General features: G+C 42.6%; 1 protein-coding gene across 3 annotated transcripts; it reads left to right on the forward strand.

Annotated features, from left to right (window-relative positions):
* The first annotated feature begins 12,948 nt into the window (after positions 1-12,948).
* LOC142202322 (uncharacterized) lies at positions 12,949-40,360 on the forward strand. 3 transcript variants are annotated; one of them, XM_075272386.1, is made up of 17 exons: positions 12,949-13,002; positions 16,797-17,139; positions 17,881-17,922; positions 18,918-19,217; positions 20,613-20,912; positions 21,536-21,835; positions 22,469-22,762; positions 24,573-24,878; positions 25,549-25,647; positions 29,498-29,580; positions 30,610-30,662; positions 31,203-31,435; positions 32,366-32,655; positions 35,254-35,379; positions 35,566-35,710; positions 36,569-36,619; positions 38,133-40,360. In XM_075272386.1, the coding sequence occupies exons 2-17, from the start codon at positions 16,863-16,865 to the stop codon at positions 38,468-38,470; spliced, it is 3,237 nt and encodes a 1,078-aa protein (XP_075128487.1). In that variant the 5' UTR covers positions 12,949-13,002; positions 16,797-16,862; the 3' UTR covers positions 38,471-40,360. The 3 variants fall into 3 exon arrangements, with proteins under 3 accessions (XP_075128487.1, XP_075128486.1, XP_075128489.1); XM_075272385.1 differs by lacking the exon at positions 12,949-13,002 and adding an exon at positions 14,385-14,487; XM_075272388.1 differs by lacking the exons at positions 12,949-13,002; positions 36,569-36,619 and adding an exon at positions 14,385-14,487.
* The last annotated feature ends 31,729 nt before the right edge of the window (positions 40,361-72,089 follow it).

Here is a 72,089-nt window from a genome sequence, read left to right on the forward strand (position 1 = left end):
GGAGAGCTATGGACTGGGGTTTCTAAAGTGGTGATCCCTACAGAAATCCAGGTGCAGCTGCAGACAGACAAATGGGCTGGGAGGTGCTGGACAACAGGCACGCAGCACAACACAAAACAAAGCAAGAAAATGAGGAGAGGGACTGTGGAGAGGTGAGGAAAGGGTAAACACAGGACTGGGAGAACACTGAAACCCAAAACCTCTCAAACCACAAGAAAGTGCCAAGCACACAGAGAAGAAGGATAGGGTGGAGATGAAGTGTGAGGGAACAAAGCAGATACACACAACAGGCAACTCTCACACCACTTCTTAATCAGTTGGAACTTTCACCAAAACAATCCTCCTCCTAGAGACAGGAATCCTAAGGTGTAAACCACGAAAACCAGCAACATGTGGGGCCAGCGCTCTTCCTTAAAAAGGCCCCAGAATCCTCCCATAGGATGATGGCAATATTAAACACCTGAGGTTCGATTCCTGGAACCTCAAGTATACTAAGAGGACTGACCCCAATACCAAACCAGATGGTCCAGTGGCAAAGCAACCACCAGCAGAACATAGGAGCCCGGATCAAATCCCCAACCGAAACAAAATGCACAAACAACTAGGTCATGACATTGGCATGACTCAACATCCCACTGACCATCATCACAACTTCCTCTCTCTTCCTGCATCTCGCCCGGCTGACTCAGCTACATCTGCACTTGAGAAAGGACCTGTGGTGGTCCGAAATGCGTTGTGCCCTTTAACTGTTTTACAATAAAAAGATCTTGCCTTTTTCTACAACATCTGATCTTCCTACTATCATTGAAGACCTACCAGTGAGCGCGGACCTGTGCTTTTCAGAATTTTATAATGATTGGAGGGCTAGGAGAGGGGGTGTCTAACAGACATGAGACTGTCTAAGGCATATAATGAATCATTTCTCTCATAACGTAGATTGATGATAATACTCCTGATAATCCAGCTGTCATTAACTAAAACTGTCAAAACTGTCACGGTATAATGCAGAGGGGTCTCCTTATCACTTTCACATCCCTCTGTCCTCATCCTCAGATCTCCATTGACTTTACCACTTTCAAGTGTATTGCAGTCTGTGGGAAAATCCTTGTATAGCCATTGAGGCCAGCCCCAGACAAGTCTCAATAGTTATAGCAGTAACAGTAATATTACCACTACAGGTCAAGGCTGTCATCAAATGGCTCCTGTTATAGCAACCAGATGACTCCTAGGTGGTGACCAGCAATAAAAAGTTAATGGGCGGGGCTCCAATCGTGAAGGGGGAGAGGAGGCAGGATTATAGACCCTATACATAGTTAATGCCCACAATCAGTCATGTGACATATTATATCCTTCAGAGTAAATGGGATTGGTCTAATTTCTCACTAAGTTCTAGTTTTTAAACTGCTTCATAGAGAGGTGAACACCTGAGAACCAACCAATTCTGGATATTATTATTTACAGAAACCAGAGCAGAATCTGAGTCCCCGAATAATACTGAGACGAGAGAAGACGACATGAGCTGTAAACTCTGTGATAAGGTAACGATACAGTGAATGGAGTGGTAGTGGAGCATGTGCCCGTCTGCATTCAATGTCTATGGCTGGTGGAATTGGTTTCTAGTAATTGGTGGAGGTCTCGGAGCTGTGCCCTACCTACTGCACTGAAACCAAATGTGATATAGACTGAAATATTTATGTATTTATTTATAGTGCTTTGTATTTCATTTCATCATTTTGCTTCTTTTTCCCATCAGTTACATGAAGCTTTAGTGGAAGTCATTACACCCGCCATGATTGGCAGCGGGTATCGGTAAGCAGTTCTGTGATAAAGTAACATTATATTGAATGGAGTGATCGTCGAGCAGGTGCCCTTCTATATTCAGTGTCTATGGGGCTTCAGTCTTAAAGAACATTCACTGTAGGGGGAGTTGACACGGAGTAACGTGCCGCGTGATGTGGCACGTATACGGCGTGTGAGACTTTGAGCACCGTAAACACTCCCATTGATTTCAATGGGAGAGAGGATCGTATACGCCGCGTTATTTTGCGGCCGTGATTTTCCGTAGAGGAAACTCTGTGAACTTTCTTTTCAAAGCGCTGTGGGAAGAACCGCTTTAGCGCTGCATTTCCGGCCCGTGGGGCCTTATCCTTAGGCTGCTTTCACACGGAGTTAATGCTCCGCTCATTCAGACATGTATACACGTTCAGAGTGTGAGCGCTCAAAACAGATCCCATTCACTTCAATGTGTGCCGGCTTACGGGCGCTACACATTGAATTCAATGGGTTAAAAAGCCTCTCTTTGATTTCAATGTGTAGCGCACGTAAGCCAACACACATTGAAGTGAATGGGATCTGTTTTGAGTGCTCACACTCTGAACGTTTATATTTGTCTGAATGAGCGGAGCATTAACTCTGTGTGAAGGCAGCCTTAGACAGTTTAGTAAAAGTTTGTGCCATCACTTTTGTTCTAAACCCCACACCCTTGTCAGAAAAGAAAATGTATTAACCCCTCTATACCAGTTTTCAGGTGTAGAAAACTACAAATCCTAGCAAGCGCCACTCACTTCTATGCGGAGTCGTGAAAAGAGATTGACAAATGTGCAAATTGGGAGTTGCAGTCTCTCAATAACTTGAGTGCTGGTCGCTGACCCCTGAAAATAGGACTTGTAAGGTGTCAGATATAACTTTTGGTGAATTAAAACATATGAATTTACAGAAGGCCCAAGTGACTGTAAGCAAGGATAGAAGCCTGATTAAATCCCCTAATGCTAGATCATCTGGTCTTCCAATATATATCTACTGATTTGATAAGTTCCCTGTTCAGGTGAGGAATCCATGCATGAGTACCATGTGACACAATGTAAAATAATTTTTTGCTACTCTTTAAACATACTTGACAGATTTCTCTTCCTTTTCAGTCTATCACTTACTTCTCCAGGACTGTTCCGTTGCTCAGAGTCTGATATTCAGTTCCGGGTTACCCAACCTGTGACCATTGAATATGAGGTGGGTTCCTGGAGTAACTACACTGAGATCCTACAGAACCTACGTGGTGGATATGAGATTATTGGGCCTCTCTTCAGCATAAAATCCAGATTAGAACCTCATGTAGTCTCTGCAGTCTACCTACCTCATTGTCTATGTCTAGGAGGTAATGAATATTATCATTTACCATTAAACCATCTGTATTTCTGAGATGTAAAGTTATTATTATATAGAATATGATCTTATTTGGCAGCAGTATCAATGCACATAGATTAAATGGGATCTTTCAGCACCAGAATATTGATGGACCTATATTAGGGGTTAAAGGGACTTTAGTATTTGTGAGAGTGCCGTCAGCTTTGTTATTTACAGGTATGCAATCTACTTAACTGTAGTAGGGGACAGCGCCGCACCTCCCATGAGGCAACCTGAAGCGACCGCTTCAGGCGGCACTATGCCAGGTCCCTAGGGAGGGCGTCATTTTTGTTTACCTAAGCTAGTCCAGGACAAGCTGTCCTGGACTGGTTTAGCACCGAGCGGTGGATTGGGGAGGCCACTGGAGCAGCACTGCTCCAGCAGCCTCCCCTCACGCTCAGGCAGAGAGCAGGTCCTCTCCGTGCCTGCTCTCTGCCTGCGAACGCCGCTAAGCCCCGTCCCTCCGCTTAGCCCCACCCCCTATGCGCCGCCCCCACCGGGGGGGCGGCTTTCTGTCATTCGCCTCGGATGGCGAAAGGGGCAGGTTCACCCCTGGTAGGGGAAGTCAGACCTTTGTTCCATTCAAATGATTATGGCAGTCCTGTAATTCACTGTACAGCTACTGCTAGTATATACAGATGACATACATGTATGCCGTGAAGAGGACGTGCAAGTGTAACAGTGGATTCCAACCATTTTTATGTTTATGACCTACAAATGTAGCATTGCCAGGTAATAGAGGAGGCATACTGCTGGGCTAGAAATGTACCTTGCCCATTTGGCTTCCAGTGGTCCCTTCAGGAGCCAGCTGAGGATGATTGCAGAAAATGTCAATGTCATTGATATATTACACTGTACAGTATGTAATGCAGGAGCACATGATTTACTTTGTTGTCCAGGTAACTAAAGGTCATTCATCTGTGTTAGAAAGCAAGTTACTGATAACCTATAGCACAGGGACTTCATAATTCTGGCAAATATCATGCCTTCCTATATGCAGGGTTTTTGTGGGTTTTTTTATTTTGCAAAGGAGGGGTCCACTGTTAAAAATGCTAATGCAATATTATCTACCATCATCAGTGGTACTGAGAAAAGCCAGGTGATGGCCAGGTACTGGGATTATTTGTATTTTTAGGCTTTGAAAGCCCTAAAGCTGTGGGCATTTGCATCCTGGTCAGCTGCTCCTTTATTATGTTTGGCTAGTTATGAAAAATTAGGTGGAAATCCATGTAATTGAAACATTATTCATTAATTGAGTAGTAAGGAGCAGATGATCAGTGTGCATTGGATACTAAAATGTTCTTCTGCCCTTCAGCAGCGTTCCCACAGTCGTGGATGTGGATCTTCGGGAAAGAGTAGAATTTGAGAAGAGAAGGATATATTTAGCAACCCAAAGATGGGGGGGGGAGGGGTCTTCGGCTGCCATAAAGGGGGTGGCTGTGGACCCTCCATCCATTGGAAGACCCTCCATACACCCCTATGAGCACAATCACCTACGACCCTTTTAAAAATACAAACAGAAATATTATTTGAATTTATTTCTCCACTCTTTTCTAAATTATTTTTGTTTTATTCTACATTTTTTGTAGGATTTAAAGGAGACAAATCATGGATTAGGTGTTTCCATTACAAGGATGATAACATGGTTGTAGAAACACCATCCAGAGTGGAAGGAAAGTACGCTGTGCTGGAGAACCCCACCTTCTCCTGTATCGGGGTTATTTTATATTCCTTGAGCCTTTTACAAGACACAATAATAAAGCTCATCCCTTATCATGGAATGGTTCTGTTATTCTGTAATACGATTATCAGAGAAGATCTAAGACACAAGTATAGACTCCATCTGTATCTACTGCCGAGTGTCCGCACAGTGGAAAAGGTAATCAGGAGTAGACATGTCTATGGAGGATTCAACGGGAACACAGTCCATACATTCCAGGCACAGATTGTGGAAACTTAGAAGGGGATTCTGTAATAAACATAGCCAAGGCTCCTCTGTTCTCATTATCATCAGCAATGCCACCATCACCTTATATTATGGGTAGAACTCTTTAAATGTAGAACCTCTGGCAACCTCAACTCTCCACTAAGGAGATTTAAGTTACATCTTGAATAGAGATGAGCAAACACTAAAATGTCCGAGGTTCGAAATCTGATTTGAACAGCCGCACACTGTTCGACTGTTCGAACGGATTTTGAACCCCATTATAGTCTATGGGGGGAAATGCTCATTTCAGGGGTAGGCAAAATTCGATAAAATTATACTTACCAAGTCCACGAGTGACGGTCGGGCTGCATTCCCCTTGAGGTCTTCCGGCTGGAATTCACTCTGCCTAGGCATTGAGGCCTAGGCAGAGCCGACTGCGCATGCGCGGTCGGCTCTGCCCGGCCCGACGCCTGAGCAGAGCCAACTGCGCATGCGAGGGCATGCCTGCGCATGCGCAGTTGGCTCTGCCTAGGCCGAATGCCTAGGCAGAGTGAATTCCACCCGGAAGAAGACGCGAGGACGCAGCGCGGAGAAGACTTCGGAAAGGTAAGAGAAGAACCAGCGTTGATTGGCAGAATGTATAGATTGCAGACAGTCATTGGGCTGTCATTGTAGCCCATATAGAGGATATAAAGCACTGTATGGATAATATGCAACTCTGACCTCTATAAAGCTATAGAATGAAACTAATCCCTCTAGATGTGGCTCTAAATCCACAAGAATATTCAATACAATGAATAGCGTTAAAATTATTTGTTATAACATAAACTTTTGATTTTCTTTCTGTGTGGTCTTGCATAGGAGGTTGAGCGTTATGAGACAAGATTTTCATTCCAGAGGATTCCTAAACCGCCTCAGACAGAAACTCTGTATTCGAAGAAGAAATACAGAATCAATGGACCGCTGACTGCCCGTGTGTGCCCCAGGGTATGGATGATTTGTAAAGTGCTGCCGAATATGTCGGTGCTATATTTGTTGTTGTTCAGATCCTATTCTACGGCTGCTCATCATCATAATTAGAGATGAGCGAGTAGTACTCGATTGAGTAGGTATTCGATCGAATACTACGGTATTCAAAATACTTGTACTCGATCGAGTACCACTCGCTGTTCGAATGTAAAAGTTTGATGCAGAACCAGCATTGATTGGCCGAATGCTATACAGTCGGCCAATCAATGCTGGTTCTTCTCCTACCTTTCGAAGTCTTCTCCATGCAGCTTCCCCGCGGCGTCTTCCAGTTCTTCCGGCTCTTCATTCACTCTGCCAGGCATCGGGCCTGGGCAGAGCCGACTGCGCATGTCCGCTTGTAGTTACTCCGCTACAATGGGTCTAAGCCTAAGGCTACATGCACATGACCGTGCGCGAGATGTGTTTTTCACAATGAGCCATTCATATATCTATGGTGACAAGCAGACCCCTGTGTATTATCACAGGCCTGTGAGACGTAAACGGAGCCGCGTTGGTATGGATGGCACATGGATGTCGTCCAATGACAAAATGGTTACATGACACAAAAAACACACAATTGCTTTTTACTCCATTCAGATATATGAAGACTGGTGTCACTAACGCCAATCATCATATCCCTCAACCTGGACTATGATGAGACTGTCCACTATCGTTTCCACCAATGCAATAAATGATGAAGAATTTGGCAGGGCAGGTGCCCCTTTCCCCCCATGTCTTAGTCATGTCGCTTTTCTGGGAAAGTGGGGAAGACGGTGTAAATTTTAAAAAGTTGCAATTTTGGTGTACAAGATTTAATAAATATGAACCAGGAGGAGAAATTCATCTGACTTTCTTGGTGTATTGATCTATGATCCTTGACGTCATGAGCGCCATTTTGCTATATCTGCTCATGTCAGTTCGAGGGATACTTTAAGATAAGACATTTGAAATATTATGTCCTCCATGAATTGCTATGAAAACTGAGTTATTTGTTGTCCCTATTGCAGACACTGCTGTTTGAGAGTCACTGCCCCTCGGAGATATACCCCTTCATAGAAATCAGTATAAATGGGGAGATGAGCACAGAAATCGACGTGTCTATACTCACAGAAGAGGCCGATGTTACAATCTGGGAAACCATAGTGTCTGCGGGTAATGTAAAGCTTCTCAGACTGACTATGGAGCAGACCAGTTGTTAGTGTGGTGCTCCCCGGTTTTTAGAAGACAGATAATTCTATATTACTAATATGATTGACTCATTTTGTGTGTATTGTATTATTATTCTGAGTCTAAGTAAAAAAAAAAAAAAAAATAGGACAAACACCAATACATTGAGGCCAATGCATCACCATATACTGGTTCATGAGGAATCAGTAGAAATAGGTTAACCCACCATCCATTGACTATATGATAAGGTCAAAGACTTGTTTATGACTAATTGCCCAATAATCCTGGGTAACTGTCGTCATCCTAATTAGGCTGAGTGCCAGTAGTAAGGAAATGACACCAGATACACAATGTTGGTATTAGTTCCTCTCTCACCCAAGAAGGAAATACTGATGCTCTTTTATTAAAACAACTTGGGGTTAAATAGTAGCAGAGAAAGGAAGTGATATAACAACAACGTAAGTTTCAATATTCATTCCTGATTAGTATGGTACATCTCAATCACACAGAAAAAGTTTAAGCAGTGTCATATATAGCCAGCTACTCCCGGTCCTGCGTGCTAACCTTGGGGAGTTGTCTTCTGTCTTCTAGCAGCAAGCCAAGCATTTGTTTTCCTTGCACCCATCCTGGATGCAGGCACCATCTTATCATATAACATTATACCAGTTTCAAGCATAAGCAACTATATCTAACATTCATCTTTTAAGGATAACAATGTTTTTTATACATTACATAATTATAACCTTCACATATATACATCAGTGGGTTCAGCATCTAACTCTGTAAGGCTGTACCTGTATGTCTAGCAGAATTAAGCAGCTGCAGGAGCGGGGAGTCGGCTGTTATTAACCCCTTCCCGACATGCGCCATAATAGTATGGCGCATGTCGGGTCTGTAACTATGGAGCTGGACGGCCGCCATAGCTACCGGGTGTCTACTGCTTTAAGCAGTAAACAACCAGCTCTAATGCCTCCAATCGGTCCCCGGACCGATCGGAGGCATCAACCCCTCCGGCGCCACGGCAAAAGGCGCAAAAGGCGGCTGTCATGGCAACATTTACAAGGCTCCCAGGCTTGTCTGCAAATCCTCTCTTTTGCAGGCTGGTCTATGCAGCCTGCAAAAGAAAGGATGATTTTTTGCAATGCATTGCAATGCATTAGCATTGCAATGCATTGCATTAGTGATCAGACCCCCTATGGTTCAGCACCCCTAGGGGGTCTAATAAATGCAAAAAAAAAATAAGAAAAAAGTAAAAAAAAATATAAAAAATATAAAAAGTATTAAAACTTCAATCACCCCCCTTTCCCTAGAACACATATAAAAGTAGTTAAAAACTGTGAAACATACACATGTTAGGTATCCCCGCATCCGAAATCGCCCGCTCTACAAATCTATAAAAATATTTTTCCTGTTCGGTAAACGCCGTAGCGGGAAAAATAGTAAAAGTGCCAAACCGCCGTTTTTTCACTGTTTTGATTCTGATAAAAATTTGAATAAAAAGTGATCAAAGCAATAACATTTCCCGAAAATGGTAGAACTAAAAAGTACACCCGGCCCCACAAAAAAAGACGCCCTATGCATCCCTGTACACTTATGTATAAAAAAGTTACGGCCGTCGGAAGATGGCGACTTTTAGAAAAAAAATTTTTTTTAACAGTTTTGGATTTTTTTTAAGGGGTCAAAATGTAAATAAAACCATATAAATTTGGTATCCCTGGAACCGTACCGAAACACAGAATACAGGGGACATGTCATTTTGGCTGCACAGTGAACGCCGTAAAACCGAAGCCCGTAAGAAAGTCGCAGAAATGCATTTTTTCTTCAAATCCACCCCATTCTGAATTTTTTTCCTGCTTCCCAGTACATTATATAGAATAAATAATGGCGGCATCATGAAGAAAAATTTGTCCCGCAAAAATTAAGACCTCATATGGCTCCGGGAGCGGAGAAATAAAAAAGCTATGGGGTTTAGAAGGAGGGGAGTCAAAAAGGAAAATAAAAAAATGCCATCGGCGGGAAAGGGTTAATAGTGGGATATCCCAACTCTCTGATAGTTGCCCTGAAGCAGGAACTGCAGTGGCTGGTCAGTCCTAGGGGACCCATTGAAGTAATTGCTAACAGAAAAAAGAACCCATTGAAGTCAATGGGAGGCTTTTCTTTTTCGTTGCTGAATCTGACGCGAATTCCACACCAAATTCAGCACCATTTTCCTCGGTGTGAATGCACCCTAAGCTCTTCAGTGTATACTAGGAGGCTGCATGCTTCCTGTTACTAGGGATAACGTATATTTAGGGGAAATCAGGAAAAGAAAAAAAATTTAATAGGGCCATAATACCCCCCAAAGGTCTGTTATGACCTAAATTATTCTCTTGTAGAGGAAAAACTATTTTTTCGTATTAAAAAAAAAAGTAAGGTGAAAAAACTACTTAAAAAAATATTTGTTTACACTTCCCTAGAAATTAAAAACAGGTGGAATTAAAAATGAACTAAATTCAAAATTATATAAATTAATAAAAATAAACCCATATGTATCACAACCCCCCCCCAAAAAAAACAAACAAACAAACATTATTATTACCCTAATGTATATGAAACAAATAGTCTTGTAGAGAAAACAGACAGTATGGTAATTTCCTGCAAATCCTTGTTTTTTATTGCCGTTTGTCTTTGGGATTCACAGTAATATAATCTAATATAAACCCATTCCTACCCCTTCATTTACAGCCGGTTACATTATGCTGGTTCTATCTACAACCACAACTATCCTGTGTGTCCCTGACATGGAAATCCCTGCACCTGTCCATCTCTGCCCATTGTATTAGCATTCCTGTTGTACTATCTATATATAGAATTTGGTGCAGGGACTGTCAGAAGGTGCTGTAAAGCTTAGTATATAATATATTCTTACTACCTACTAGTATCCTCTGAATGAAACTCTACAATGTTTATATGTTAAAATGATGTTGCATTTTTTTTTTGTGATTTTATGAAAATATTTAAAAATTATTATTATTATTATTATTATTATTATTATTATTTATTTTTTTAACACTTAATTGTCTAAATGAATGCCTGTTTGTTTGTTTTTCCAGAGGAAATGTTAGATTTATCATCCGCAATGTCACAGGTTACAGTTCTGTCAGGTATTATGTTATAAATTCTGGGATTTATAATTCTATTATTATGGAACTTTAAGTATTTCCATAACCTGTGTCTTTTGAAAAAAATGGGAAAATTTGCACAGGAGTTTTCAGCCGTTAAGAAAGAAGAAATAATGCTTGTTATTTTATATATATATATATATATATATATATATATATATATATATATATATATATATATATATACACACACACACACACACACACACACACACACACACACACACACACGCACTATGCACATGAAATAGCCACATCTATACTGAATTACTGCTGCTCTGCTATATAGTGTTATTCAGCCTTACTAATGATATATTAGTCTGGTGGTTAGCGGCACAGTTTGGAGTCCTTAGTTATCTTTTGTAGGGAATACCAGTTTTATCCAGTGTAAACCAGTTGGATATCTGATGGGTTAAAGGGAGACTGTAAGGTCTCTCAAACCAAGTGCCATGCGGGGGTCTTTACTAGGAGCAGAAATATATCTTAGTGGCTACATACTAATGAAGCAACGCAAAGAAAAATTAACTTTTGATGACTACACTAATCAATCCGAAAGTGCATTGGGAATCAAGTGCATTGTGGGTGGACCTAAGTAGATCATGTGCATTGTGGGTGGACCTAAGTAGATCAAGTGCATTGTAGGTGGCCCTAAGTAGATCAAGTGCATTGTAGGTGGCCCTAAGTAGATCAAGTGCATTGTAGGTGGCCCTAAGTAGATCAAGTGCATTGTAGGTGGCCCTAAGTGGATCAAGTGCATTGTAGGTGGCCCTAAGTGGATCAAGTGCATTGTAGGTGGCCCTAAGTGGATCAAGTGCATTGTAGGTGGCCCTAAGTGGATCAAGTGCATTGTAGGTGGCCCTAAGTGGATCAAGTGCATTGTAGGTGGCCCTAAGTGGATCAAGTGCATGGTGGATGGATCTAAGGAGATCAAGTGCATGGTGGATGGACCTAAGTAGATCAAGTGCATTGTGGGTGGACCTAAGTGGCTCAAATGCATTGTGGGTGGACCTACTTTGATAAATTTTCCTACAGGCACCTGCAAGTGCTCAGGCTGTCCTCTGGAATCACAGCCTAAGGCAGATGTGAATGACTTTTCCAGCCGCTGTTTGTGTCCTGGCTGTCTATAGATAAATAGGACAAACTTAGACCTGGCCCTGAAGCACTTGTGTATATATAAGAAGATATAAGTTATCTCTGCATTGCTTCATCTGTCTGTGGCCACATAGACATGTTTCTGCTTCTATTAAAGGCTCATTCTTGCATTCTTATTGACTTAGGAGGACTTTTGGTCCTGACAGACTCTTTGGCAAGTTAAATTGTACAGTTGGAAATTTGACCTTCTATAGGTAGAATGTTCTGTGAGGGGTATACTGTATATAGTTGCATATTTATACTGTGTTGCACAAGGATGAAATAGATAGTAAATATGGAGATTACTATTAGAACAGATCCTATTTCTCATTACAGAACAAAGTGTCCATTTTTTGGACAAACACCGTGCAGATCTGATCCAGATGATCTCTGTGGTGGATCCGGTTCTAGATGATCTCCTAGATCAAAATCTCTTAACTTATGAACAATACGACACTGTTTACACCCAAAAATCCAATGCAGACAAGATGAGGAAGCTTTATGACTATATAAGAGCCTGGGGTAATAATGACAAGGACAAAGTCTACCAGAGTCTGAGAAGACATAACCAGCCCACCATCAAGACGCTGGAGAATGAAGTCCCTGCAGACCACAATGAACTCCGCACATTGGATAATGAATGTAATCTCACTTGAAAATGTGACCAAAACTGAATATCTTGTAGGGAATTCATTGGACGTTCCCTAACATATCAGATCCTCTGGTCTCCACCATTATGGAGATCACACTGGACCACATTTACTATCTTAAGAATTTCGGAACAATAAAACTTTCATGGAGACAAATCATAACAATTCTAGGGATCATCTAGTGAATCCATGTGAGTATCAAGCTGCTTCCAAGTTCAGTTTTAGGCTAAGTACACACAGAGTTTTTTGATTAGGAATTTGAGGTGGAATTTTAATATCAGGTGCCAAATGTTAATCCTTGAATTCAGGTTTTTCATTCTATCCCATTGTCTCCTGGTATGTAAAATCCAGCACTGAGTCACGCAGTCACCATTACAAACACTTGTATGGCTGGTTTTCTGAAGCTCATTGATCCATAAGAGGATGTCACGGCGGTGAGAAGTCACTTCCAGAAATGTCTTACTTCCTAGATGTTCTACCGTCAACTTGGTTTCTTCATTTTGTTTTCCAATCCTGACTACCGCATGATATTAGTTCCAGCTAGAGATGGGAGAACCTCATAAGTTTCATTTGAATGAATATTTGCAGGTACAACCGCCCAATTTTTATAATTTAAGTGATTGGTGATGGAACGGTCTGAACAATGGACTGAAAAGCAGCAGTATGAACCGGGGGAGTCCCCGAATGGAAACCACATAAAAAGCGGTAATGGAAAATATGTGTGGATAGGGGAACGGAATGGCCTGAATGCAGATGTGAACTGGGTCTTACTCATAATGTAAGTATTGGTTGGATGTTTACATCAATACAATTGCCATATATAACACATTTATTGTAGTCTAAATACTCTTTATAACAAACCCATTGTCACAATACACACAATTTAAGGCTCCACCCAAAACAGAATAATGTCCTGTAGACTGACTTAAAAACTTTATGAAATTAACATGGAAATTTTCACTGCTTATCTATTATTTCTCTGCGGCCACTCACATACCATGCAGTGTCTGTGCAAATCAGTTACAGAAGTAATATATCACATGGAGAATGTATCACTCACAGAGGAGCCAGAGAGGGCAAATAGGGGTCACTGGAGGGATGACTGCAAGTTTGGGAAAGAAAGACACTGACTTTAAGGTTGTTTTAATAAAACTTATGTTTTCGGTTCTTAACTGTACAGTGGGTCCCTGTAAGCCCAATGGGCCTAGGTTTGCTAGGTCCCGGCAGCAGTCTTGGGCACAGATAGACCTGAACATTTCTTTACAAAAAAAGTGTCAGAAAACCATTTGAGATACCATCTGTCTAAGTTCCGCCCTGACCAAAATAGATGCACCACCAATATTCACTTACCCATCCATGCATCCTGTCCAGGGTCCCCTCCACTTTGGCTTCAGTCTGTGGGAGTGAGCAATAGGGTGATATGCGTAAAACCTGGAAAAACCAGCAACCAGCAGGTAATGTCTTATTAGAAACTAACTAGGTTACTGAGTAATGAAATAAAATGTGTGGTGATGCCCCCCTAATGTTATGGACCTATCTGCTATGGTTGTAGTCTTGCCACTGCTGCAGCTCACTGGTTAACACTCACTATTGCCTTGCTGTAGTCCTAGGGTCAATTTTGACCAAGGTCAACACGTGCAAGGAGTTTGTATGTTCTACCCATGTTCCTGTGGATCTCCTCTGGGTACTCCGGTTTCCTCCCACATTCCAAAGACCTACTGATAGATTGTGAGCCCTGTTGGCAAAAATTACTAACAATGTCTGCAAAGCTCTGTAGAATATGTTGGTGCTATGCAAGTAAGAGAAATAAGTAGTATATTGGGTATAGCAGCGTCCAGATATTCAGTAATGTATTATAATATATAAAAATAGAAACAGTAAAACAAGAATGCATTAACATGTTTGAGAGGAATTGAAACCTTCTCCTTTAAGATCAAGACGTAAGCCACCCACAACTACACTTCAGTAAATGAGGAAGTAACGTCAGAACGGAAGAAACGAGATTTTCAGCGCAAGTTACATAGTTCAATGTGAGATAATCTCCCATTAGATCCAGTGGAGTTTTCTCTCAGTCATCTCCTCTCTATAGTCTATGGGGTCTATAGGGCTGGGTCTATGGGGTCTATGGGGCTATAGTCTATGGGGCTTTTATGATCACTTTGTTCACCGGAGTCAGAAGAAATAATGTGGTGTAATGGAATCTTTTAGGAGGAGGACAAGCCGGACCTAAGAGAGGACGCAACATTTATTATACATCTTACAGGTAATAAAACTGCAGGAACTGTGGTCAATGGTCAAGGGTCATAGATTATATCAAACCTGAATTATGTTTATACCATAGGAAATTCTGCATAAGAGACAAGTGACAAATCTGATATATAGTGGTATATCCTGTACTTAGTGCACTAGCTAAGTAAGTCTCTGGTATGCATACAGATAAAAAGTAAGAATTAGAAGCATTAGAAGCCGCTCATATGGACATCCTATTTTATTCAATGTATAAAAAATCCAAAATGATGAGAAAAGGACGATCAAGCACTGGAACAACAATACTTATACATATATGATATACTAAATACGATACATATATCCATAGAAAATAGATACATAGTATAGTTATTAGAGATGAGCGAGTAGTACTCGATCGAGTAGGTGTTCGATCGAATACTACGGTATTCGAAATACTTGTAGTCGATCGAGTACCACTCACTATTCAAATGGAAAAGTTTGATGCAGAACCAGCATTGATTGGCAGAATCGTTTACTTCGGTACCTGGATGGGAAGGCATTAATTAACCAGAGCCAGCACGGCTTTATGACCAATAAATCTTGTCAGACTAACCTGATTTCCTTCTACAACAAAATCACTGAATGGTTGGACCAAGGGAATGCCGTGGACATAGTATATCTTGACTTCAGTAAGGCATTTGATAAAGTATCACATAACCTTCTTATTGAAAAAATGATTAAGTATGGCTTTGACAAAAAATCAGTTAGGTGGATTCACAACTGGCTTAATGATCGGGCACAACGAGTAATACTAAATGGCTACACATCCAACTGGAAGAAAGTCAAAAGCGGGGTGCCGCAGGGCTCTGTTCTGGGCCCAGTACTTTTTAACATCTTTATAAATGATCTGGACGATGGAATTATTGGAGAACTCATAAAATTTGCAGATGATACGAAGATAGGAGGAATAGCCAACACTAGAGAGGAGAGAGAGTGTATTCAAAAGGACTTAGACACAAAGGAACAATGGGCTGAGGCCAACAAAATGGTATTTAACAGGGACAAATGCAAAGTTCTACATCTGGGTAACAGAAATGTAAAAAACATATATAGTATGGGAGGAATAGAACTAAGTGATAGCGTAGGGGAAAAGGACTTGGGCATAATAGTAGATCACAAATTCAACATGAGCCAACAGTGCGGTGCTGCTGCAAAAAAGGCTAATAAAATTCTGGGATGTATTAAGACAAGCATTGAATCTAGATGAAGAGAGGTCATTATTCCGCTGTACTCTTCCCTGGTCAGACCACACCTGGAATACTGTGTACAGTTCTGGGCGCCTCAATTCAAGAAAGACATCGATATATTGGAGCAAGTCCAGAGAAGAGCAACCAAAATGGTGGAAGGTCTGCAAACCATGTCCTATGAGGAGCGGCTAAAAGAACTGGGATTGTTTAGTTTACAGAAGAGAAGGCTGAGGGGAGATTTAATAGCAGTCTACAAATATCTGAAAGGTAGTCACAGTGCAGAGGGATCTCCCCTATTCTCATTAGCACAAGGAAGTACAAGAAGCAATGGGATGAAACTAAAGGGAAAGAGATACAGATTAGACATTAGGAAAAACTTTCTGACAGTGAGGGTAGTGAGAGAGTGGAATAGGCTGCCACGGGAGGTGGTGGGCGCTCCATCAATGGAAATCTTCAAGCGGAATCTGGAGAAACATATAGCTGGGATGATTTAGGAAAACCTGCACTCGCAGGGGGTTGGACCCGATGGCCCTTGAGGTCCCTTCCAACTCTACCATAAGAAATAAGAAATAAGAAAGAATGCTATACAGTCGGCCAATCAACACTGGTTCCTCCCTTACCTTTAGAAGTCTTCTCCGTGCAGCATCCCCGCGTCCTCTTCCGGCTCTGCACTCACTCTGCTTAGGCATCGGGCCTGGGCAGAGCCAACTGCACATGTCCGCACGGGCGCGGGCATGCGCAGTCGGCTCTGCCTAGGCCCGATGCCTAGCAGAATGAATTCAAGGCCGGAAGAGGACGCGGGGATGCTGTGCAGGGAGAAGGATCCAGCCCGACCCTCACTCATTGACTTGGTAAGTAGAATTTGATCGAATGTTGCGTACCCCTGAAACGAGCATTTCCCCCCATAGACTATAATGGGGTTCGAAACCCGTTTGAACAGTCGAACAGTGTGCGGCTGTTTGAATCGGATTTCGAACCTCGAACATTTTAGTGTTCGCTCATCTCTAATAGTTATCAGATTGAAATTATAAAGATGGCTTAATCTTCCTACAGAATGTCTGAACCACCATTGATAATACAAGGTTTATTTTCTTAGAAAAGTCTAAAGTGATCTCGAAAGAGAAGAAACATCAGAAAGTGACCGTCTCCCTATGATATAAGGATGGGGCTGACGTTACAGGAGGTCCTGCTGACGGCTCTGAAGAAGTTGGACCATTTAACTTATCAGAGATTTATATTAAAACTCAGTATCTGGAAAGTAAGAGAAGGATATAAGAATATCCCAAAGGATGAGCTGATGGGGAAAGATCCTGATCACGTTGCTGGTCTGATCCATGAATACTACAGCTATGCCTACGGGGCTGAGGTGACCCTGGCTGTTCTAGAGGACATAGGTGAGAAGAAAGTCCAGGAGGAACTACAGCGTGACCTGTGGAAAGGTAAGACGTGATCTCCACTAATCTGTAATAAGCCATTGATAACTTTAATATGTTATATATAATTCCAGAACACAGAAAAGCCACAACTATATGTAAGTGGCAAGAGACACTTCATCTCTTGGGACACCCCATACACAGCAGGTCTCGAGGTGACCTAAAGAAACTGTACTACAGTAGCAATGCCAAGGACCATATACAGAGGTGCAACGTAAGGCTCATGGGTCCCAAAGCACCAAGCTACCATGTGCCGTTTATAATACTGGTTTCCTCTCATGTGACAGATGGGTTTTAGTCCTCCTCAGATACCCTGGCCCAGATGTTATTTATTGACCCCCTTAAACAAGTAACCAGTCCAGGGACCTACAAATGTGTCATTACTCATCCATCTTATTTCTACACTTAACCTATCCCAAGATGGTTGTCACTATGTTTCAAGGGTGATGAACCCCAAAGGATTTGGGTTTGTGTTGAGCCTGAAAGTTTTATACTGATTGGATGGAGCTCAAGCCGAATTGGTTCACTCATCTAATAGACTTGTACTGAAGTCCCAGCAGATTTACACAACTAGAAGGACACAACTAGAAGGACACAACTAGAAGGACACAACTAGGGGACCAAATTGGCCTGATCAATGGCTTCAAATATCATGTCCACCTAATAAATAGGATGTATATGCTATCTGATACATAAGTGGAAGTTTGGTCATAATAACCTGTGACTTTCTTGGTTTTATGTTCACAGTGGATAATACAAGACAAGGACTTGGAACATCAATGTTTACAGGTAAGAAAGTGACAGTCAAAGAGTGTCAAAGAATGTATGTGAGTGTTATGGATGACACTTTACTGCAATTAAAGAGATTTTCCTGCCACATAGTCCATCCTTCCAAGCTTCGCCCTGCAACATTACTTGACACCGTTATAAGGGTTCCAGAGTTTTCCCTTATTTCATGAGGAAAAGTACCAAAAACTTAAATCTGCTTCAAAAATCTGAGTCAGTAACATCTGATATTTGAGGATCTTGTAAAAATAAATATATTGCATCACGAGATGAAAAACAGAAGCAAATGTCTAGTAAGTAGAGATGAGCGAGTAGTATTCGATCGAGTAGGTATTCGATCGAATACTACGGTATTCAAAATACTCGTACTTGATCGACTACCACTCGCTATTCAAATGGAAAAATTTGATGCAGAACCAGCGTTGATTGGCCGAAATCTATACAGTTGGCCAATCAACACTGGTTCTTCTCCTACCTTTAGAAGTCTTCTCCTTGCTGCATCCCCGTGGCGTCTTCCGGCTCTGAAATCACTCTGCCAGGCATCGGGTATGGGCAGAGCCGACTGCGCATGCCTGCGCTACAAGAAAATGGCCGCTTTGACTGTAAGAGGCCATTTTCTTGTAGTGCGGACATGCGCAGTTGGCTCTGCCCAGGCCCGATGCCTAGCATAGTGAATTCATTGCTGGAAGACGCCGCAGGGACGCTGCGCGGAGAAGCCTTCTTGGAGGATCCAGCCCGACTCTCACTCGTGGACTTGGTAAATTCAGTTTGATCGAATGTTACCTACCCCTGAAACGAGCATTTTTCCCCCATAGACTATAATAGGGTTCGATATTCGATTCGAGTAGTTGAATATTAAGGAGCTACTCAAAACAAATATCGAATATCGAATATTTAACTACTCGCTCATCTCTACTAGTAAGCAAAACAGACATCAATATACCCAGACATGTAATAACTCTGTATCTTTCTCCCATAATTCTATTCTCACATTGCAGAGAAGGTGATCTTTATAGACCGTCACCGATCAGATCTTGTTAAAAAGGTCGTAAACGTAGATCAAGTTCTACGAGATCTCCGAGGCCAAGACCTGCTGACTCAGGACCAGTACAAAGATGTGACGGCAAAGACAACGACTGAGGAACAGATGAGGAGGCTGTGTGATATTATCAGATGCTGGGAGGATACGGGGAAATCTATGGCTTATAATGTTCTCAGAAAATACAATGAAGACCTTATTAAAGACTTACAAAACAAGGAATGGATACAAAAAATTACTCACTCACAAAACTCCACAGGTGAGTCTTACACCGATTCCTTATTTGATTCCCTGAAGCTGATGACATTCTATACATTGTCAGGGTAAGTTCACACAGGGTTTTTTGGTCTGGAACCTGAGGCGGAGGCCACCTCAGGTTCGGAAAAAAAAACAGGCAGCCGCGACTGAATGGCAATGCACTGCACCGGCATCCAGTTGCGCACTTCGCTCCGGATTAGGTCCAATGAATGGGCCTAGTAGGGAGGAGGGAGTGTCTTCAGGTCGATTCGCCTCGCGAACAATGAGCATCTCGCTTCTTTTTCCGGGAGCCGGAACAAAGCGAATGAACTGACTGGCTTCCATTGATTTCAATGGGAGCCCTCTTTTTGGTCAGGATGTTGAGGCGAATACATCTAAAACTTGTCGGCCAAAAAAGTCCTAAAATGTCTATTTTGTCTGACTATTTCAGGCATAAATAGTGGACACACAACAGATCCCATTCTAATAAATCAGGTCTCTTGGACTCCATTAGTTTTCCCTATTTAAATGGTCCTTTTGTCTATTTATATGGTCCTCCCACCGGTCAGATGAATGGACACTAAGATACTGGTGTAAACCTTGAAAATTCTGGACCAACTGGACTTGAGACACAACAAAATATGGATTTTGATGTCTAACTGTGAATAAGTGTGTACAATATAGATAATCGTTGTGCGTATAATTCGGGTGTGTACCCAGTGCGGGGCTACATTTTTCTATATCAATTCAAAATTCCCTATCAGTATGTCTTTGGAGTATGCGAGGAAACCCACACAAACATGTGGAGATTCGAACCCAGGACTCCAGCGCTGGAAGGCCGAGTTAACACAGGGTTTTTTGGTCTGGAACCTGAACCTCAGGTTCCAGATCAAAAAATGGGTAGCCGTGACTGAATGCCGGTGCACTGCACCGGCATCCAGTTGTGCACTTTGCTCCGGATTAGGCCCAATGAATGGGCCTAGTAGGGAGTGTCTTCAGGGCGAATCGCGAAGCGAATTGGCCTGAAGAATGAGCATCTCACTTCATTTTCTGGAGCCGGAAGAAATGGCTCCTGGAAAAAAAAACTGACCGGCTGCCATTGATTTCAATGAGAACCGTTTTTTTGGTCAGGAGTTTGAGGCGGATACTGCCTCATACTCCTGACCAAAAAACCCCCTGTGAACTTACCCTAAAGCTTTAGTGCTAACCACTGAGTCATGGTGTTTGCCAAAAAGGTGCAAGTGCATATAAGAGGATGCATTTAATTCAGGAGGAGGTAAGGTATCCCTCTACTGGTGCAGGGGGCATTAAGGCTGGTGTATTAATGCCCCATTGCATTAATCCCCTGTTGAAGTGAAAGCCCCACACACGTAATAATTTGGTGTCTTTCCCTCCTAACCTGCCCTTCACGATACAGACAGGGTAAACTTCATAGAAGATCACCGATCAGACCTTATTATATGGATCATGGATATAGATCCAGTTCTGCGAGATCTCCGAGATCAGGATCTACTGACTCAGGACCAGTACAACGACATGATGGAAAAGCCAACAACCCGGGAGAAGATGAGAGAGCTGTGTGATATTATCAGATACTGGGAGGATACGGGGAAAGTTACAGCTTATAACAGTCTCAGAAAGCACAATCAAGAAGTCATCAAAGATTTGGAAATGGAGGAGTGGAAATGGGGAAATTCTCAACCACAACTCATCAGGGGTAAGTCTCGATCTGGTGTTTAGGGTTGAGCCGATCTTGAGATTTCAGGATTGATTTTAAAATCTGATTTCCGATAATTTTCCAGCCAATCCCGATCACGATCGTGAAATTTGCTTGATCGCCGATCAGGATCCGATCTTTCCCGATCCCAATTGCTCAATTCTAGTCAATGCTTCTCTATGGGAAAAGTCACTTTTAGGGTTGAGCCGATCTTGAGATTTCAAAATCCGATTTCCGATCATTTTCCAACCAATCCCGATCACAATCGTGAAATTTGCTCAATCGCCAATCGGCATCCGATCTTTTCCAAACCCAATCGCTCAACCCTACTGGTGTTTCATATCAGATTTCCAATAGATACTTATGTGTCCACCATCATTTATATAAGTTTTCATTGTCTTTAATTCATCTTTCGATGTGTTTTTCCAATAAACTATGGAACATTGTTATTTACTCGTTTACCAAATGCGCATCAACTCTTGTATCGTATTTTCCTATACTGTATACACATTTACTGATCCAGTTACATCACATACATTATTATAGACCATGCTCACCTGTTCATTATTTAAAATACATGTAGTAATGGATCTTTCTCCCATAATTCTCCCCTCTCACTCCAGAAAAGATAAACTTTATAGACGATCACCGAGCAGATCTTATTAAGTGGTTAACCAATATCGATCCGGTTCTGGGTGATCTCCGGGATCAGGATCTATTGACTCAGGAACAGTACAATGATGTGACAGAGAAGGAGACATCCCGGGAGAAGATGAGAGAGCTGTGTGATATTATCAGAGACTGGGGGGATACTGAGAAGTATACAGCTTATAGAGTTCTCAGAAAACACAATGAAGAAACTGTGGAAGACTTGGACATGGAGGAGTGGATGAAGAAAACGTCTGACTCAAGGAGCTTCAGGGGTAAATCTCTCCATAGCATATCATATTATCTTAATGTAAAGATTGAGAGTCCTCTGTAGTCTATACCTTTTTAATGGCTAAGAAAAATATGATGACGTATTGCGAGCTTTCGGAACTACTAGGTTCGTTCATCAAGTTGGTATAACACAATATTTGAAGGCAAGCACATTTATACAGGAATACGGTGTTTGACGCACAATTGATGTAAAGCGGTACAATTCAATTGTGCATCAATTCAATTACATCAATTATGCGTCAAACACTGTATTCCTGTATAAATGTGCTTGCCTTCAGATATTGTGTTACACCAGCCTGATGAAGGAACCTAGTAGTTCCGAAAGCTTGCAATATGTCATCATATTTTTGTTAGCCATTAAAAAGGTATCAAACTACTGAAGACTCTCAATCTTTACATTTCATATCCACTGGCTAATATGGTACAAAGATAAAAAAAAGTTTCTTATATTATCTTAATGTGATACCTTATAAAATACATTGCATTATAAACAGAAAGAAACAGGATCCACTAGTGAACCAGTCTGAAGAGACAGAAACATCTTCAGACATAATAAGACGTCTTCAATAGTATTAAGGTTGTACTTCTGTCACCATAATTCTTCTTATACATTACAGACAAGGTCATCTTTATAGATTGTCACCGATCAGCTCTTATTCAAAGGATAAAGGATGTAGACCCGGTTCTGTGTGATCTCCGACATCTACTGACTCAGGAGCAGTACGATCACGTCATGAGAAAGAAAACATCCCTGGAGAAGATGAGAGAGTTGTGCGATATTATCAGAGACTGGAGGGATACGGAGAAGAGTATGGCGTATAGAGTTCTCCGAAAACACAATGAAGAAATCATCAAGTACTTGGAGGTGGAGGACTGGGTGAGGAAAAATGCTCAGTTACAACATTTCAGGGGTAAGTCTGGGTGACTGTCTGATATTTAATATTGATACACTTACAATATTAATAATAGTATTAATACTATTTAATATATATATATATATATATATATATATATATATATATATAATTGGTGGCACTCCAGAGAAATAATAATATGGCTTTTATTACTAGAGATGAGCGAGTAGTTTTCAATCGAGAAGGTGTTCGATCGAATACTACGGTATTCAAAATACTCATACTCGATCGAACACTACTAGCTGTTCGAAGTTTAAGGTTTGATGCAGAACCAGCGTTGATTGGCAGAATGCTATACATTCTGCCAATCAATGCTGGTTCTTCTCTTACCTTTAGAAGTCTTCTTTATGCAGCGTCCCCGCATCCTCTTCCGGCCGGAATTCACTCTGCCTAGGCATCGGGCCTAGGCAGAGCCGACTGCGCATGTCCGTGCATGACCGCGCATGCGCAGTCGGCTCTTCCTAGGCCCGATGCCTAGGCAGAGTGAATTCCAGCCGGAAGAAGACACGGGGACGTTGTGCGGGGAGAAGACTTCTCGGAGGATCCAGCCCGACCGTCACTCGTGGACTTGGTAAGTATAATTTGATCGAATTTTGCCTACCCCTGAAACGTACCCCTGAAACGAGCATTTCCCCCCATAGACTATAATGGGGTTCGAAATCCGTTCGAACAGTCGAACAGTGTGCGGCTGTTCGAATCGGATTTCGAACCTCGAACATTTTAGTGTTCGCTCATCTCTATTTATTACCCTATAGAAACTATTTCTTTGATTTAGACCTCTATCTGCTTTTAAGACTTGTGAGAACCTCTGAAGTAGTTTATGCCAAATTTTTGCTGAAATATTGAAAATTCTGAGAGGTTCACAAACTTTCAAGTACTACTTTATATAAATTGCCACTTCAGGATTCCATTCAAGGGATACTTTATTGGACTCTTTTTTTTTTTTTTTAATCAAATTTGTAAAAGTCAGTATTGAGCCAGAGAGTGGACTACAAGATAGGACTTCAGTTATTAACCTGGATTCCGTTCATTATTGGACTGCCTGTCAAAAGTTTGGACATTCTTAATTGAATGTTGGATTCTCTTTACTCAGTTATATAATGGGTTAAACCATCAAGAAGATTTGCACATGTTAGGCTGAGTTTACATACAGTTTTTTGGGCACAATTTTGAGGCCGCATCTGCCTCAAATCCTGACCAAAAAGTCAGCTCCCATTGAAGTCAATGGGATCCGGTCAGCTCTTTCTTCCAGGAACCGTTTGTTCCGGCTCCCGGAAAAAAGAACGGACATGCTCATTCTTCTGGCGGATTGGAAAGACACTCCCTCCTCCCGACTAGGTCCCTTCATTGGGCCTAATCCGGAGCAGAGTGCGCGACTGGATGCCGGTGTAGTGCACCAGCATCCAGTCATGGCTACCCATATTTTGAACCGAAAGCGCCTCAGGTTCCGGACCAAAAAACCCCATGTGAACTTACCCTAAGGTTTCCTTTAGGGATATCATTAATAAAAGTCAAGGTCACTGGAGTCTTGTATTAGGGTCAGCATTTAACTATATCTGGGCGAACCTCACAAGATTTGTTTCAATGAATATTTGTGAGGTTCGACACTCTGGGACCTTTCAGCCTGAGTTTGTTCAGAACGAATCAGAAATACTATTATTATTCTCCGGGGTCTCCTCAGACCTCAGAGTATAATAAGTGGAGGCTTAAGAGAGGTGAGCAAAAATATCAAACATTCACACTCCCCATTCTTCAGATACGTAATGAAGATATAATGTTGACCTACATTTCCTTTCTCTCTCTATAGGCAGGGTAAATTTTATAGACGAACACCAATCAGATCTTATTAGATGTATAACAGATGTAGATCCAGTTCTACGTGACCTCCGGGACCAGGATCTACTGACTCGGGAACAGTACAAAGAGGTGATGGCCAAGAGAACATCCCCGGAGAAGATGAGAGAGCTGTGTGATATTATCCGTTACTGGGAGGATCTGGGCAAGTGTGCGGCTTATACAATTCTCAGAAGATACAATGAAAAAATCATCACAGACATGAAAGTGACACAGGAGTCAAAGAGGAGGACTATAAAACACCCACTATTGTCCCGAGGTGAGTCTGGATCATTATCTGACAATCCATATCTGATTTATTGTAGATATCCGGAAGAAGCTGATGGCAATGTTAAGGTCTTAATATACGACTAACTTCTAGTGACAGCACTGAGCCAAACTTAACTTTGGAAAAACTTTGGAGTTAAACGAGTCAGAAGCTTTGCGGTTCGATTTGCACAAACATGGAGAAAACAGAGAAAGCAAGGATCACATGATCATAGGGATCAGAAAGGGCAACTCCATAATTCCTTGCAGTCCTCATGAAAAGGGACAACCAATAATGTGACACTGGTTCCACGGTCTCTGATGACTTATAAGTCACAATAACCTCATAGGTATCATATAAAAATCTCAGACAGGAAGATAAGGTCTATTTTGTGGGGAGAGATTCAACAGATAGGAACATCTCAGTCAGATTGAGAAAGATAGGTAACACAGATAATACAGTGTGCGGAAGTTTAGTGTTAGGATTGGAGAAGATGGAGATCGGAGACTGGAGTCATTCTGTCTATCCATGCTATCATACTGGTACATATGCATTTTGGAGCTGACAAAGCCTCCGTGACTAATAAGTAATAAACTGACTTATATAATCAATAGTGCAGCAAAGCAAGTAGGAAAAAATCCTTGAAAAACTGCAGTGACAGAAGTATTTCTTGTATCTACAGCTGAACAATATTATATATACAGAGAAGAGCAGAAACTGATGGAAGGATCCATAGAAAACCTGGAAATTGAGGACGTTTCATCAAAAACAGAACAACACCGTAAGTATTAATATGTTTCTTTTCCTCCATGTCTACAGATGTGTCCATCCTTATAAAGGATTTCCAGGACTAAAAATATTGATGGCCTATCCTTAGGATAAGTCATGAATAGCAGATCGATGGGGGTCCCGAACCAAGCAACTGTTTGAAGAGACCCCAAACCTCCCCAGTCATGTCATGATCCCCTAGCACAGCTGTGATTCAGTCCTAGTCAGGTGAATGGGGCTGAGCAGCAATATTAAGCATAGCTTCTATGTGTTTGGTACTCAGTGAAGAGGCTGCAACACTCACCCAAACAAATCAAATCAAATCAAAAAAGCTTTATTGGCACGTCCGAATAGATATTTGGCATTGCCAAAGCTAGTAAAGTGTGTGTGTGTGTGGGGAGTTGGGTGAGTGGTGGGTGAGTGGTGGGTATGGGGGGGGGGTATAACAGTCCATGGAGTCTCATCTTCCTCTTCGTTGGTGACCGCTATATGGGGGTGTGTGACTGGGGGCGGGTGTATTGGGATAAATATAACAGTCCGTGGAGTCTCATCTTCCTCTTCGTTGGTGACCGCTATATGGGGAGGTGGGGGTGGGGTGGGTGTATTGGGATAAATATAACAGTCCGTGGAGTCTCATATTCCTCTTGTTTGGTGACAGCTGGACACGTATTGGGCAGCGATCTCCACAGTGGCCTCTTCTTCTCCCAGTAGGATGTAGAGTTTCCTCTTCTCGTCTGCAGATATGAAGTCTGGGATGTGGGCAGAGAGTCTTTGATAGTAGACGGCACTCACAGCTGAGTATTTGGTGCAGTGTAGCAGGAAGTGGGTCTCGTCTTCTAGGGCCCCCTGGTCACAGTGCTGGCACAGTCTGTTCTCCCGTGGCTTGTACGTCTGCCTGTATCGCCCCGTCTCTATCTCTAGGTTGTGGGCGCTCAGTCTGTACCGGCTCAGGGTCTGTCTGTGCTTGGGGTGGCGTATTCTCTCCAGGTATGTGGCCATGGTGTAGTCCCTTTGTAGGGATTGGTACACGGTGAGTTTCTTGGAGTTATTTATTTTGTTTCTCCATTCTTCAATGTACCGCTCTCTGTTTGCCTCTGTGGTCGCCTTTATTTCGGCCTTAGTTATCATCTGTTGGTGTTTTTGGTTTGGTGGTTGGCTGTTGTTTGGTTGGTGAGTGTCTGGTTTGCTCAGGTGGCTTAGCCATGCTTGGTGGTGGTAGGAGTCAGGCTTGCTCCCCTGGATGTGTGCCTGGAAAGCTAGCGCCCTCTTCTGTATGGTGAGCCATAGGGGGAGTCTGCCTAGCTCTGCCCTGCAGGCCATGTTGGAGGTGTTGCGATGGACATGGAGCAGGTATTTGCAGAACTCCAGGTGGAAGTTCTCTGTTGGGCTGGAATCCCACTTTGACTGGTCTGGGTAGGTGGCTGGGCCCCAAACCTCGCTGCCATAGAGAAGGATCGGGGAGATGACTGCGTCAAATATCTTCAGCCAGACCCTCACCGGTGGTTTGAGGTGGTACAGTTGTCTTCTGATGGCTTAGAAGGTTCTGCAGGCTTTTGCTTTCAGGGTTTCTATTGCTGCTTTGAAGCTTCCTGATTGGCTGAGCTCCAGCCCCAGGTAGGTGTAGCTGTTGGTTTTCTCCAGTGTGGAGCCATTCAGTGTGAATTGTGGGATGGAGGCTTTGTTGTGGCCCTTCTTCTGAAATACCATGACTTTGGTCTTCTTCTGGTTGATGGGTAGGGCCAATGTGGTGCTGAATTTTTCCAGCACTGACAGGCTTTCTTGGAGGTCTTTCTCGGTGGGGGCCAGGAGTAGGAGGTCGTCGGCGTATAGCAGGAACTTCACCTCCCGGTCGTTCAGGGTGAGGCCTGGGGTTGGTGAGGCCTCCAGGGCTGTAGCCAGTTCATTAATATAGATGTTGAAGAGCGTTGGGCTCAGGCTACAGCCTTGTCTGACCCCTCGGGCCTGTTGGAAGTATGCTGTCCTTTTCCCATTCACCTTCACACTGCACTGGTTTCCTGTGCAGTGTGAAGTGTGAAGTGTGAAGTGTGCAGTGTGTTTCCAAACACTACGGTCTCTAGAACAGGTGATCTGTGGGGACCTCCCCCTCCCCCGGTCACATATTGATCATTTATCCTGAGGATACCTGCCTGGCTGTACATGTACTCCTACCCATTTCCTGGCTATCAGATGAAATACTTTGATGCAGCAAAATTCTCTTCATGATCCAACTGGTAGAACTTGTCAGGGTGTACCAGATTAGGACTAGCTTCTTTTTTCCTCTTTCGTCTACCGCACCTTTAGTAACCCACTTTATTCATCTTTATAATGGTAATTTGTAAGAGGGTCTATTCGGTGTTTGTGGCCCCTGACAATTACTAAAGGGTCTCACTGAAGGATAAAGTGTTGGTGAGGCAGCAAAAAACTGGAATCTGAGTTTAGTGGTTCTTGGTTCAAGAACATTGGGTGTAAGGCACAGAGCTCAAGCTCTGTGCCTTACACCCAATGTTCTTGAGCCAAGAACTTACAGAGTCTATTAAAGAGTCTACTTACAGAGAGTCCACTTACAGAGTCTATTAAAGGCTTGATGGCTACTATTGACAAAAGCCTTTCAGTAGAGGACGGGCAGCAAAGTGAAGATTACTGTCCCTCTTCTGAAGCCACAAAATTTACTGTCAATTGCAACAGAGGGCATACAATTCAATGGTTTCAGTATCAACAGGATGAGCAGGTTATGGGAGTAACACAAATCACAGGACTTGGTGGAGCAACATGGACCTCAATTTCCAAAGTAACCGCTGTAAGGTCCATGACTTGCAAAGACCATTGTAAGTCTCTCTATTCAGGAAGCAATAATCCAGTTATATTAATTCTGGTCAAGGATTCCACCAAGTCAAACTGTCCCACAACAGACCACAGTCTAGTTAGAGGCCAAAACAGAAGGGCATTGAATTATGAAGCCACAAAATCTCAGCAGTGGAGGAAGAATTGTTAGACAACCTTAACGCTGATTCAGAGACCAGGCCAATTTTGCTGCAATTCTCTCCAGTCAATGTCATGCAGCCATCAAAGCCAAACCTGCTACCTATGTACCTATATACACCATCGCTGACTGCATCATATCTCACCAGCCTTCTATATATCATTTGATCCCCACTTACAATGGAGCCCCTGGTGTAACATCTTCTAGCTTCCACACCTGGTACAAGAAGAAACCCACATAGGCAATGGGCCAACCTAATACATATATGACAACATGAAAAACTGGACACAGTAAAAGGGGATCACCTCAAGCAAAAATCACAAAGAGTGTATAACACAGCATAGCATTCAGTAACCATCATATAACCTATTATAAATGATTTACCTCCCACAGTCGGAGTCTACTTCAGAATTATATGAGTGTGGTTCATGGTGGTGGGAAGTCTACCCCAACCACCCACTCTTAGAGTTTGTTTTTGTATTGAATACATAATATGATTTGAGAGAATATTGGAGTATATTGGATAATATTGGAGAATATTGGAGAATATTGGAGAATACTGGGGTATATTGGAGTATATTGGAGTATATTGGAGAATACTGGAGTATATTGGAGTTTATTGGAGAATATTGGAGTATATTGGAGTATATTGGAGTATATTGGAGAATATTGGAGAATGCTGGAGTGTATTGGAATATATTGGAGAATATTGGAGTATATTGGAGTATATTGAAGTATATTGGAGTTTATTGGAGAATATTGGAGAATGCTGGAGAATATTGGAGTATATTGGAGAATATTGGAGTATATTGGAGAATATTGGAGTATATTGAAGTATAACATAGTCTCTCTACTGTGTAACTACAGTTATTATTATTTACAGGAACAAGTCAGGAACCTGAGATGTCCCAGATGTGTGATGTTGGGATGATCGAAGATGACACGAGCTGTAAACTGTGTGAGAAGGTAACACTAGTAATACCTAATATCACAGACATCAAGGGGCTTCTTGACCCTCTTTATAATACACGAAGACTTTACAATTTGACATTTCTAAGCCAACAGTCACCAGGGCCACTGGATATAAGCATCACCAGTGCTATCCGATCTCCTTCTTTCTATAATGGGTGCATTCATCTATACTTTATCTTAGAATATTAGATCACAAGCATCCTATAGCACCAGAGAACACTAGATGTTAGGGATGAGAGAGAGATTGAGAGCCAAGCCCTCTTGCCAATGTGTGACCATACAAATGCTTTTCTCAACAACTAAGTAAAAATTCCCAAAGACACATTCCAAAAGCTTCCCAGAAGAGCGGAAGACTGATTTTAGCTGGTAAGGGAGGTCAAATGCAAATTATTGTCCATGAATTTAGAATAGGATGTCATAACATCTCCTGTACATGTAATGTATAATAATACCACTGAAAACCACTGACGTAATGTGTTTTTCCTGGCAGGTAAACTGACCCAATCTTTTCTTATGGCCCTTGTATATTTATGGGTCCAGTAGGGCAATGAGTGTTGGTCAAAATTCAGGACACATCCTATATCTGTCCATTTTACAACATGGGGAGTTAAGTGAATGGGTCTATAGAAGCTTGGGTGGCAGATGGATATCATCCATGTACCATTTGTGCCAATTTCCCTCGGAGCTGCACATGTTTGTGAGCATATAGCACAATCTGCAACACTAACACTCCTCCATATCAACCAGACTAATGGAAAACCAAGAGTTTTTAGACTTGCCTGACCCTGTAATACTGAAGTATTCTCTCCATCCTATTCACTAAACATGTATCACTCGGTTGGGCATGAATGTGTAGAGGAAACTCAGGGGACATACTGTAGCTGTTGGTCAAACAAAGGGATTGTCTGATCTCATATTTGTGGCAAGCTTTAGGGACATCCCCTTTTATAATTAGAGACAGAGACTCAAAATGATACTTGTTATTATTATTATTGATTTTGAACACCTTCTTTCTTCTGTCAGTCTCAGGAATCGGTGCAAGTTGTTACCCCTTCTATATTCGGCACCACATACCGGTAGGTCATTTCTATTTCCAGCGTATTCACATTGGGCAGACTTTCTGCATTATCTGCATTGTCTCTCTGTGTCATCTGTATAGATAGTGCCGCATAGTGTGCGCTCTACAGCAACTGATATCAATGGGAATAAAAAATTGTCAATAGATGGTTGAGAGGAATAGATGGCACGTGATGTATTTCCAAAGTCAAGGAAAAGTCAGAGGTGAAAGTCCCTTCAATTAACGTAACATTTCAATGGTTTATCCCCATAGGACATGTGTGAAGCAGATTCTCCCTCTCTCTTCCAATGGATGGAGGACATTTGTTTGAATCCCATCTGCTTTGCTGCTGTTGTTCTTATGCGGTATATATATCCCGGGTGCATATATCTCTGGTTAACAAAAAAACAAAATGCAGAAATAAATTCTCTCTTTAGGTTTAAAATCCATAAGGCAAGAATCCTGTGTGAGGATGACTCCCACGACACATTACAGAAGATTTGTTGCGACTCTTTCGGGCACATTTACACATAACTGACATCATTCTTCTGTTTTTCAGACTATCCATGACCTCTCCAGGACTGTTTCGCTGCTCAGACAGTGGAATACAATTCCAAGTTACCCAACCTGTGACCATTGAATATGAGGTGGATTCCTGGAGTAACTACACTGAGATCCTACAGAACCTACGTGGTGGATATGAGATTATTGGGCCTCTCTTCAATGTAAAATCCAGATTAGAACCTAACATGGTTTCCACAGTCTACCTACCTCATTGTCTCTGTGTTGGAGGTAATGAATAATCCCATACACTACCTGAGGTATACAAATATTACATGTGTGATATGATCTCATATAACCTCATTGATAGGGTTGAGCCAATCTTGAGATTTCAGGATTGATTTTAAAATCCGATTTCCGATCATTTTCCCGCTGATCACAATCACGATCCCGATCATAAAATTTGCTCCATAGCTGATCGGAATCCAATCTTTTCTCATCCCGATCGCTCAACCCTAGTCAATGCTTCTCTATGGGAAAAGTCACTTTTAGGGTTGAGCCGATCTTGAGATTTCAAAATCCGATTTCTGATCATTTTCCAGACAATCACGATCGTGAAATTTGCTCGATCGCTGATCGGGATCCAATCTTTTCATATTCCGATCGCTCAACCCTACTCATTGACAATAAAGCTGTCAGATCAAACCAATAAACCATTCAGCTCCTAAAAACAATGATTGACATTTATCCCAGGAGCCAAAATCATAATAATTTTTCAGAAACAAGAACGTACTTTCACACATGGAAATAAAAAAAGGAATTAAATGTCTCACCTTGTCTGTAATGTTTTTCCCCTGGGTGCACAAAGGTCATAATTGGGGACCCCCACCGATTTTAAAAAATGTGACCCCAGGTCTCTAATCCTAATGGAGTAGCACATTGAGAATACACTCTACTACAACTTTCGTTCTCTATGGGATTTTAAGAGACTCCCATAGAGAATGAATTGTGTGGAAGGGTTCATTCTCGAATTCCCACTCCACATGGAGGGGAGAACCTAACTCTGATCACTGTTTTGAGGATTGGTGTGGGACCCTCGTCGACTATGAATTTATCCCATATCCTATCGATGGAGAATACCTTGTATTTTATTTGGACTTATTTACAAGTTTTTATTAAATTGTTTTTGTCTCTGTTTTATTACTTACTGTATATTCTTAGGTTTTAAAGGAGACAAGTCTTTGATAAGATGTTTCCACCACAAGGATGATAACTTGGTTTTGGAAACACCATCGAGACTGGAAGGAAAGTACGCTGTGCTGGAGAATCCCACCTTCTCCTGTATCGGGGTTATTTTATATCCCTTGAGCCTTCTACAAGAGGGAATAATGAGGCTCATCCCTTATCATGGAATGGTTCTGTTATTCTGTAACACAATTGTCAAAAAAGATCTAAGACACCAGTATAGACTCCATCTGTATCTACTGCCGAGGATACACTTAGTGGAAAAGGTACCAATTTTCCCTTTTTTCTTTTTTTGCGGGGCAATGTTGTTCTTAGATCAAATTTATAGATTCAATTTTCCCTAAAATCTCAGTGATTCCCAATCTACTTTTCTGTAATTAATCTCACATTTTAATAAACCCCTATATATAATATTAAAAATAGCTAAAACATATTCTGCCTATATTTTTCATTTTATGACTCTTTCACGTTCAGGGGTGTAATATTTTGCATAGTAGTGTGGCCACATAGATATTGTTGTGTATACTACTTTCAATAGAGGTCCCTTACCTTTGTTAGGTTGTATACACTCCACTAGTTGAAGACATTCAGTAATGCCAAGCTCTAGTTGCTTCGTGTAAAATTGTTTTCTAACCTTCACGTTTATTGCTTTATCATACAGTGGGTATGGAAAGTATTCAGACCCCTTTAAATTTTTCACTCTTTGTTTCATTGCAATCATTGGCTAAAATCTAAAGTTCATGTTATTTCTCATTAATGGACACTCAGCCCCATCTTGAAATCTCCCATGGTCATAAGTATTCAGATCCTTTGCTCAGTATTGAGTATTTGCCCCTTTTGAGCTCGTACAGGCAGGAGTCTTCTTGGGAATGATACAACACGTTTTTCCCATCTGTATTTGGAGATCCTCTGCCATTCTTCCTTGCAGATCCTCTCCAGTTCCATCAGGTTGGAAGGTGAACGTTGGTGGAGGATATTTTCAGGTCTCTCCAGAGATACTCCATTGGGTTGAGGTCAGGGCTCTGGCTGGGCCAGTCAACAGTGGTCACAGAGTAGTTCCAAGGCCGCTCCTTTGTTATTTTAGCTGTGTGCTTAGGGTCATTGTCTTGTTGGAAGGTGAACCTTCAGCTCAGTCTGAGGTCCAGAGCGCTCTGGAAGAGATTTTCTTCCAGGATGTCTCTATACTTGGCCACATTCATCTTTTCTTCAATTGCCAGTCGTCCTGTCCCTGCAGCTGAAAAACACCCTCATACCATGATGCTACCACCACCATGTTTCACTGTTGGAATTGCATTGGGCAGTTGTTGAGCAGTGCCTGGTTTTCTCCAGGCACTTCTCATCACACTAAAAAGTTCAATCTTCGTCTCATCAGACCAGAGAATCTTATTTCTCATAGTCTGGTTGTCCTTCATGTGTTTTTTTGGCTTTCCTATGTCTTGCACTAAGGAGAAGCTTCCTTCGGTCCACTCTGCCATAAAGCCCCGACTGGTGGAGGCTGCAGTAATAGATGACTTTGTGGAACTTTCTCCCATCTCCCTACTGGATCTCTGGAGCTTGGCCAAAGTGATCTTTGGGTTCTTCTTTACCTCTCTCACCAAGGCTCTTCTCCCATGATTGCTCAGTTTGGCTGGACAGCCAGGTCTAGGAAGAGTTCTGGTCGTCCAAAACTTCTTCCATTTAAGGATTATGGAGGCCACTGTGCACTTAGGAACCTTGAAGAAATTATTTTGTGACCTTGACCAGATCAGTGCCTTGTCACAATTCTGTCCCTGAGCTCCTTGGGCAGTTCCTTTGACCTATTGATTCTCATTGCTCTGACATGCCCTGTGAGCTGTGAGGTCTTATATAGACAGGTCTGTGCCTTTCCTAATCAAGTCCAATCAGTTTAATTCAACACAGCTGGACTCCAATCAAGGAGAAGAACCATCTCAAAGAGGATCAGAAGGAAATGGACAGCATGTGAGTTACATATGACAGTCACAGCAAAGGGTCTGAATACTTATGACCATGTGATATTTCAGTTTTTCTTTTTTAATAAATTTGCAAAAATATCTACATTTCTGGTTTTTATCTGTCAGGATGGGGCTGAGTGTACAATGAGAAATAAAATGATTTTTTTTTTTATTTTAGCCCATGGCTGCAATGAAACAGAGTGAAAAATTTAAAGGGGTCTGAATACTTTCCCTACCCACTATAAGTAAAAAATCTACTTTGTCGATGAGACTCAAACACCCTTCCTCATATGGACCCCAGTTAGACAAAGACAAAACTTGCAATTAGTATTGCAAATATTGGCAAAGTTTGTGAGTTTTGTGTCAATAGACGTATATTCACCAAATTCTCAGAATTCAGTGTTCTCTCCTGGGCATATTTCAACCTCCTCTGGCCTTATAGGTGGTGTCAGCAGCTCCCTGGAGACTACTGAGGCCTGTGCAGTCACATGGGATGTGTCAATGTCATGATGCACTGACACGAATGTCAAAGTTCCATACACTATGCAATTAAAGTGCATGGAGCTGCTATTACTAGTCCTGGCCTGGCTCTTTCAGTAAGCTGATCAGACGAGATTTTGGAGATCAGACTACAACTGATCTTTTATTGATGCCCTAGTAGATATATTATGACATTTAGATAAATATTTAACACTAAATCCCCACATTGAATAAACACAGCTTTTTTTGTAGCAGATTGTACAGAATGTTTTTAAGCCAAAGCCAGGAGATGATTGATCAGTAGGTAGAAGTATAAGGACTTTGTAGCCATTCTTGGCTTTGGCTCAAAAAACGAACAAAAAAAGCTTTAATAGCTGCTGTGTGTACCTGGACTACATGTAAAACTGAAAATTTTCATTTGGGCTCATACAGGAGGTGGAGCGAACTGAGATGAAGTTTTCATTCCAAAGAATTCCTAAACCGCCTCAGACAGAATCTGTGTACTATAAGAAGAAATACAGAATTAATGGGCCTCGGACTGCACGGGTAAACCCAGAGGTAAATTGTTTTTTGGCATATATACTGTAGTGTCTTTGTTATCACCTTTCTAGTTATTTTATGGTCTGTTCACTTTGGCGGAATTCTACTCTGAATCTGAAATTGACTTTGACTTTTGTTATAAATGTGTCCAATTTTTTTTGTAGCCCAAATATCATAAAATGACTCTTATTGTCTTATTCGTAGATACTTCTGTTTGAGAGTCACTGCCCCTCGGAGATATACTCCTTCATAGAAATCAGTATAGAGGGGGAGACAAGTACAGAAGTGAATGTGTCTATACTCCCGGAAAATGAAGATGTGACAGTCTGGAAATCTGTTGTGTCTGCAGGTAATGCAAAACAATGAATTAAAACTTGGAAACATGGACAGTGGAGGTTCACTGATAGAATGGAGACATAGAAATAGAAACCTACCAATAAGTATTTGGACACCTGTGGTCCGAGCGGCACGAGCAGCAATTACAGCCTCAACCCTCCGGGGCTTTCCACAAGTCCTTGTATAGTGGTATTTTATTCCATTTGGCTTGGAGAAGACAGGTAAGTTCTTTCACTGATTTTGGACGGCTGCTGCACCTCTTAGTTTGGCAATCCAACTCGTCCTGGAGCTGCTCAATAGGGTTCAAGTCTGGGCTCTGGGCAGGCCAGTCCAGTCGGTTAACCTGATTGTCACTGTACCAAGCTATGGTAGACCTCGTTACATGACAGCTGGTGTTGTCATCCTGGAAGTAACATTGGTCCGACCCATAGAACCGCCATAATGTAGGAAGCACACTGTTATCTAAAATAGTGCAATAGGCGTCGGCGTTGAGTTTACCATGCAGCGGGACCAAGGGTCTATACCAGGAGAGACACCCCCAGACCATAACTCCACCTCTGCTGAACATTACTGGGTGTCCAAATGCTTATTGGTAGACAGTGTATTGTAGTATAAAAACAAAATGGTACCTTGTTAGTCGGAGGAAGGAACAAATAACAATGGAGAATCCTCAGTAGTTGAAACCTTTTACGGAATTGCTCCTGTAATTGTTTTTCTAATAATAATTATTATTATTATTATTTGTTAAGTTAATTATTGATATGACCTTAAAGAATCTTAGCTGCAGGAGTGATCACATCATATTATTGAATTAGTATATTTCTGATTTATTTTCTGTTTTTCTTGAATTTATTAAAAAAAAATTTTCCAGATGAAATGTTAAATTTACCACCTGCAATGTCAAGACTTACAAATAGCTCAGGTAAGTACTGTCCATTAGATTTAGTATTCCATTGTCATACCTGCACAGGACTTGTATGAGGTTTTTTTAGTAATTGACATAAAGATCTCCCCAACCTTGGTGTTCAAAGTATCAATCATCACCCGGTAAATGGTGAGTACTGGACAACAGAGATGGGTGAATCTCACAAGATTTGTTTGGGGTATGGGGGCACTCGTCCACATTAGGGAGAGTGTTCGCCTACATAGGCAGTACGGAGACTTACAAGTCATTCCTGCTCCGCTAGGGATTATGGGTAAAAAATATGCATATAATCCCTAGCGGAGCAGGAATGACTTGTAAGTCTCCGTACTGCCTATGTAGGCGAACACTCTCCCTAATGTGGACGAGTGCCCCCATACCCTGGTCTATAGTCTCTCACCCTGCTAAATCAGTATCCCTACGCTATGCTGAGGATGGCCCAATAGGCCGAAACAGCGCTGTCCATAGTTGGGAATCTGTTCTTTTTGGGACAGAAATACTGATTTAGCAATTAAATCCACATTATAATTAAAAGACTTTATAACTGAGTCGTTCATGATGTTAAGGATGCTGCCCTCTATAGGGTGGTGTACAGAGTGCACTCTGTTCTCCTAATTCCATCCAGGAGAATAGATTTGCATATTTTTTACCCAAGATTTGTTTGGCAATTGTGTTCAGACCCCAGATTATTTTAACCGGGGGAACGGCTGATACTCACCATCCTTCACCTCTACTGGACTCTATTAGCTTCAACTTTCTTTCATTTTACCGCACCTACCCTTGGTCTTCACTTATTTTACAACAGGGTTTGAAGAGATCCCAGAGCATAATAACCCCCCAAAAAATATTGTATTCAGATTTTTGAAAAATTCTTTTAAGGATTTGCAGATTTGCTCACCTCTCCTGGACAATGGTAAATTCAGTGTTCTGATCCCTGATGGATCTTGACACAAGTTTTTAATCCCTTGTTACTTTTTGAAGAGATTAATGTTCCTATTCATAGTAGATTAATGGGGAAACCTTGTAATCTGAACTGGTTAAGAGAAATTAGAACATAGTATTTAGTGTGTGATGGATTGGGTATCTTGTATAGTGTCCAGTGGGATACATGACCTTATGTCTATGGGGTGAAAATTGTATATTTTAGGTATGTGGGTGGGTGGTTAGAGGTAATTTTTTTTGTGCAAAAGAAGATCAGCATCTTCTAGGCAAATAAATAATGGATACTCACCATCTCTAGGGTTGAGCCGATCTTCAGATTTTAGGATCAATTTTAAAATCCGATTTCCGATCATTTTCCATCCGATCCTGATCATGAAATTTGATCAGAAGCCGATCTTTATTGATTCCGATCGCTCAACCCTAACCATCATTGATCCCCAATGGTCCCATCTCAATGCTACCTGGGTCCTGGTGGCTTTCCGCTTCCTGGTCCTGTTTGCCATTTAGCCTCAAAACATTGGAAAGGTCTGGTCAATAAGGGTGAGATGATAGATCATGTTTCTCATTGTAGGACACCGTAATCCTCTCGCAGAAGAAAAAGTCCATTTTGTGGATGAACATCGTGCAGTTCTCATCCGTATGATCTTTGACGTAGACCTGGTTCTAGATGATCTCCTAGATCAAAGACTATTAAATAATGAACAATATGACACCGTCCTGAGCAAAAATACCAATGCAGAGAAGATGCGGATGCTTTATAGCTATATAAGATCCTGGGGTTATGACGATAAAGACAAAGTCTACCAGAGTCTTTGGAAACATAACCAGCCCCTCATGAAGAAGCTAGACCGTGAAGACTACAATGATACTCACAAAGTGAATGATAGAAATAGTTGTCAAATCCTCTGAAGATGAAATTAAAATGGAATCTTGGATGACTATGAGGCTGTTACATTGGACCAGACCCTGTTCGGGGGCCAGCTGCCAGAACCCTTTATGTGTTACTATATGGATGTGAGATCTTCTCTGAGGACCATTTCCTGGAAGATCACCAAAGTGACGCATCATTAATATTCACTTATTAATATTTTAGGGCATTGAATCATGAGCAAATAATCTAGATTGTTACATAGACTGGTAAGAACTGTGTATATACTGTAACGCTGTTAATGAAAAATTGACCCATGAAGTTGGTATACAAAGTTGAAGCTTAGGCTTTCTTCTTAGACCCAATTCAGCTGACCATGTTTGGGCTCTCTATGATGCTGTGAGCTCGGTTGAGATGAGTCATGGTTTGGCTGGGAAAATGGTTGACATATGGACACCTAGGATGGTTGAGATGCTATATGCTACCTACAGTATCTGTAAGTAGCACGGTGGGTGTACTGTCCAATAAAGCGGTGTAGAGTGTAGAGGAATACCCAAAAAAGAGACATATAAGTGCTGGTCCAGGTACAAACAGTACCTGTGTTTAGTGTGTCAATTCCGCAGGGTAAATTGTGGAATGTGTTCTGTAAATTCTTTGGACATTGTAGGCGTAAATAAGATGCAACCACTTGATGAAAAACTTAGAATAAGATAAGATAAGATATAAGATTAATAGTCTTTTATATAGTCCTATTAATAGTCCTTTAATAGTCCCACAATGGGGAAATTTCAGTGATACAGTTTCATAGACGGTAGAGTAATATATAACAAGAGAGAAACACATACAGCTCATGGCAGATAGAGAAATCCTAGGAATCAGAGCAACTAAAAAGAAACACAGACACACGGCAGGATCATTTAGTTCTCTGTGCGGAGTGATGTTAATAATACAGCCCAACTGTGGTTGGAGGACACGAGGAGGGGGGTCACAGCATGTAGATATAACAGGCAGAAAACATATATTTTTTTTTTTTTTCAGAGGTGGGGGACATATGCAGCTATCATGATAACATGTGGCAGTTCCTTTGGTAGCTGGTGAGATCTCCTGCTCACAGCTGATAGTTCGGTATCTTGCATCAGCACTATTGTCCATTAACCACAAAAAAATGCCCCAAATATCCTTCATCACAAGCCCTCCTCTTCCTTTCTTCTTACCACTGTGTTCTAGAGAGGTCTGAAGCCATCCAGGTAGACATGGTGCTGCTCTCTTGCCAAGCTTCCATAAACACATGGGTAGGTGGGTGATGGTAGGTTCCCAGGCTGTAGCAGAGTCCCACGTGTCCACAGTACTAGAAAGAAATACCAGTCAGCTGTAGCATCTTCACACATCAGCAATAGACACCAAGAATCATCTCCTTGAAAAGAAGAAGTCCACACTTCCATGTAGGTTTCTCCTCCATGCCACATGGTGTCCATGCTGTCCTTAGCTCCTGGGGGGGATGGTAACAGGCACATGTGCACACGTCCAGGTCTTGAGTCATTGTCCATGCTTAACAATAGAAACAAAAGGAACAACATACTCCACAGGATCTTCCATTCGATTTATAGTTGCTAATTCATAGTGCTAGTTTGCTTGGTTACAGGATTCTTGAAGATACAGAGAAAAAGAGTGAAAAAGGAAAGATAAAGGTTGCTCCCAGCTTGGAGCTCTGTATCAGGCAGCCAGCCACTCAGGGGGCGGCGCCAGGAAACGAAATAGTAAATGTATTAAAAAAAATTCCATATCCTCACTAAGCTCTTCCATTCTTAGTGTCTTCAGGTTAATTCGATCCTTCTCATATTACAATGAAAACTGTAAAATATATATAGAGAGAGTTTTTGGATCCATGCAGTTTATATGAGGGAAAAAAAAAACTACTGTATTGCAAAAAATCTGGGGGATCCTTAGAAAACGTGAAGAATAAAACTTATTAATATGGCAATGTGCACGGACTCTTATTTTATCCTTCATCTGTTAATGTACTTCTATGATTTATAAATGTCCTGTTTTATATAATAAAAATCTCAAAAACAAGTTATAGCAAATAAGCAGGGCTATAAAAATTATCAGGGCCATTGGTACATGACTTTGGAAGAATATGAGGGATGCGAAGAAAGCTGCGCTACTCTCTTGGGATAAACAACACACGCACTTTATTCTGCTTTCCATAAAAACACGACGCTACGCACAGCGTTTCGGGGATTCCCCTTTTTCAAGTGTAACAGAAACACAATGTATCCAAACAGGGAGCAGGAGTCAAGGGCAGAAGCTTCCTTGCAGGAATCAAGTGTGAAGCACAGCGTGGAGTGGCCTGCAAGGAAGCTTCTGCCCTTGACTCCTGCTCCCTGTTTGGATACATTGTGTTTCTGTTACACTTGAAAAAGGGGAATCCCCGAAACGCTGTGCGTAGCGTCGTGTTTTTATGGAAAGCAGAATAAAGTGCGTGTGTTGTTTATCCCAAGAGAGTAGCGCAGCTTTCTTCGCATCCACCGGTCATTCGTCTGAATCTTTTGTCCCCCAAGGGGTTTCTGGATGAAACTGCTGCTGCTGGAAATCTCCCTTGTACCTGTATACACGTTCAATTTGTGTGTATTTCCTGTGGTTGCTCGGTATTACTTTTTTCATTTTTCTTTGGAAGAATATGAGGCACCGCTCACAGTACTGTACACAATCTACAGGCACAGTTGCTCTGCAGTCAGGAGATGGATTGTGGGCAAGGAGACTGTGAAGGTAATTGTAAGATGGCCCTCGTAGTTACGGCCCTGTCCAGTGGCGTAAATAGGAATGGCAGGGCTCTGTGGTGAACTTTTGACATGGACCCTCCCGCCTAAAGACCTTGCCCGAACGCCTCCCCCCCACTGCTTACCTGCACACGCACTAATATGCCCCATAGTGGTCCCTGTACACAGTATTATACCCCATAGTGGCCCCTGTACACAGTATTATCCCCCATAGTGGCCCCTGTACACAGTATTATGCCCCATAGTGGCCCCTGCACACAGTATTATACCCCATAGTGGCCCCTGTACACAGTATTATGTCCCATAGTGGCCCTGCACACAGTATTATGTCCCATAGTGGCCCCTGCACACAGTATTATGTCCCATAGTGGCCCCTGCACACAGTATTATGTCCCATAGTGGCCCCTGCACACATTATTATGCCCCATAGTGGCCCCTGCACACAGTATTATCCCCCATAGTGGCCCCTGCACACAGTATTATGTCCCATAGTGGCCCCTGCACACAGTATTATGTCCCATAGTGGCCCCTGCACACAGTATTATACTCCATAGTGGCCCCTGCACACAGTAATATTCCCCATAGTGGCCCCTGCACACAATATTATGCCTCATAGTGGCCCCTGCACACAGTATTATGTACTGTAATACATAATACTGTAATAAGGTTTCTGCCTGGGGAAGAAGGGATTACAGCACTGAAAGTGGCATTGTAACCCCTTCTTCTCCAGGCATCAGATAGAGCAGCAGGCAGCTTCCCTCACAGTACTGTGTGCTGACAGCCTGCCCTGCACACATGGGTTAAAGTGACCAGTCTGCACTCACTCTTCAGAAGACTTCAGCGCTGCACTGCTCACTACATAAGTTGAATCCCCTGGCACTATCTTCTTCCTGCACAATGTCTCCACCCCTCCATCATTGTCAAGACGCACGCTGAGGCTCTCCCCCGCCCCGAACCCAACACTTTAGGTGGCCTCGGGCCTCAAAAAGTAAAATTTCTTTTTTATTAATTTTTTTGGCGTACTAACTTCTGGAGGGGGGCCCGGGCCCCCTAAGGTGTTGGGTCTTGTGGCAGCTGCTACCACTGCTACCGTGATTACGCCACTGGCCCTGTCTATAAGTCTGAGGTCACACATGGTAGCTTTTTTTTTTTTTTTTTTTAATTCAATAAGTTTATTGATAATTTTTTGAATTACAGCGTAATAACATAGCAAAATAAGTCAACATTCTTAAAAGGGTAAAGAGTAGAAGAGAAATTGTACAGAGTGCAAAATTGTCTAATAACAATCCTTCATATAGACGAATATGACTCAAAGTTGAAATCATGCTTAAGCAATGTAGTGCATAGTAGATTAGCGCAAAGTGCAGCCGTGGTTTTACGTTTCTGTGCAGGTAGCCACAAAATTGACAATGGCCCCGCATTCCTACTAATATCCAAACAATGAAGTGGGAACGAGGTTTTCAGAGGCGATACCAATTCCAACCACCAAGCTAATTGAATCGCTTTATAATATTTCCGAACATTGGAAAGGCCAATGCCTCCTGAATGTTTCCTCTCTGTGAGTCTGTTCCAAGAAATTCTTGATTTCTTACCCCTCCAAATAAACCTCGTAAAAACACTGCGAATCGAACTGAAAAAGGACGCAGGCAAGGAAATCGGTAACATCAGCATCTTATAAAGAATTTTCGGCATCAAATGGGTCTGTATTAGACTCTTCCTGCCAAACCAAGAAAGCAGAAGTTTTTTGTATTTCAGCAAGGATTTAGTCACGACATCCAGGAGCGGCACAAAATTAAGTCTATACAGGTCTTCGAGACGTGGCGAAAGATGAATGCCCAGGTATTTCAAGCTGCCATTGGTCCATATAAAAGGGGAATTGGCTTTCAGTCTATCTACTCTCTTCTGCGAAAGCGACACATTCAAAACTTCAGATTTTGTAAGGTTGAGATTTTCCCATATTCCAAGTTCTTTTCTACCAACATGGGCAGCCCTTCTTCTGGATTTGACACAATGAAAAGAACATCATCCGCAAATGCGATAGAAGTAAGAATTCGGCCTTCTAAAGTAAGACTCCGAATCCTGTTATCCTGTCGTACCATTTGAAGGAGAGTCTCCAATACTAAAATAAAAAGCGTAGGCGAGAGCGGGAAACCCTGTCTGGTTCCATTAGAGATAGAAAAAGCCGACGACAGGGTACCATTCACTCTAATTTTCGCTGAGGAGCTAGAATAAAGTGAGAAAATAGCTTGGATAAATGGTTCAGGGAATGCGAATGAATTAAGAGTAGCTCTCATATATTGCCAATCAACCCTATCGAACGCCTTTTCTGCGTCTATCCCCACAAGAACCAAAGCACTATTGGTTCGCTGAACATAAGACAAGAGAGGAAGCAGTTTGGCAGTTTTATTCCTCCCTTCCCTGCCTAAAACAAACCCAGATTGTTCCGCATTAACTAAATCCGGGATAAAGGATCGCAATCTTCTAGCAATGAGTTTTGCCCAAATTTTAATATCTACATTGAGTAACGAAATTGGGCGATAGCTCCCACAAAGGAGGCTATCTTTCCCTTCCTTGGGGATCAAAGTGATATGAGCCTCTTGTGCTTGTTTCGGAAGACAACCGCCCTGTAGTAAAGCATTACACCAGGATACAAGTTGAGGAGTCAAGACAGCTTGAAACTTTTTGTAATAGAATACGGGGAGGCCGTCTGGACCTGGACTTTTTCCTGCTGCAAAACTATTCAGGACTTCATTAACTTCCTTAACCGTAATCGGATCCAGTAGCGAGTCCACAGCAGTCTTAAGGAGTTTAGGAAGGTCCAGGTTCCGTAAAAATTTTTCAGTTAGTGCTGCTTTCTGGGCCGTCAAAGTCAGTTGATCTTCCTCTTTCAAATTATACAGAGCCGAGTAGAATTTGGTAATTTCTTCGGTGATAGCTGGAGTAGCAGTAAGGATGCGACCAGAAGACGTCTTAATCTGGTGAATAAACGACTTGGCCCTCTCCTTTTTGATCAAATTGGACATTAATTTTCCTCCTTTATCTCCATGGGCATATAACAATTTCTGGAAATGAAGGTGATGTCTAGCCGCCTTAGTATTTAGTACATCTAAGAGCTTGGTTCTCAGGGAATCTAATTCGGATTGTAGAGTCAGTACCTGCGAGCGTTTGTGACAGCATTCTATACCGGCAATCCGGCTTATTAGATCATCGATTTCTCTCTGTTTTGCCTTTTTTGTCCTGGAGGCAAGAGAAATCAAAAAACCTCGAATGTACAACTTGTGTGCCTTCCAAATGGAGGTGGGTTGCACAACCGGCGTAGTATTTGCTTGAAAATATTCTTCTAAGTGTTTGGTGAGTTCTGTCACATTCTCATCCGAGTCTAATAAAGACTCGTTGAGTCTCCAGGTCCATTGCGGGCGAGGCAATTGCGTGAGTCTTAAGCTGCCCTGAACTGGGGCATGGTCAGAAATGGTCATGGGGCAATGGTAGAGGCAGTAACTGACTTCAACAAATCCCTAGAGACAAGAATATAATCCAGTCTGTGGAACGATCTATTAGGCGGGGAATAGAACGAGAAATCTTTAGTGTTCAGATGATGAGCCCGCCATACATCAAGTAATTGCATCTCATGGAGAGTAGACATCAGTTTACCTAAGGATTTCTGTGTGAATGTTTGGGTCGAGGAAGAGGAATCCAAAGAAGGCTACATTAAAATCACCTCCCAGTATTATTGGACCCTCCGCAAACAATTGTAGTGATTGAAGTGCAGTCAGAATCCAAGAAATTTGACCTCAGTTCGGAGCATACAGGTTATCTAGGGTATATGGCTGAGAGGCTATACATGGTAGCTTTTTAAGAACTGTACCCCACTGCTTGGATAAGGATTTATTGTTCCTCACCAGTATTCTACAAGTAAACTGGGTTATCGCTTCCTACAGCACTGTCTTCTGAGTCTTATTCTTGTGGTCACCATCAAGGATACTCCAACCACCACAAGCTCAGGGAGGCCTGCAACAATGTGGCGCCTTTATCTCATAATTCTCTCCTCATTCTGCAAACAAGGTGAACTTTATAGATCAAATCTTATTACAGGGATAATGGATATATAGTAGATCCAGTTCTATGTGATCTCTGGGACCGGGATCTACAGACTGAGGACCAGTACAATGATATGATGGGAAAGGGACCATCCCAGGAGATGGAAGAGCTGTGGGATATTATCAGACACTGGGAGGGAAATATATAGCTTATAAAATTCTCAGAAGATACAATGTAGAAATTAGCAGACATGAAAATTGGGTGCTGAACTTTTGTACTAAGTAGAAACCTACACAAGAGTAAGTATGGATCACTATCTGACATCCCTACATATAATGATATCATTTTATAGACAGACTGGATGATATTGAGATCAAGGTGGGGGCTGTATCATCACTTCCAGGACTCCTCCTCCAAAGGGCAAAGGTCACACCAAATATTGATGGAATTTATATGTAATTGACAAAAATAAAATATCAATGCTTTTATTTCTGGATGTATATGTCACCAATGGATGGCCCCACCATAGTGATACCTGCCGAACCACAGTCAATCAACACCGGTGCCTGGGGAGATGTGGCCGCTCATTGCCAGTAAGTACCAATAGAAGCATGGGATCGATGCACTGAAGGGACCCGGAGGAGAATAGGAAACAGTCAGCCATTTACAGTCCTATGAAAAAGTTTGGGCACCCCTATTAATCCTAATCATTTTTAGTTCTAAATATTTTGGTGTTTGCAAAAGCCATTTCAGTTTGATATATCTAATAACTGATGGACACAGTAATATTTCAGGAGTGAAATGAGGTTTATTGTACTAACAGAAAATGCGCAATATGCATTAAACCAAAATTTGACCGGTGCAAAAGTATGGGCACCTCAACAGAAAAGTGACATTAATATTTAGTACATCCTCCTTTTGCAAAGATAACAGCCTCTAGTCACTTCCTGTAGCTATTAATCAGTTCCTGGATCCTGGATGAAGGTATTTTGGACCATTCCTCTTTACAAAACAATTCAAGTTCAGTTAAGTCTGATGGTCGCCGAGCATGGACAGCCCGCTCTCAAATGATCTGAAATCAAAGATTGTTCAACATAGTTGTTCAGGGGAAGGATACAAAAAGTTGCCTCAGAGATTTAACCTGTCAGTTTCCACTGTGAGGAACATAGTAAAGAAATGGAAGACCACAGGGACAGTTCTTGTTAAGCCCAGAAGCGGCAGACCAAGAAAAATATCAGAAAGGCAGAGAAGAAGAATGGTGAGAAGAGTCAAGGACAATCCACAGACCACCTCCAAAGAGCTGCAGCATCATCTTGCTGCAGATGGTGTCACTGTGCATCGGTCAACAATACAGCGCACTTTGCACAAATAGAAGCTGTATGGGAGAGTGATGAGAAAGAAGCCGTTTCTGCAAGCACACCACAGAGTCGCCTGAGGTATGCAAAAGCCAAAAGTATTTGGACAAGCCAGCTTCATTTTGGAAGAAGGTCCTGTGGACTGATGAAACAAAGATTGAGTTGTTTGGTCATACAAAAAGATGTTATGCATGGCGTCCAAAAAAAACAGCATTCCATGAAAAACACTTGCTACCCACTGTAAAATTTGGTGGAGGTTCCATCATGCTTTGGGGCTGTGTGGCCAATGCCGGCATCGGGAATCTTGTTAAAGTTGAGGGTCGCATGGATTCCACTCAGTATCAGCAGATTCTTGAGAATAATGTTCAAGAATCAGTGATGAAGTTGAAGTTACTCCGGGGATGGATATTTCAGCAAGACAATGATCCAAAACACCGCTCCAAATCGACTCAGGCATTCATGCAGAGGAACAATTACAATGTTCTGGAATGGCCATCCCAGTCCCCAGACCTGAATATCATTGAACATCTGTGGGATGATTTGAAGCGGGCTGTCCATGCTCGGCGACCATCTAACTTAACTGAACTTGAATTGTTTTGTAGAAAGAAATGGTCCAAAATACCTTCATCCAGGATCCAGGAACTGATTAAAAGCTACAGGAAGCGACTAGAGGCTGTTATCTTTGCAAAAGGAGGATCTACTAAATATTAATGTCACTTTTCTGTTGAGGTGCCCATACTTTTGCACCAGTCAAATTTTGGTTTAATGCATATTGCACATTTTCTGTTAGTACAATAAACTTAATTTCAATCCTGAAATATTACTGTGTCCATCAGTTATTAGATATAGCAAACTGAAATGGCTGCTGCAAACACCAAAATGTTTAGAACTAAAAATGATTAAGATTAATAGGGGTGCCCAAACTTTTTCATAGGACTGTATGTCCCTCTCGGGGCTTGTGTATTCACATATATCTGTACTAGGGGTGAATGGAATGAGAGCCTATGTGTCAACCAAGAATTGTAAGCTCATGCAAACTGTGGACACAGATATACTCTGGCATTTGTGGAGATCAATCATTGGGCACCAAACATAATATAGTCACCCATCCATCCCTGATATTCAAGCACTTAGTATGGGAGGTCATATGGATATCAACATATATGATATAAAGATGAAAGGACCAGGGACTGGGGCCAAGTGTGGCCTCTACATGATGAATCCCATTGCCCAGATATATGCGGTGTATATATTATCTAGACCAAAATTTATGGCTTTAACTATCTTTTCAGATAATTTTATTGGATATGTTTACAATAAACTAGGTTGGATTTTTTTTTTCTATTTACCTTTATATTATTGTCTTATTTCCATCTCAGTAAATTAATGGCAAGATGAGAATACTTGCTCCTAAATCCCAATCTCTAGGTTGGCACTTACGGGAACCTCTGTGTCCTCTATGGGGGGTAAGGGGTATCCAGAAGTGGAGCAGAAGAGTGAGGCGCGCTGCTTCTGGAACTTTGTCGGTTACAAATACTTCATTGCTCACTGTGTTACACTGTTTCCATACCATTTACCTCCATGGGAGTTATGGAAATAGTGTAGAACAGTCACATTGTTTCTGTAATTCCTGTCCCAGAGGTTGTGAAGTACAGTATCCCTGTCTCATGTCTCAAGTCATGGTATTCCAGAAGAAGGGCCACAATAAAGCCTCCACCACCCCACAATTCACACTGAACGGCTCCACACTGGAGAAAACCAACAGCTACACCTACCTGGGGCTGGAGCTCAGCCAATCAGGAAGCTTCAAAGCAGCAATAGAAACCCTGAAAGCAAAAGCCTGCAGAACCTTCTACGCCATCAGAAGACAACTGTACCACCTCAAACCACCGGTGAGGGTCTGGCTGAAGATATTTGACGCAGTCATCTCCCCGATCCTTCTCTATGGCAGCGAGGTTTGGGGCCCAGCCACCTACCCAGACCAGTCAAAGTGGGATTCCAGCCCAACAGAGAACTTCCACCTGGAGTTCTGCAAATACCTGCTCCATGTCCATCGCAACACCACCAACATGGCCTGCAGGGCAGAGCTAGGCAGACTCCCCCTATGGCTCACCATACAGAAGAGGGCGCTAGCTTTCCAGGCACACATCCAGGGGAGCAAGCCCGACTCCTACCACCACCAAGCATGGCTAAGCCACCTGAGCAAACCAGACACTCACCAACCAAACAACAGCCAACCACCAAACCAAAAACACCAACAGATGATAACCAAGGCCGAAATAAAGGCGACCACAGAGGCAAACAGAGAGCGGTACATTGAAGAATGGAGAAACGAAATAAATAACTCCAAGAAACTCACCGTGTACCAATCCCTACAAAGGGACTACACCATGGCCACATACCTGGAGAGAATACGCCACCCCAAGCACAGACAGACCCTGAGCCGGTACAGACTGAGCACCCACAACCTAGAGATAGAGACGGGGCGATACAGGCAGACGTACAAGCCACGGGAGAAGAGACTGTGCCAACACTGTGACCAGGGAGTCCTAGAAGACGAGACCCACTTCCTGCTACACTGCACCAAATACTCAGCTGTGAGGGTCGTCTACTACCAAAGACTCTCTGCCCACATCCCAGACTTCATATCTGCAGATGAGAAGAGGAAACTCTACATCCTACTGGGAGAAGAAGAGGCCACTGTGGAGATCGCTGCCCAATACGTGTCCAGCTGTCACCAAACAAGAGGAAGATGAGACTCCACGGACTGTTATATTTATCCCAATACACCCACCCCACCCCCACCTCCCCATATAGCAGTCACCAACGAAGAGGAAGATGAGACTCCACGGACTGTTATACCCCAAACCAACCGCCCCGCCCCACCCCACCTCCCCATATAACGGTCACCAACGAAGAGGAAGATGAGACTCCATGGACTGTTATACCCCAAACCACCCACACCACCCCCACCACTCACCCACCCGAGTCCAACTCCCCCCCCCCCCCACTCTACTAGCTTTGGCAATGCCAAATATCTATTCGGACGTGCCAATAAAGCTTTTTTGATTTGATTTGATTTGTCTCGACTATTTATGGCCAAGATTGGAATATCCTTCTAAGCAAGCGTGGGGAGTATGGCTACAGTAGTAGTGCAATGGGGGGGAGATTACATTTTTTACTTGCTCCCTTCCCTTTTCTGTTTTTTTCTCCTAGAATGAAGGGGAAGAGAAATGGTGAGGGATCTGTGCTACAAGCAGGAATTTTCTCTCCACCTGATTGGTGCAAACACCACGTGGAAAACACACTGACCCCATTATAATCTATGGGGTTCGTGTGGTTTCTTTACTAACTGCTTTCTAATGCATTCAGTATTCCCTTCGGGGGTCCTCAAGTGGACTCCCTGAACGGAATACTGAACGCAAATGTGAACCATGCCTAAGCCACTCTGTGTCAGTACAGCTAATCTGCAGGTGTCCTGGCAGTGGGCCCCTAGTAACAATTCCACTAGTGGGCCGTAGACATCCTAGTCCGACACTGTCACTCTGTAATATAATGTATCACAAATATATAATGGCTTGTAGAAAGTCTGCACAAAGTAAAGCACAGTGAGCCAAATAATAAGTGGATGGACAAGAAAGTCTAAAAATACTCCGGACTTATCCTCCAGCATCACTCACTGGCACACACTGGGGCAGAGTCACTAAGAATCTGCCGCACTATTTTGCATTTTGTAACTTTATCTCACATCCTCAATTTGAAGAAGGCGTTACCTTGCCTTGCACGAAGTCTTCTTTTTTTTGTCTAAATGTTGTTGAAAGATTGGAAAAGTTTTGCAACACAAGAAGAAAACATAAGCGGAATCTTACATGACGGAAGAATGTCAGCTTGAAAACTGCTCAAAACAAACTTATCAAACTGCAATAAACTAATATCTACAGGACAATATGTAGAAATGACTTTGTTTCTTTTCTAAAATTTCTCCCCCTTTTGATAATTCTATGATCACACATATAAATACACTAGCATCTGGCCGCGACTTCGTCTGCAGGTTCGTGTTGGGGCTGAGCTGTGTAGAGGTAGCCAAGAGCTGTAGACTATGTTTGTCAGCGTGCGCCCCCGGCGCCATCACCCTGCGTGCCTCCGCTCCCTTTTCCCCTGTACTTGCTCCCGGGGCTCCGTATCTACCGCTTGGCCCCGGAGCTCATGCCCCTTCCCCCTCCCTGCGACACAGGCATTTGTTGCATCAAGACCTATGGAAGCTGAAGGGTCGGGAAGGTGCAAGACCAGTAAGTTGAGTGCGGTGTCGGGGACTGTCACGGGCTGCCGAGTACTTCCAGCGCTGCGGCCTAGGCTACAGCTGCAAAGTGGTTGCGTCCCGGAACACAATGTGTATGTCGGCAATGTGCGCATGCTCCTGCAAATACAGTGTAGTTGCTGTGGCTGGGCAGTGGTGAGAATCCTGATTGCTCTGGTGTTCGGCAAAGATGCCGGGTCCGGAGCGTGGAAGAGGTAGGCAGCTGGAGTAACCTTAATGTGAGCAGAGAAGTGTGAAAGTATATGTAAATGTTATTGCCTGGGGTTAGGGGCTAGCCCGGAGGCGGCAATAGGGAGTATGTGGCTTGCTATGCTAAGAAGTGTGTGGGATTACAGATCTGCTGCAGACCTGCTGCTATGAATTTTGGCTTTCTGCGCTTCCTGGCAAGAACGTGTGTCCGTGATTGTGACGAAAAGTAGCCTTTCAATCCTGCCTAGGAACTATGTTTGTGGAAAATTTTGCGCAAATCGGTTGAGCGGTTTTGATTGAGGAAAAAACATCCAAACACACAAACTTTCACCTTTATAATATTAGTAGGATTTCTTATTAACGTCCTATCTATCCTGAAATGGCTCCTTAGACAGCCCATAATTCCTGAGAGACACAGATAAGCTGTCTATATTATGGGATAGACTGAGGCCTGGTTCACATCTGCATTTGGTATTCCATTTAGGGAGTCCGCTTGGGTTCCCCCTCTGAATGGAATACCGAATGCATTAAAACATGGTTACCTTCAGGAAACCCGTGGACCCCATAGACTATAATGGGTTCCTTGTGTTTTCCGCACAGTGTCCGCATGAATCAGGCAGAGAGAAAATTGCTATAAAAATTAAGAAATATGTGATAAATAATAACTAGGGTTGAGTGATCGTGTTGGGAAAAGATCGGATTACGATCGGCGATCGAGAAAATTTCATGACCTCGGTCAGAATTCCGAACATGATCTTTTTAGGTGGGATTGAGATCGGTGATTATTTCCCACAATGCTTTGCTAATGGGCCAAGCATTGTGGGAAAAGCTAACAATGTTTAGCCTTCACACTGAGTATACGCTCTGCTCATTCTGAGCGAAGCGTATACTCAGTGTGAAGGCTCCACTGCGGTTCCATAGGAATGAATGGAAGCAGCCGGCACACAGCCTTAACCCCCTGTGTGCCAGCTGCGTCCATTCATTCTAATGGAAGACTAACTAACATCTCTAGTAGCTACTTACCTGCAGAGATGGCTGGTCCGGTGCCCGATGTTCTCATTCTTCTTCGCCTCGCTGCCCCTTTCTCCCAGGTTAGTGTTAAAGAACTAGGAAGTCGGGGCTTGTGGCTTAGGAGAGTGACGTCTCCCCTCCCAGTACCTGCCCACACTCTTCTAACCCGCCCACACTCTCCTAACCTGGGAGGCGGGGGGCAGTGAGGCGAAGAAGAACGAGAACACCAGGCACCAGACCAGACATCTCTGCAGGTAAGTGGACAACAAGGGGGGGACTAAGTAGCCAGAGGATTAAAAAAAAAATCCTCTGGCTAATTAGTGATTTTAAAAAATCACTACACAGTGTGGATTCTAACAATTAAAGTGTTAAATTCTTAGATTCCATGCTGTATAGTGAAGAGGATTGTTATTAAAATCTGATCTCCGATTAGTAAAAAAAAATCCCATTGACTTGCATTGGGATCGGAATCGGGATCGAGATCGGGTTCAAATGAAAAATGATCAGAAATCGGATTTCAAAATCGATCCTGAAAAGTCAAGATCAGCTCAACCCTAATAATAACAAATCAGTGAAATCTCTTATCCATATGAATTTATAAAAAAGTGAATGGGATAATAATGACCCTATAAATAAATTCATATACTTAAAGGGGTTGTCCAGGAAAAAATGCACAACACATTTAATGTTTAGATAAGCTGGGGGCAGTGAAAAAAAAAAAAAAAAAAATCATACTCACTTTTCCACGGTCCCTCCCAACGCATTCGGTCTTCTTGGTCTTCTCGGTCCAGTGATGAACAGTCCAATCAGCAAAGGGCATGTGATGTCACTACATGTGACAACATGGGCTTCTTCCTGAGGACTGCTGAAGCCACTGATTGACCTCAGCAGTCACGTGACTGCTGAGGTCAATCAGCGGCTTCAGCTGAACTCAGGCATGGACCCATGAGAAGACAATGGGGCAGAAGGACTGGACCGTGCTGGGATTGTATTCCTTCCAGCGGGTGTCCATGCGGGCTCCTTCTAGACAGAATATAAGCGCTAGTGTGGGGGCGGAGCTTGACCGCCGAGCGCAGTGGTAGCATGTGCCTGCAGCTCCGCTGCATATTAAGCACATAGGGCATCTCGTAGCTTCATTCCTGGGGAGAAAATGGGCAAAACTGGCAGAGACAAAGGGGGTGACTTACCTGGAACCCCGAAGATAGCGAAGCAGCAGTCCGACATGCAGAAATTCCTCCGTAAGAAGAGCCCGCATGCTCGCAGCCACTCTCCCAAGATGGCGCCGGCGGGTGTGCATACTGTGGCGCCTGTGCACGGCTCCGATGTGGACAGTGGAGGAGAGGGCGATAGTGATGAGGGAGCAGCACCGATGATCTCCAAAGCCTTCCTGAGGAAAGAATTTCACCGTGCTCTACAACAAGCTCTCCAGCCGGTAAGGATGGACTTGGCGGACATTAAATCTGATTTGGCCTCACTAGGCCGCAGAGTGGAGGTGACGGAGGAAGGCTGCTCAAGTCTCACAGCGCATGCGAGGGCATTGGAGATGGTGGTCGCCTCGCAGAAAGATCAAATAGATCGTGCTCTCACCCTCCTGAAAGACCAGGAGAATAGAAGTAGGAGGCGAAACTTGCGGATAAAAGGTATTTCGGAGGAGTGTGCTCAGGAGGACTTAAGGGACAGAGCTATGGCCATCTTTACCGCTCTCTTGGGCCCAGATCATGCTTCCTCTGTAGTAATAGAAAGGGTGCACAGAGCTCTACGCCCCAAACCAAAATCCGGAGATCCCCCCAGGGATGTATTGTGTGGACTCTTATCTTTTGTGGATACTCAAGATATATTGTCAGCTGCACGGGCAAGACCCGATTTTGTTTTTGAATCTGATAAACTGTCCCTTTATCAAGATCTTGCGCCCTCTACTTTGGCGAAACGTCGACAACTCAGGCCTCTCTTAGAGGTATTGCGCAAGATGGATATTGCATATTCCTGGCTATACCCCTTCGGACTGTCTATCCAGTTTAAGGGACGTCGTTTGATTGTACAATCTCCTGCTGATCTCACAGTAGTCTGGGTAAGCCTAAATATAACTCCGTTGGACATACCATCTTGGCTACCTACGCCTGATCTATCAAAACTTCCGGAGCTGCCCCCTCCCGATACATGGCTGCCTTCTTCACGACTTAAGTCACCGAAATCTAGAAGGGCGCTGCACAAGTCCTTATCCTCGGTGTGAGAGATTACTTAGGCAGATATGTTGGACTGGCTGTAGTCTAGAGACTTACATCTATCTTTATCCTGCTCGCACTTCCTGTGCACTGTTTAGAGAGATTCGACACTGGGACCCGATTTTTGTATTGAGATACAACCTCATTTCAGACATGAATAACCTCATTTACATCTGTATTCTGGTGAAGAGATCGCCGTTTTTGTTGTTTTCATGTCCTATGCTGATGTTAATGTCTGTTATTACACGTTGGCTTAAACTCTTGCCCAGCTTACTTTTTCTCCTGAATCCAGGGAGCTTAGTTATAATTCAGGTGGTGGTTATTCATTCAACATTGGTAGTCTATCGGATACTTCGGTTCCGGGATTGAGTTGAGACTGAGTTGCTTATTTATTCCAGATTACTTAAGAGATAGGTGTTATCTATAGATTGCTTAGCTCTGGACACCTTCCTAGTTTTTCAATCTTTCAATTTTTGATGCTGGGTGTTCCGGCTCTAGGAGCCCACCTTATTATCTGTTACACTAGCTATGTAACTATTACTACTGTGCCCTTATATCCTGCAGGTTTGATTATTAATCTCATTTTTATGGCTTTCACTGAGACGCTGTGTGTGCTTGCCGCACCAAGTTCTTTCTCCCCATAGTCACTCGTCTCTGGGTAGTTTGCATCCAGAGATTTAGTTGGCTATACTTCCTTTAGATAGGAAGTATATTGTTCATTAGCTGCGCCCGTACAGGCCAGGGCGCTTCTTTGAAGACCAGCTGGTCATCTTTATTACTAGCTTGTTTTATTTGATTGTTCTGTACCCTACCCTATTGTGATACCCTTTGTTTGTGTGTTTGTTTTTGTTGCGTTCCTGCTCCCTGATCCCTTGTCCTACTTATACTGTTCCCCTGTTTATTCTCCTACTTCTTATATCTCTCTTTCTAGACTACTTCTCCTCCTTCTTTTCCTCTTCCTCCCTTTTCTTCTTTTGCAGAGTTTTTGGACAGGCCCTCCACTCACGAGTTCCGCTCCGATGGCGGGGACGACGGTGACCTCCTATAATGTCCATGGCTGGAACGCTCCTGAGAAGAGACACAGTGTTCTTCTCCTGCTACAAAAGCTGAATACGAAGGTAGTGTTTTTGCAGGAAACACATTTTAAAACTGGTAGAATTCCCAAGTTGCCTACAAATTATTTTTCTAAATGGTACCATAACCCGAGTAGTTCTGGAGCTTCTAGGGGGGTGACTGTCGCTTTTCACCATTCCATTCCCTTTGCATGCGAACAAGTTTATTCAGATCTTAATGGGAGAGCGCTATTTGTAAAGGGGAAAATCGCCATGGACACGTACACGTTTGTAAATATGTATGTTCCGACCTCAGGTCAGATATCTTGGCTAGTGGAGACTTTTGAAAGATTACGATTGTTTGCGGGAGGAACCATTGTTTTTGGTACTGATTTAAATATAGCTTTGAATCCACTGTTAGACTCTTCCAGTGGAAAATCACAATTGTCGCAAAGAGCCCTTAGGAAACTGCACCTACTTCTCCAAGAACTAGACTTGGTTGACATATGGAGACTTTTACATCCATCAGTCAAGGATTATTCCTTTTATTCGAATCCCAGGTCCTCCTACCAGAGGCTTGATTATGTATTTGTTTCTAAGAAGCTAGTCCCTTACTGTAAGAAGGCACAGATTGGCCCGATTTCCCTATCAGACCATGCTCCAGTGTCTTGTGCCATCTGATTTCTCCCCCTTCCTCGTGCAGACTTCTCTTGGAAGTTAAATGAGAGACTTCTTGATTCAGCTGAAGTGCGTGACCTGATATCCAAACATTTGGCAGAATTTTTTGATATAAACCTCACTGGAGATGTCAGTCCCACGGTAGTGTGGGAAACCCACAAACACTATATAAGAGGTATCCTGATCGCACAGGGAGCAAAACAGAAAAAGCTGCAGCAGCAGAAGATTGATTCCCTGCTCCGACAGATCTCTGAGTTAGAGAAATTACACAAGCGCACCCAAACTCTGTTACAACTTCAGAAGTTGACAGACCTTAGGACGGAGTTAAAGGATATTTTGGCAGCAAAGGCGGCTAAGCATTTTTTGAACTACAAACAGAAATTGTACTCACATGGTAATAAGGGGGGCCGTATGATGACCTCCCTGATTAAAAAAGCTCAGACAAGGACGTACATACCCTCCATTCGTACTTCTGCTGGTTCAGTTCTGTCTAACACCTCTTCTATAGCTGAGACGTTTAGAGAATTTTATACATCCTTGTATAATCTCAATCCTACTGATACAGTTGAGGCAGTGGAGTTGAGGAAAGTAGCTATCACTAGGTTCCTATCTTCCCTGTCTCTACCCACTATAACCAAAGATCAGGCTGAGCAGCTGTTAGACCCGATCTCGGAGGCAGAACTTAGGTCTATCATCTCCTCCTTCCCTGCCCATAAGAGCCCGGGCCCTGATGGGTACTCTTTGATATATTACAAAACTTTCCAGGATATTCTGGTGTCGCCTCTGACTAAGTCGCTTAATGCAGCCCTTTCGGGAGCTTTGCTACCTAAACAGGCCTTGGAGGCACATGTCGCGCTGATTGCCAAGGAGGGGAGGGACCCCCAGTTATGTGGGAATTATCGTCCAATTTCCTTGTTGAACTTGGATTTGAAGATTTGGGCCAAGTTGTTGGCCTCTCGCCTTAAACCCTTGCTACCTGAGCTGATTAACGAAGAGCAGGTGGGCTTTGTTAAATCCAGAGAGGGCAGGCAGAATTCGATACGCCTCTTGCATGTTACTCGCTTATCTCAGACGTTATCTACCCCCATTGTCCTTCTCAGTTTAGACGCCAAGAAGGCATTTGATCGCGTTAGTTGGGAATTCTTAATGGCCACACTCGAGAGATTTGGGATACCCAAGCCATTTATTTCTGCTATTATGACCCTGTACTCTTCTCCCTATGCTCGGCTTAAGGTAAATGGTACCCTTTCTGCACCTTTTTGCATTGCTAATGGCACGAGACAGGGCTGCCCTCTTTCACCGTCCCTCTTTATCTTAACGTTAGAACCCTTCTTGCAAAAGATTAGAGAACATCCGGGGATTTTGGGGGTCCCCCTTCCTGGTGGGTCCCTCCACTCCTTGGCTTTCGCGGACGATGTCTTGTTTGTACTTTCTGACCCTTTGACGAGCTTACCACATGTAATAGAGGTGATTAAAGAGTATAGCTTTTTGTCTAATTACAAAATTAACCCTGATAAATGTGAACTACTTAACCTCTCACTGCCCCCAGCTGAGAGGAAGACTCTAGCAGAACGATTCCCATTCAAATGGTCAGACTCCTATCTTAAGTATTTAGGAGTTAAGATAACTCGATATCTTAAAGATCTATATGACCATAATTATGTCCCTATGTTGAAGGAGGTAGATAAGCTTTTAGCGAAATATGATATACCCTGTATTTCCTGGTTCGGTAGGAGAAGTTTGTTGAAGACATACATAGCCCCTAAGATTACCTACCTGCTCAGAATGCTGCCGATAAAGCTACCGATCTCTTTTTTCAAAATTTTGAGGTCCTCTTTTTCTCGCTTTCTATGGAGGGGCAGGAGGCCCCAATTGGCATATACTGCTCTCAGCAGAAGGAGACTGGAGGGTGGGATTGACGCTCCTGACCTGTTATATACGTATGAGGCAATCCAATTACAGTTTTGGACAGAGACGGCGACTGCGTCGCCCTCCTCTCCACTGGGAAGATTGCTTAGGAAGGTCTATGGTGACTGCTTTCTTGCCGATTTGTGGCTCTCGCCGAGCTATCTCTCGGTAGGGAGGACAATTTCTAAGTCTGATATTATTTTTGGAGGGGCTCTCACGGTATGGGAAAAATACCAACCATTGATCGCTCCAACTCCATCTTTATGCTTACCAGCTGCCTTGGTGCCAGATATCCTCCCGAATAAGCCTCGAAAAATTGAAGACTTTTGGAATGCGCTCTTGTATACTCCTTTGATCTCCCTGTGCGATAGCGGTGACTTCCCAGAACCGGATGAACTCCGTTCCCTGGATGCTTTTGGCAAAATTGCCAATAAACTGTCCTTCTTACATTTAAGCCACTATGACAATTGCAGAAAGGCCTTCGAGGCTGCTTTTGACTGGAAGAGGGGATCTACATATTTCGAACAGATTTACCTCCTGGCCAATCCGAAAAAGTACAAGTCTTCTTCCCTGCTGTACAAAGTGATCAGACCACCTAGGGTCATTAAACCCTTCTATTTATCCAGCTGGGAATCTGAACTACAGGTCACACTTGACCCTTCAGAGGTTGCAGTGATTCTCTCTAGGTCCTATGGTATGTCGACATGTGTGCGGATTCAGGAAACGCACTTCAAGCTGCTTTCGAGATGGTACTGTTCCCCTGACTGGCTGGCGACGCATGGTCTGATAGATTCTGGAACCTGTTGGCGGTGTGGCTTGGAAAGAGGCACATTACTGCACCTATGGTGGTCGTGCACGAAGCTGAGAGACTTTTGGTCTGCAGTGGAAACTAAATTGAACGAGCTTTGCCCAAACTTACCTGATCTTACGCCATCATTACTGATTTTCTTCCTTCCGCTACCGAATATTCCCAAGCACACTCAGAGATTAATTTATCATCTCCTCTCGGCAGCTAAAGCCCTGATACCGTTGTATTGGAAGCAAACCTCAGCCCCTTCCTTGACAGAGTGGGTAGCCAAATCAAATCAGATTGCCCGTTTTGAGGAGATGTTGAGCTGGAGCAGGAGGAATAGAAGCTCGTATCTGAAGGTCTGGCAACCCTGGCTTGAGATTAGATAGGTTCGCTCACTGTGTAGATTTACTTTCTCCTATGGTGATAAATCACATGTGGTGTGCTGCCCTCAACACCTGTGTTTGGAGGAACGCCTGTGTCGAGAATTCTGCTACGCTTATGTCTATTTTTCTCATCTTTATATATGTTCTTACCCCCTTCCCCCCCTTTCCTGCTTCTTCTTTCTTCTTCCATTCCTTCTTTCTCCTCCCCCCCCCCTCTCCCCCTTTTGTGAAAAATGCAAAAAGGAGTTTATTGACTTTATTGTACCATTATCTGTGTTTTGCTTTACTATTTGCACTTTCATGTTAATTTTCAAATGATGTCAGGCTGTGTCCTGACTGTTTTGATTTGTCCTCTGATATGGTTTTTGTATACTATTATGTCAATAAACCTGAATTAAAAAAAAAAAAAAAAAAAAGAATATAAGCGCTAGTGTGAACCAACCCTTAGTGAAAAAAAAAAAGGAAAGGGCTTTCATGGAACTCAAAGAGAGAGAATTAGGCAGATAGAGGAAGGAACCTTGTCGTGACTTATCCACAGTGAGAGGAAGTGTGTAGACACAAATATATAGTGCCGACAGACAACGACTACCACCATAAGAACCAGGGGAGACCTACAGTTAGACTGTGCCTGGCTTACGTAAGTGAATTATGTACGGACTGTACCTTTACTATTTTTGGATAAAGTTGCTGATCAGCAACATGCACTCCGCAGATGTCCGTGTCCTGCCGCACTCAACCATAGAGTTCTATGGGCGAGTCCGTGCAGTGCCGCAATACACGACCATTACGGACACACTGTATAAATTGCGGACCATGGTTGCAGCCCGACCACAACACGGATAAAATATCCGGTGGTGTAAGAGGCCGCATTGAGTATAATGTGTCCGCAAATGGTCCGCAATTGAAAACCCTCAATTGCGGACCATTTGCGGACTTACATCACGGTCGTGTAAGACCAGCCTTAGGGTGTCGTTTTCATCAGGTATCATTCTGTTTTTTAATTCAGTTTTAAGTGATTATTTTTTATCTCCTTCTTCTTGTATACATAAGACTTTCAGGTGCCAGGTGTTCTCTCAAGGGTCAGCACTGAGACCTGTGATTGACCAACCTTCATGAAAATTGTTTTGACTAATATTCACAAGTATTGCACAGCGTCGTGCAATGAGGTGTATAGAGTCTAAGTCCTACTTTTCACCTACTGAGCATGCTCAGACAATCTGGAGTCACTCGGATTCTAAGTCCTGCTTTTCACCTATTGAGCATGCTCAGTGAGATTATGGCCACTGACCCGGTGGGCGGGGACTTGCCTTTATATAGCTTGTGTTGACGCCCGCCAGGTGCTCACTCTTTAACTAAAATGTCTGTAAGACAGGAGCTCAGGGCTAGGGTTCCAGTGTAGGCAGGTTGCCAGACTAGGCTTCTAGGATAGGATACCTTGGCCTCCATCTGGGCACTGTCGATAGGGACTTGTAAGCTAACTGAACTGTCTTTTCTAAGACAAGGAGATTTGAGTCCATTTCCGCTGCTTGGCACATTGACACTGTTTAGGGCTTCTAAGCAGTAGTTGCTGTTTCAGCCTGTGGCGCTGCCAGCAGGGATCTGACGTGGTGCGGCTATGCCTTGATAGTTTCCGGGCTAGTCTGCAGTCTAATCACTGTGTGTAAAACACTGTGGCTCCGAACTGTTGTGGAGCAATTTATGTTACTGACCAGGGGGGACTTTTAACCCTCGGCAGCCTTACCTTGTAGCAGGGTGAAGCATTTGGTTGTATTTGTGTCGCTGCTGAAGTTAAGCAGATGACTAATTGCAGTGCTTCATCTGGCTCCACTCAGCATCTTACATAGGTGCTGTTTCCCAGTGAAGTTAACTGGTGAAAGCTTATTGCAGTCTGTTCACACTAGAATCGCACAAACAACTACCCAGTGCAGTTAACTGGTACAGTGTGTATTGTGGCTTATCAACTGCTGCTGTGCTCAGACAGACGGCTTCCCTCCTGGGGCTTGTGGACCTCGACTGCAGTCACTATCGCAGTCTATAGGTTCAGTCTGCATTTTCTATTATTATTTTTTATATATAGACAGAACCGTAACAGTAGGAAGCAATAATAATGGCCAAAGAAGCCCATAAATTTGCTAATCCTCTGTGTGATTTTTGCATTTGTTGTCTTCTCCCTACAGATAGAGATCTAGTTAAATACAGTTTTGAAGAGGATCCATCTGATCATGAACTGTTGTGGATGTGATGGCTGTTCCTGCTGGGGTAATAGACTTTTTAATGGTTAACACTAATATTATAAGATTTAGTAATGGACACTTTCAATCAGATGGAAGCCATTGCTAAGGAAGTAATGAAGAATAAAAAGCACACTCCCTCCAAAAAACCCTCCTTGAGCAAGTTATTTAAAACATTGAAGAATAAAAAAAAATTAATCAACATCATAATGAAATTACATACATGTGTACATTTTTTGGTGAAGTCACTTGTTTATGCTGCACAGGCACATATCTAAGTTATTGGCACATCCACATTACCATTCTGAAGAAACCCCAAAGTATAATATTGTTTTGTGAGCATCAAACCATAAAAAGTTTGGGTTTGATTTGACCCCAAAAGTGTTGGAAAATATGGGTGAAATCTGCTTCAATCCAAACTGATTCACTCATCTCTAATAATCAAAAGTGCAAAAAAAATGTAGGAAACAATCACACAAACTCTGCACTAACAGAAGGAACATGATAGGGACTCCATCATCTTACAAGTCCTCTCTGTGATTTTTGCATTTCTTTTTTTTTTCTCTACAGGCAGAGTCTGTTGTTGCTGTGCTAAACAGATTGCATGTACAGAATATGACATTCCCATGTCCTTTGACGGTGTGTACTAATAATGTTTGGGTAATAATTGGGGAGGGAAGGGGGTAGAGCTAGCAGCTAACACTAAGCCCTACCATGGTAATGGATGCTCCCCCACACAACCCTTCTTGGGCATTTTGAGCTCAGTTGTAGCTAGGGAGAGGAGCTCAGTTGTAGCTAGGGAGAGGAGCTCAGTTGTAGCTAGGGAGAGGAATTATTAGGGTGGGAGTTGTGCACACTGGCATAGGCAGATTTCCCACCCTCCCTCTGATATGAAAGTATAGAGTGAGCTCTAAGTTGTGATTGGCCACATAACAGATTAGCGATCCTCTAGCATTACTAGATAGTCAGGTGCTGGATCATACCTGACTCATCCTGGTTACCCTGCAGAAGTCTGTACCTGGAAGAGAAAAAAAAAAACTCCAAAAAACAGAATAGTTAGCAACTTGAAAATGAATATTCACCTCATTAAATCATCTTTTTTTTTGCCTCTTATGTCCCAATAAATCTATCGATGATAGCGCTAAACTATCATGCGGCCTGTAAATACACAAGCATGAGCAAAGGGTATAAAAGATCAATAATTGACACATCTGGTGAGAATACCCAGTATGAGGTCATAGTATGCATGCATTTTCAAGCCCAACACAAGGGGTAAACAGAAGAAACGGAAAGAAAATGCTACCAATAATCATAAAATTTATTATTTATTAATTACAAAAGACAAGGGACAACATATTAAAAAGTGACAGGACATATTCTACCAACAGGTAGGTATGAGGGCAGGTTCAGTAAGTAAAGGGTGTGTATACATCAAACAATGGGTTAAATGCTCCAATGCATCTGAAAAAGTTTGGCAAAGTAAAAAGTGACATATGTCATAAAGTGACAAATTCATAGCTAGTGCAAAAAGGGACAATCCAATTTGTATAGAATATGTCAGATATCAGATGTATCCACAGTCATATCTATATACTCATAGCTGGCTAGTCCAGCCAGCAAGGGTGGAATAGTCACAAAGCAAATGCATATGGTCAATCAAAACACCAGTAAGGGATAGACTGCATGGAGCAGGAAACATAATAGCTGAAAGGTTTTTCTACATACCCATAGATACAGCATGCATGTATGCTGACCAGCCCACACACCAGGCCAACTACGCACGTTTCGGCCACAAAGCCTTCTTCCGGGACTGAGGAATATGGTGGTCAGTAGCTCACTATCACCCCCAACTAACACAGGAACATTTCCATGTGGAAATAAGAGGTGCAAAACCTGCCCCCACATACTGACCACTGACAGGATAGAGATACCAAACTCTAACAGGGAATATAAAATCCCAGGAACGTTCATCTGCAGCACACCCAATGTAGTGTATTTAACCCTGCTGTTCTGTTCGGGTCAATATGACCCGAAATGATTTTTGAGACCCTGCAGATTTTTTTTTAATGAGGATTTGAAACTAGTGGTTCCTTGACTTTTCCTCATTTGTGGAGTTCTACATTTTTTATTTTTATTTGGTTTACTTTTTGCTACACGCTGATTGTTACACTTGTACTGTTCGGGTCAATATGACCCGATAGCATTTTAAACTGTTCTACAGGTCTCTGATTATTTCTGACTGCAAAAGTTATGTTTCTTTATGTGTTCTTCATCTCCAAATGGTGGTGGTTTCACTGTTCTTATCAGTAAGCAAGTAATTATCTAGTCTGTTTGTGAGAGAGGAGACTGGTTGTCTATCATTCAAAGGGTAAAAGTTTGTGGAATTGCGAAACCGGTTGCCACATATTTAGAGCTACAATGTGTCTTGAAGGTTTCATGACATTTCGAGAGTACTGCGGTTTGATTCTAAAACAGATAGAATGGAAAGAAGAGCTAAAGATAAACTAACCCCTATTAGAAATGTTTGGAATCAATGGGTAGAGATTCTACCAAAATTGTATAACAGTGGTGAAAATGTAACTGTTGATAAGCAACTGGTGGCATTCCGAGGTAGGTGCCCATTCAGACAATATATATCAAGTAAGCCAGCAAACTATGGCATCAAGATCTGGACACTTTGCGACAGCAAAAGTTCATATGCTCTAAATGTTCAAGTGTATACAGGAAAAGCCCCTGATGAAAGACCTGAAAAAAATCAGGGTATGCGTGTGGTTCCAGATTTCACTCATGGACTAAAAGGACAAAATGTCACATGTGACAACTTTTTTACATCCTATCAACTAGGCCAGATGTTGAAGAAAAAACAACTTACCATGCTGGGTACTATGAGAAAAAACAAACCTGAACTACCGCAAGGTATCCTTAGCAAGAGAGAGGTGGACAGTTCAACTTTTTATTTTTCTGGAAATACAACTGTTGTTTCTTATGTTCCGAAAAAAACCAAACAGGTAATTCTCATGAGCACAATGCACCATGACAATGCCGTAAGTGATAGAGAAGACAGAAAGCCTGACATTATTTTGGATTATAATGCCACAAAGGGAGCAGATGATACTTTAGAGCAAGTAATATCAACATATACATGCAAACGCAAAACCAATCGGTGGCCAATGATTTTATTTTATAACATACTGGACGTTTCTGCATACAATGCATTTGTCTTATGGAGAGAAATCGACCCCGATTGGAACCGGAATAAGCTGCATAAAAGAAGATTATTTCTTGAGGAATTGGGAAAATCCCTGGTGAGGCCATATATTGAGAGCAGAAAAGTGACCCCCAGAAGTGAGGGAGCAGCAGCCATTGTAAGAAGTGTCCAGCATGCTGAAGAAAGAGACTCCACATCCACGGCCTCCACCAGCACAGCTACCAGCAAAAAAAGGAAGAGATGGAGCTTCTGTCCATCTTCCTGTGACAATAAGACTAATCTGACATGTGCTGGATGTGCAAAATATCTGTGTAAAGGACATGTGTCTTATTATTGTGCTCAGTGTAAAAACGCATGAACATGTTCAGTTTTTTCTTTTTAAAATGGTTGAAGTTTTTATGATTTTTCATTTGTTGATTTATAAAATTTGTTTTCAAAAAGTTAAATTTCATGTTTTAGTAATAGTAATGTAAAGCTTCTTTATTATTTGTGTGCAGAATGTCAACAATCAAAGATAATTGCAAAAAGCCTGTGTAACTTTTTTATGAAAAAAAATAATAATAATTAAGTTTGAATTTAAATTGTTCTTTTGTTTCTGATCAAACATGTTCACATACAGTATTTCAATGAAAAAAGTATTCAAATAAAACAATTAGAGTAGCTAAAAATCAAGAATTAATAGGTCGGGTCATATTGACCCGGAAACAGTACAAGTGTATAGCAAATGCGAACAGAACAGCAGGGTTAATTATATGTACCAAATGTTCCACTGAGAATCTGTATGTTGGGGAGACCGGACAGCAGCTTAGATTGCGTATGAACTCACATCGCCATACTATTAGAGAACAAAGAACTGACCTTCCTGTGTCAAAACATTTTTGCAGGGGGGATCACAAAATCACCAATGACATGAAAATTCTGGTTTTGAGAGGGAATTTCAGATCAAAGAGAGAAAGGTGCATACATGAGTATAAATTCATGACACTGCTTCAGACACTAGAGTGTGGACTTAATGCATCACAGGGCTTCATGTCTTTTTACAGTGTGAACTGATAAGGACCTGTAAGTGTTTACATTGTCTCTACCAATTACCACATTGTCTCTACCAAATGTCTCTACCAAGTGCTTACATTGTCTCACCAATTACTAACAACCCCCCCTCCTCCTGAAATCTAACACCCTTTGTGCCTGCTCTGTGTATATATATATATATATATATATATATATATATATATATATATATATATATATATATACACTAGAGGGAGGACCCGGCTTCACACGGGTATATTACATTTTATGTTTGTGTAGTGGCCCCATAAGAATTGTCCAGTTTTGCACTGATGTATTTTGTATGTTGTTTGTGTGTATGTCCATAAGCGTCATGTGATTATGTGTATCTCATTTTGGATGTCAGTGAAAAACCTGTGATCAGTTGTTATGGATACCTGGAGTAAAGCTGTATCTAATCCTTCCCCGTGTAGTACTGTGTTTAGATGCAAGTATCCAATCCTTGTTGGTGTGGTACTTTGTGCAGATGCACATATCTAATCCTCCCCGTGTGGTATTGTGTGAAGAGGTGCTTATCTAATCCTCCAGTAAGTGAAACTGTGTGCAGGCGCCCGTATCTAATGACTCCCTCATGTGGTACTGTGTGCAGATGCGCGTATCTAATACTCTGGCGTGTGGTACTGTGTGCAGATGCAAGTATCTAATCCTCCCCTGTGCGGTATTGTGTGAAGAGGTGCGTATCTAATCCTACGGCATGTGGAACTGTGTGTAGACGTGGGTATCTAATCCTACGACATGTGGTACTGTGTGCAGACGTGCGTATCTAATCCTACGGAATTTGGTACTGTATGCAGACACGCTTATCTAATCCTCTGGCGTGTGGTACTGTGTGCAGACGCACGTATTTAATCCTCCCCTGTGTGGTATTGTGTGAAGAGGCACGTATCTAATCCTACGGCATGTGGTATGGTGTGCAGACACGTGTATCTAATCCTACGGCATGTGGTACTGTGTGTAGACACACGTATTTAATCCTACGGCATGTGGTAATGTGTGCAGACGCGTGTATCTAATCCTACGGCATGTGGTACTGTGTTTAGACGCGCGTATCTAATCCTACGGCATGTGGTACTGTGTGCAGACGCGTGTATCTAATCCTATGGCGTGTACAACTGTGTGAAGACACGTGTATCTAATCCTCCCCTGTGTGGTATTGTGTGAAGAGGCGCGTATCTAAACCTACGGCGTGTGGAACTGTGTGTAGACGCGTGTATCCAATCCCCCGGCATGTGGTACTGTGTGTAGATGCGCGTATCTAATTCTCTGGCATGTGGTACTGTGTGCAGAGGCATGCATCTAATCCTCCCCTGTGTGGTATTGTGTGAAGAGGCACGTATCTAATCCTTTGGCGTGTGGAACTATGTGTAGTCGCGCATATCTAATCCTACTGCATGTGGTACTGTGTGCAGACGCGTGTATCTAATCCTATGGCGTGTGGTACTCTGTGCAGACACGTGTATCTAATCCTATGGCGTGTACAAATGTGTGCAAACGCACGTATCTAATCCTCTGGAGTGTGGAACTGTGTGTAGACGCCTGTATCTAATCCTTCGGCATGTGGAACCGTGTGCAGACGCACGTATCAAATCCTTCAGTGTGTGGAACTGTGTGCAGAAATGCGTATTTAATCCTCTGGTGTGTGGGACTGTGTGGAGACCCGTGTATCTAATCCTCTGGCGTGTGATACTGTGTGCTGATCTGTGTATCTAATTCTCTGGAGTGTGGAACTGTGTGTAGACGCCTGTATCTAATCCTTCAGCATGTGGTACTGTGTGTAGACGCGCATATCTAATCCTCCCCCGAGTGGTACTGTGTGCAGACGCGCGTATCTAATCCTCCCCCGTGTGATACTGTGTGCTGAGATGCGTATCTAATTCTCTGGCTTGTGGTACTGTGTGCAGAGGCATGTATCTAATCCTCCAAAGTGTGGTACTGTGTGCACTCACACGTATCTAATCCTCCCCTGTGTGGTATTGTGTGTAGAGGCGTGTGTCTAATCCTTCGGCGTGAGGAACTTTGTGTAGACGCACGTATCTAATCCTACTGCATGTGGTACTGTGTGCAGATGCACGTATCTAATCTTCTGGAGTGTGGAACTGTGTGTAGACGCGTGTATCTAATTCTATGGCATGTGGTACTGTGTGTAGATGCGCGTATCTAATCCTATGGCATGTGGTACTGTGTGTAGACGCGTGTATCTAATCCTATGGCGTGTACAACTGTGTGAAGACACGTGTATCTAATCCTCCCCTGTGTGGTATTGTGTGAAGAGGCGCGTATCTAATCCTACGGCATGTGGAACTGTGTGTAGGCGCGTGTATCCAATCCCCCGGCATGTGGTACTGTGTGCAGATGCGCATTTCTAATCCTATGGCATGTGGTACTGTGTGTAGACGCGCATATCTAATCCTCCCCCGTGTGGTACTGTGTGCTGAGACGCATATCTAATTCTCTGGCTTGTGGTACTGTGTGCAGAGTCATGTATCTAATCCTCCAAAGTGTGGTACTGTGTGCACACACACGTATCTAATCCTCCCCTGTGTGGTATTGTGTGAAGAGGCGTGTGTCTAATCCTTCGGCGTGAGGAACTTTGTGTAGACGCACGTATCTAATCCTACTGCATGTGGTACTGTGTGCAGACGCGTGTATCTAATCCTATGGTGTGTACAACTGTGTGCAGACGCACGTATCTAATCTTCTGGAGTGTGGAACTGTGTGTAGACGTGTGTATCTAATTCTATGGCATGTGGTACTGTGTGTAGATGCGCGTATCTAATCCTATGGCATGTGGTACTGTGTGTAGACGCGTGTATCTAATCCTATGGCGTGTACAACTGTGTGAAGACATGTGTATCTAATCCTCCCCTGTGTGGTATTGTGTGAAGAGGCGCGTATCTAATCCTACGGCGTGTGGAACTGTGTGTAGACGCATGTATCCAATCCCCCGGCATGTGGTACTGTGTGCAGATGCGCATATCTAATCCTATGGCATGTGGTACTGTGTGTAGATGCGCATATCTAATCCTCCCCCGTGTGGTACTGTGTGCTGAGACGCATATCTAATTCTCTGGCTTGTGGTACTGTGTGCAGAGGCATGTATCTAATCCTCCAAAGTGTGGTACTGTGTGCACACACACGTATCTAATCATCCCTTGTGTGGTATTGTGTGAAGAGGCGCGTATCTAATTCTTTGGTGTGTGGAACTATGTGTAGACGCGCATATCTAATCCTCTGGAATGTGGAACTGTGTGCAGACGCGTGTATCTAATCCTATGGCGTGTACAAATGTGTGCAGACGCACGTATCTAATCCTCTGGAGTGTGGAACTGTGTGTAGACGCCTGTATCTAATCCTTCGGCATGTGAAACCGTGTGCAGATGCACGTATCAAATCCTTCAGTGTGTGGAACTGTGTGCAGAAATGCGTATTTAATCCTCTGGTGTGTGGGACTGTGTGCAGATCCGTGTATCTAATCCTCTGGCGTGTGATACTGTGTGCTGATCTGTGTATCTAATCCTGTGATGCATGTATCTCAGTTTGGATATCAGTGTTGTATTGTGTATGTGGAGTGACCGTGTGTATTGCAGCTCGAATATGAGTGAAAGACTTGCAGGTTTGTATTGGCTAAGGGGGGGACAGACAGACAGACGGACAGACAGACAAGAATTCATTTTTATAAGATAGGGATATATATATATATATATATATATATATATATATATATATATATATATATATACATCCTTCAGAAATGTTTTTAAATTTACTTTGATAAAGGAGCCTTTTGCGTTCCGAAACGTCAGCCATTTGTCATCATTATGAGTTAGCCATTAAAAAGGTATCAACTACTGAAGATCATCAGGTTTTCTTGTTTTTTATATGTGGACCAGAAAAGGAGGTACTATTCTGTGTGTGTGTAGGGGAAGGGGGGAACAAGTTAAAAGTTTGCTAATGGGCCCAGTTTTTGCTAGTTACACATCAGGTAATGGGTGTCAGATTTGCTACGCTAAATGCTCCAGAATTCTGGCTTTATTTAAGGAAAAAAAATCGCCTTACATAATATAAGGGTAACAATGTTTAGACCTTGTGACTTCTACAGCTTGGAATATGAGACTCCCATCATTTTATAGACACTCCTCTCAGCTGTCTCATACATACATTTGACTTGCGACTATTTAGCATATGATTAGTTATGCAGATTCTTCTCATGTAACTGCATTGTTACCCTTTTGCTCGTCAGTGTATTGGAACTGTCAGACTGAATGAGTTAAATAAAAATGTAGGAAGAAATAACATAAAACTGCACAAAAAAAGAGTCCATAACCCTACACATCCTCTCTGTGATTTCTGCATTTCTTGTCTTCTCTCTACAGCGAATGGTAGTGCTGCTAAATACAGTTTAAATTTACCTGAACCATTAATGGAAAGTAGGAGTCTAGCAAAAACATCAGCAGAAATACGACCGCCCCGTAAGTGTTAATATTTTCAGTTTCTTTTTCTTCACTGTGAAAAATCTGGCTTATTTTCTAGTTAAACTTTGTGTAAATCTTAATATTCTGTGTGTTGTTTTTATACCTGTGTAAGACAGTGCGACTGGTTCTTAACCACATGAGGACCGCCGTACGTAAATTTACGGCCTCATGTGCTGGTACCTAAAGACCGGACTATTGCCGAAATACGTCCGGCCTTTAGGTACCTTTCTGGCGGGGGGAGGGGTGCGGGGGGGACAGGGGTTAGGTGTTACTAACACCTAACCCCTTCCTCCATAACGTCCAGTCGGAACTGAGTCCGACTGGAAGTTTTAACCCTTTCGATCGCGCCGTGAAACATCACGGCGCGATCGAAAGGCATCCGCCGACAATTAAATCAGATCGGCACCCCCCGCGGCGAGATCGGAGGGTGCCGATAGCAGTAAAAGGTAGTCTGGGGTCTGGCCAGTGACCCCAGACTGCCCGAAGCCCCCACATACCTGGTGATCCTGCCAGGACCTTCTGATGTCAGGCTGTGCGTCTACACAGCCTGACATCCTGCTACGGAATGCCATGTGGGACACCTGCAGGCTGTGTCTCACATGGCATTCTATATCAGCAAAGTATTGCTGATTGAAGTGTCCTAAATGGACACATGAAAAAGTAAAAAAATGTAAAAAAAATAAAATGAAGTGTATGAAAAAAATTAATAAAGTTATAAAGCCCAAAAATCCCTTTTTCTCAATAGAAAATGAATTATATAAAAAAAGAACTCAAAAGTAATAAAAACAATGCATATTTGGTATTGTCGCGTCCGTAACAATCTGTACAATAAAACTGAAATAATATTTAATGTACACGGCGAACGCCGGAAAAAAAAAAACGGAAAAAACTCGCCGGAAGTAATGATTTTTCGCCATCTCACCATACAAAATATGCTATAAAAAGTGATCAAAAAGTCATATGCATCCGACAACAGTACCAATAAAAAGCGCAGGTTGTCCCGCAAAAAATAAGCCCTCAACCAACTCTGTCAACCGAAAAATAAAAATGTTACGCCTCTTAGAAGATGCGATGCAAAAAACATTGATTTATGTCCCCAAATGTGTTTTTCCTCTGCAGAACTAGTAACACATAAAAAAATACTATAAATGAGGTATCGCCGTAACCGTACCGACCCGCAGAATAAAGGGAACATGTTACTTATACTGTACGCTGCATGGCGCAAAATTAAAAAAGTAAAACTCAATGCCAGGATTGATTTTTTTTTTTTAAATCCAGCAAAAAAGGGTTAATAAAATGTATTCAATAAGATGTAGACACCCAAAAATGGTGTCATTACGAAATGCATCTCATCCCGCAAAGAATAAGCCCTTATATGGCCATGTCACCAGAAACATAAAGAAAATATAGCATCTCACAATGTGAAGACAAAAACCCTCAAAAATCGCCAAATTATTAGAACACAACTGGGTGCGTCATGTAGGGAATATATAAGCTGTGTGAGCGGATATCAGGGGACACCCCAGATTTACAGCTTATGAGGGAACAGACACCAGAAGTGACCCCTAAAGTGACCCCCAGAGTGACTCCCCCAATCATAGGAGCTACGGGGACATAGTAGGGAATTTGGTGTTTGCAATGTCCTCCGCACAGCTTATACATTCCCTCTTCGCCATCCGCTGTGCAGTCACGTCCGGGATACTAATACTCACTACACCCCCTGATAAATTCTTTGAGGGGTGCAGTTTTCAAAATGGGGTCACTCCTGGTACCCCATGGAATCCACTTTTCTGGTACCTTACAGGCTCTACAAACATGACATGGCGTCCAGATACCAAACATCTGAATCTGTACTCCAAAAGCCGCATAGCGCTCCTTCCCTTCTGCACCCTGCTGTACGTCCAAACTGCAGTTTATGACACATGTATGACACATGTATGACACTGGTGTA

The sequence above is a fragment of the Leptodactylus fuscus genome, chromosome 5 (assembly GCF_031893055.1).
Source record: "Leptodactylus fuscus isolate aLepFus1 chromosome 5, aLepFus1.hap2, whole genome shotgun sequence".
Classification (NCBI taxonomy): domain Eukaryota; kingdom Metazoa; phylum Chordata; class Amphibia; order Anura; family Leptodactylidae; genus Leptodactylus; species Leptodactylus fuscus.

Bases quoted from the DNA above. Each gene is read 5' to 3' on its own strand.
- LOC142202322 (XM_075272386.1), top strand. From the start codon at position 16,863: ATGGGGCTGACGTTACAGGAGGTCCTGCTGACGGCTCTGAAGAAGTTG. The intron at 21,836-22,468 runs GTAAATCTCTCC...TATACATTACAG, and splicing joins TGACTCAAGGAGCTTCAGGG to ACAAGGTCATCTTTATAGAT. The intron at 30,663-31,202 runs GTAGGTCATTTC...TCTGTTTTTCAG, and splicing joins ATATTCGGCACCACATACCG to ACTATCCATGACCTCTCCAG.